The sequence below is a fragment of the Acomys minous genome (genome assembly GCF_964271855.1).
Source record: "Acomys minous genome assembly, chromosome: 11".
Classification (NCBI taxonomy): Eukaryota; Metazoa; Chordata; class Mammalia; order Rodentia; family Muridae; genus Acomys; species Acomys minous.
In genome coordinates this window covers 45,901,734-45,973,822 of record NC_140492.1, presented here as the reverse complement: position 1 = coordinate 45,973,822, position 72,089 = coordinate 45,901,734, and the positions used below count along the sequence as shown (strand labels likewise).

Sequence of the window (72,089 nt, the reverse complement as noted above, 5' to 3'; positions counted from 1 at the left end):
TATACCCTATGAGCATACACAGGGGGAGGAGGTCCCCCTCAGTCACAGACATAGGGGAGGGGAGTTAGGGGAAAATGAGAAGGAGGGAGGAATAAGAGGATACAAGGGATGGGATAACAAGTGAGATGTAATATGAATAAATTAATAAAATGTATTTTTAAAAAATATCATTTTTTCACCACTGAACATATACCATCATTATAGGATTGGGAGAATGGACAAGAGAAACTTTGAGAAAAGAAACATAGTCCATTGACACTGAGCTAAATTTAGCATCACAAGAATATGGTATTTATGAACTCCAGATGTCTAATTTTCACCTGAACTGGAAATTTATAAACAATCACTCTTTATAGATAATTCTAGCAAAAAATATGACCAGATTGCACATGTTAGAATTCTGCTTCAGTCTGCCTACCTGTGATGGCATTGCCTACCTGCCTAAGGGACGTGGCCCTGCCCAGTATATAAAAGGACAGACCTACCTCAGCCCTTCACCCCCTTACTTCTCTCTCTTTCTTCCTGTCTTCCTCTGTCCTGTCTTTGTCTCTGTTATTCTCTCTCTCTGTGTCTCTCTCTCTTTCTCTCTCACTTCCCTCTACCCCCTTTCTCTCTCCTTCTATCTCTGTCCCCCCTCTCTCTGGGGTACCTCCATCCCCCTTTTCTTCTCTCCCTACGCTCCTTTAATAAACCTCATATAATATAATATCTGCTATCTGACATCTAATTCTCCATTGTCTTATCTTATTATTAAATATAAAAGCACACAAGCCTTAGAAACACACCTAAAGATGACTGACCATCAGTGGGTTCTCTATGGAGTAATATACTTCCCCAAGTGTTTCTTTCACTGACTCAAAGATTTCAAAAATAATTTAACCCTATGCTTCAGGCTCCCTTTTCTTATCATACCAAAACAATATTAGTAGTACCTATGCGACATAGTATTACAATGATAGCCCACAACCCATTTGCTAAACATAAAGACCATATAAATGCACTCATTACTAGAGTTAGCTTTACATGGAAGAATAATGTGCTTTTGGAAAGGTTAGACATGTTTCAAAGCATATCTGTTCCAATCATCTTAAAAAAAAAATCATCTCTGAGGTTTTCCCCATGTTTAGGATACATAAAAGCCACTAAGAAGTGGAGGAGCTAACCCTCCCTGGATTTCTTTTCTTCTCATCATTTCTCTGGTCAGGCTTTTGCCCTTCTTTTACCACTAGGGTCAGCAAACTGAACAGAATTTGCAAATTACCTAGAGATTTGAAGGCACAAGACTGGAAATCCTTGACAGCCACTTAGTCGGTGAGGGTTGGTATTGTGCTCCTGCTGACAATAGCAGGTTTCCTTACAGGATGGTAATGCTAATGCATGCCCCCCACACACATAGGAGTCAGAAGCCCAAGAGGAAATCTGCTTGTGGTGCAGAAAAAGCAGGAGAGATTAAAAGGCCAACCACATCACTCTCGCCTTATCTCAAGGTGAGTCAAGGATGCCTCTGTCTGACAGGCGAGATCACAGAAGGCACCATGTTTGTCTTTTGATCTCGAAGAACAAAAACAGTGTTCTGGTTTATTCCTACAGCTTGCAGAAGGATAGGGAGATAAATCTCTCTCTCTCTCTCTCTCTCTCTCTCTCTCTCTCTCTCTCTCTCTCTCTGTGTGTGTGTGTGTGTGTGTGTGTGTGTGTGTGTGTGTGTGACTTCCTATAGGAAGAGTGGCTCCTTATTTTCTTGGTTATGATTAAATTACCATAGATGATAATGTATGTGAGGAGTAGGCAGTGGACACTTATTGATGTATGTTTATTGAGTTGGGGTGCATTTTACTTAATGAATAATTGATTTCTAAGAAATGTTTCAGAGAGATAGCTTTAAAATCAAGGAAGGCGACTAAAGACAGACTCGTGCAAGGCAAGCTCCCCACTTTCCCCCAAGTGTGACCACAATTGCCAGATACAAATCTGTAGGACTATAGGAGGGTACTTTCTCTGCCCACCATGATGCCTCTGTCCTGATCATTTTGACTGCAGCAGTTCTTACACAGTGAAAAAAAGGTGTGCTATGAAAAGGCTTTGTCACCTGCAGGCTATGACAGGAAGTGCTATGACAATGTGAAGAAAAGTAAGCCTTTGTCTTCACAAAATGATGAGCAAGAACTTTCCACATACAGATAAAAATTTTTTTAAAAATCTAAGTTGCTTGGTTGAAAAAGTCAAGTACTGGTTTTTAAAATTTGATTCTTCCATTTACTATGTTATTTGTTAATTCATTTAATTTTCTCTTACTAAATAATTTATTAAAACCAACTTTAATGTCAGATGTATACTAGCTATAAAGAGAAAGATAAGGCATGGGAGTTGCTTATTTATTTGAGGATCTTACCCTGGTAGAGGAGCTAGACATATTAACAAGTAATGGAGAAGCTAAGTAACAAGGACGGCCCAAGGAAGGATGCATGAATCTCACTGAGAAGAGGAAATAGAATAGACAGAAGAAATGCTTGAAGAGAGGGAACAGGATAGGAGAGGGAGTGCTGAGGGAATGAGGGTGGGGATGATGTGTGGAGAGCCGGGAGGGCAGGAGGACAGAGGGCTTGCAGAGAGAAGAGAAAACATGGCCTGGGGCATCTCTGAGGCTGAAGACCCAGGGCAGGGTAGGCTTGTGGGAGGATATAAGGTTGTGTGACTCTAGATGAGACCCTTACTAGGGGTGAGCATGAAGACTGAAGAGGCTACTCTCTAACCAGACAGGGCTACTAGTAGAAGGAAGGGAACCCCAACACACTCCACAAACACTTTGACCCAAAATCTACCTTACCTACAAGATGTACAGGGATAAAGAAAGAGCAGAGATTGAGGGAATTGTCCAACTACTGCCTGGTCACACCACTCAAGAGAGTCAACCCCTGACACTATTAATGACACTATTAATGATACTATTAATGACACTCTGCTATGCTTGCAGGCAGGACCCTGGCATAGCTGTCCTCTGAGAGGCCTCACCCAGAAAGCATCAAAACAGGTGCTGAGACTTACATTCAAACATTGCGCAAAATGCAGAGAACCTTGTGGAAAAGTGGGAGGACAGATAGAAGGACCTCAGGGAACAGGAGCACCACAGGAAGACCAACAGAGCCAACTAACCTGTACCCAGAGGTGCTTGTGGAGACTGAAAAACCAGCTGATGGCCATTCATGGACTGGACCCAGGACATATGCACCCAGTGGGCAGCTTGGTCTTCCTGTGGGTCCTCTAGTAAGAGGAACAGGAGCTGTCTTCAACAAGGACTTTCTTGCATGCTTTTTGATCATCACTTCTTCCTGGCATGGCTCCCTTGCCAGTCTATGGTTTCTCTTTTCTCTGAAAGCCCTCTGTCCTCTCCTCCCCCCCCCACAACCCCACACTTCCCACATCAGCTCCTCATCCTCATTTCCCCTCAGCACTCCCTCTCCTCTCCTGTACATTTTCTTCAGGCACTTCCTCTTTCTATTATACCTCCACTGTGGTAGAGGATGTGCTCAGTCTTGCTGTGACTTGACCTGGTAGGATGGGTGTGTATGTGTGTGGTCCTCTTTTCTGAGGGGTAGGGGAGGGAGATAGGAGAAGAGGTAGGGAGGGTGAGACCAGAAGAAGAGAAGGGAGGGTGATATGATTGGGATATAAAGTGAATAAATAAATAAATAAATAAGTAATTTTTAAAAACCACTAAGTAATGGCATATATGGGGTTTATGCACATAGCCACAGGATACAGGGTAGATAGAACTGGATGGAAAATGAACATGTTTCCACCGCTGGGTTAAAAATAGTGTGGGCCAAGAAAAATGACAGAGGCCATGTTATTAGCTATAGTTCTGAGAATAGGTACAACTATTCATTGAGAGACTTAATTATGTATATTCCCTGACCTCCATGATTTTATTTTTAGCACATTTACCACAAATATCCTAAGAAGGTGACTAGGTTTATTTATATATGTGTTTGATGTATAAGAACAGAAAACGCCATTTTCAGCAATAGGGAACTTACTAAATCAATCTTGGTACATCCATCCTGCATAGATGCCACACTTCTGGCATAGTATCAATTTAACTATTAACATTTTCTATTGAAGACAAGAGAAAGTCTTTATTGTGAGACATGAAGCAAAGTTAATTTTAAGTCTGCACAATTATTTTGAGTCCAAGTGTGTATGTTTGTATGAGTGTTCTAACAAACGCATAATGAGAAATGCTGCTTATCTTTGTATGTTGGATAACTCCCACTGCAATTTTTATTCTTTCCTAATTCTTCTTAGATGAATCACTTTGTTAATCAGAACAAATTGCAGAGAAACAAAACATTTTGCTAATACTTGCAGCTCTCTGGGAGTGTTGTTGTTTGCCTGACATTCAAATTCTCCCTTTACACTCTACATGAACTTAAGTTATGCAGTAAAGCTACTGCACAAATAGGCCTCCTCTTTAGCTGTCAAATAAGATTCTTCTTATGATTGTCCCATACTCATATTCTAGGTGACTTAATTAAATGTTAGAACAGAATTCACAGATCTTCACAGCAAACGGAGTCATCTTTGCTTCTTGCTATTAACATGTTATCCCCTCAGTAACAGGACACATGTGTCTGTCTAAACACCACTGGAACAGCATGGGTGGTAATTTGGAAAAATGTCACCCTGGCTACACCTCTTTGTTGTCCCCTAAGATAAATAATTCCATTTCTTAACCTGTTTTTGCCCTATACATCAGAAAGGAACATTGGAGATAGGTTTCTATTAAAGATTGGCTTGTGTTTCCTCACTGGGTCCCCAGTGTAACCACAGATGTAATAAAAAAAAAATGGAACAGAAGGGAGACTTAATACAGAAAAAGAGATGCAGTGGCAAAGGAAAGACATTTGAAGGAGCTGAGCTGCGGGCTTTGAAGATGGAGGAGGGGCCGTGAGTAAAGGGACACAGCGCTTGAAGACAGCAAGGGAAAGGCCACTTCATCCCTCCAGCTCCTGAGGGAGGGGCTTGTCTGCTAGACACCTTGACTGAAGTCACGTTTCACACTTCTGGCCTCTGGGACTATAAAAGAATAATTTTTGGGTCCTTTGAAACTATCTGATTTGTGGCAATTTAGCCACAACAGGAAATCAACAGAGAGGATTTTGATGTCTTTTCAGTGCCTTCCTGTTTTGTGCAGTACTGAAGGATTTCATAGAATTCTTCTCATACTGCTTTTTAGTTCCAAAATTAAGGACTGGGTTCCTCCTGGTCCTCTGTCTTCTCCCGTAAAGAGATACATTTGGACTTTAACCTTCATGATCCCTTCAAACTTCGGTATTTGATAACTCTAAGACTGTGGAGGCAGGCAAACAGCTGAGTAGAGTCAAGTTCTTAGGGTTGAGTGTACTGCCCAGTCACCATGGCGTCTCCAAGTCCAGCATTTTTGTTTGAGACATGTTCTCCTGTAACCCTGGCTGGCCTCAAATTCATCGTGTCACCAAGGCTTGCCTTGAGTTCTCCTGCCTCTACTTGCCAAGTGCTGAAAGCATAAGTGTGTGTTCAGGGTCCATGTTTCAGTAGATGAGTCAAATGTGGTCTTCCTAGGATCCTATGTTTCTAGAATTTCTTTTGCTCTCCAGTAGCTCCCATCTCTCACTATATTTTAGCAATTTACTATATAAATATAGTCATTGCTAGCTTCTTCTTGAAAGATTATTTTTAGGTAATGTTTTGAGTCTTTTAAAAACTTGTCAGTTTTATGATGTTGTGCTAAGTGACAGCAATGCTCGAAGCTTGAGCATCATGGGTATTGGCTGTATAGCTGGGCCGGTTGGAACTCTGAAGTTCCTGGGCATTTCCCGGGTAGGATTTAAGTGAGCCTGTTTGCATTTGTCTTCAAACAACTTGTTTCTGGGGGCTCTGGAGGTGTCTTGAAGAGTGGTCTGTGTTTCACAGTCTGTTTCTCCATCTCTACCCCACCTTTAAGTTCTGACGTGCGGAACAATTCTGTTTGCTTTCTCTGTGATGTTGGCATTGGTTCCTACACTTGAGCAGTGCATGGCCCTCCTAAAATCAATATGAGTGTTCACTGCCTGCTTCCTCCAAGGAAAGAATTCCTTGAGAAATCATGACTGCGACAGTTATCTTATTTTCTGTTGAAGAACAGCCACTTGATCTGTAGGGAGGATTAGAACCATAGGGCTCAGTGTTTTCCATAGGGTATGGCTTCAGATGGTTGTGAAGAGTGTGGAGACAGTGCTGACAGGCAAGCCATCAGCCCACAACCCACCCTGCCGCCCAGAGTCCTCACTGCTTCCTTAAGTCTGGACAACATCAGAGGTCAGTGTACTCATCTTCCCAGTCTATGGTATCTCAGCCCGCTCTCTCTTCCCCAATGGTGCTTCCACATTCTTTCTTGAATTTCAACAGTTGAAACAAATGAACAAATGAAACAAATAAAACCTGATATATTTCCTCTGAATTTTTTTTTTTAGAACAAGTGTCCCCGTTTAAAGCAAGCAAGCAAACAAATAACAGCAAAAATCCAAACCAAAATTCTTAAATGGCATTTTTTAATAGAAAAAAAAATAAAAATGCATTTCTTCCCTTTGGGCATGACTTTGATTTTTTTTTTTTTATACAAAGAAAAACTCCATATATAACTTAATCCAGTTTTTGCCTGGGATACTGGGAACCTTGTGGCTAAAATGTAGATTGGTTGATTTTAGCTGCTTCTTACATTCTATGACCAAAGCATGGGGACATGATAGAGTTTCAGTCTAATCAGCAATCCGAATCAATTATGGGTGGGTGGGACAGCCACTGGGAGGATGGGTGGCTGTGCACCCCTACAGAGAGAGGCCTGTGATGGATTCGCTCTATGCCAGAGCAATGGAAGCACGGAAAGCTGGCAGGAATATGTACATGGATGCTGGCCACGGCCTGGGTAGTTGTTTGTTTATCTCACATTTATCGCTGTTTGACACTTCCTTCTTCCAACCTTTAAATCTTTTTTTTTCCAGCCTTGTAATTCATGTAATTTTGTATCGATTTTCCAAAGCAATTTTTTTTTTCGTAATTTATTTTAGGGAAACAGAATCTAACTCTCTGGGTAACATTTGAAACAGAAATAGTTTTTCTAAAAAAATAACACTAAGAAGTTTAAATGAACACACACACATGCACAAATGTGTATATACATATATAATTGACATATAATAAGTATTTGCAGGTATTCAAAATACCTGGAGCTACCAGGATGTTTTAGTCAATAAAGTCTTTGCTGGACAAGCATGAGGACACTACTTCAATCCTGAGGACCCATGCAAAAACTGGGTACCACATCGTGTGCTTATAATTCTAGTGGCAGGGATGCAGAGACAAGAGGATCACTGGGGCTGACAGGCCAGCCAGTACAACTCAATGGTGTGTGTCAGGTCCAATGAATGACCTTGTCTCAAAAAGCAAGGTGGAGAAGTGCCTGAAGAATGGCACTTGATGCTGAGCTCTAATTTCCACATGCACATATCCATGTGTGAGTATACGCACAAGACCCACACATACAAATACGTGGACACAAGGAGAGATATACACAGACACAGACATATAGACACACACACACACACACACACACACACACACACACACACACACACGAAGGATCCTTCGTAAGTCTGCAAAGTCCACTCAAGCCATCACTTTGTGATCAGTCATTCATTTCTTTTACTGTGCTGCATGAAGCTCAAGTGTGAGCTTTCGTCCCTTATATCCTCCCATCTCTTTATTCCTGGGATTTGAGATTTCAAGCTGGACTTCTGGGGGACTTTCTCAGTTATGTCTAAGTCAACACAGACTTACTCTGTTTCACTGAGTGTTTATAAGCTAAGCCTAGGCTATGCTAAGTGTCCAAGAATTCAGTAATGTAGGCTGATGGCCACTGCTGCTGCCAGTCTTGAAATGTATAGTCTTAAGTCCAGGCTTCTTGAACTAGATCTTTTGATCTTTTTTTCTTCTGGAAGCCACAATACTGACTGGGTATTTTTTTGTGTGTAAAAAATACTTATGTACCGTGTCACTGGATTAAAAAATTTACAAATGACCATCTCTTAATTTCCTTGTGTCTTATCCAGCTTATCATTTGTTTTTGTTGTCGTCATTTGTTTTTGTTTTTGTTTTTGTTTTTATGTTTTTTGTCCTTGGAGGGTGTGCTGCTAGTTTTATGTCCACTTGACACACATTAGAATCATCTGGGAAACAGGAACCTTAATTGAAACAGAGAGTGCCTCCACTAGATTGGCCTGTGAGTAAGCCAGACTGTGGGACATTTGCTTAATTGGTGATTGATGTGGATTGACCCAGGTCACTGTGGGCAGTGTCAGCCCCCACACTGGCTTCCTAGGTGCTTTAAGAAAGCATGAGTAAGTCTTGGAGAGAAAGCCAGTAAGTAGCAGTCCTCAATCACCTCCAGTCAAAACTATGTAGAAACCATTGCTTTAGTTTCTGCTGTGACTCCCCTCAGTAGTATAAGAGGAGATAAGCCTTTCCTCTCCAAGTTGCTTATGGTCCATAGTGTTCCATCACAGCAATAGAAACCTTAGCTAATGCAAAGAAAGGTATTCACTCAATTCTGCTTTAAAATTGGCATGTCCACTCAGTCAAACACCACTGTCTCCTCCTCAGCTATTACAGCTTTCTATAATATGTGCATAGTAAACTGCTCGATTTTCTCTTCATAATTAAAAAGACTAGAAATATCTTTATTTTATTTTCTGTGAATTGATGTTTTGCCTGCATCTATAGCTATGTGAGAGTGTCAGATCTTGGAATTATAGACAATGTGACCTGCCATGTGGACCTGGGTCCTCTGGAAGAGCAGTCAGTGCCCATAACTGCTGAGCCTAACCCTAACCCTAACCCTAGCCCTAACCCTAACCCTAACCCTAACCCTAACCCTAACCCTAACCCTATCCAATACCTGTCCAATACCTGTCACCACAAAGAAGCACTTTTTGGGGGGATATGAAACATAAATGCAGAAAGCACATAGGACTCTCGCATTAGATTGTTTTCTTGTCTGGTTTGCCTTTCTTTTTCTCTGACCTTCTTTCCTTAGCTCTTGCCTTTTCCTCTTGTATTACTTGCTAAGACCCATGTCAGTGGGAAATATTTAAATTCTCTGTGAAATTAAGCCTTTAGTCAAGCCTTGATTTTTTTTTTTTTTTTTTTTTTTTTTTTTTTTTTTGGTATTTCCATCAACTGAGGCCTGATTTAGCCCCAAGAGAGAAACCATAGACTGTGTTGCCCTACACAATGATGACAACTTTTACTTGAGAATGTGTAGTCAGACCTAATTAATGCTGTTGATGGCTTGGGGCATTTCTCTTCTTGTGGCAATTATACTGAACTTGGTCAGTGTGGCTGCTGGTTGAAGCCAGGAGGCTGTTTTTAAAAAGCAGGAAAAAAAAGTGATTCATTAAAATGTTTGAAATCAGACATTTAATAAAAAAAAATGCCTTAACTTCTCATTAAACTTTGATGTTATTCCCTTGGGCTTAGGGATTTTTCTATTTTAAATCTTAGCTGAAATGCTCCTGAAGTATGCTCGATGCAGCTGGCAACTGCTGCGGGAAGGGACATGGGAGACACGCTTGGTTTTTTGGAGAGCTGATCTCCTATAGGGTCTTTTGCTTCCATGTTTGAATAAAATGTGTGAGAAACAAAACAGAACAAATCATTTAACAGGTTTTGTCCTGCTGAAAGCCTCGGAAGCCTGGCCAAATAAGCCTAGGCTGTTGGAACCACAAAACCTTGCTCTAGCTCATCAGCCTTAGAGATGCCTGAGGCTGCACAGCTAACCTCCAGAGGTTAGTGCCCCGACTTGAGGCCATGTCACCTGTTAAGCACCACAGAGAGAATCTCTAGATTGGCTTTTGACACCTTTGCTGGAGTGGCCTAGGAATTTGTCCAGTTCATCAGTGCTGCTTCAGAGTGAGGCTGGCTACCGGCCTCATTGGCTCTCCTGGTGAATAATTATTTGAGACTAGAGAAGCCGTTTAATCACTCATCACCATGCAGCCCAAATTTCTGCTTTGTTTTCTGTGGGTCTTGAGTGAAGCGTCTGGAGTTTACTCTCCTCTCTCTAAAACGCCTCCTCAGCTATCTACCCTTCAGCTGAAGGTTAAGTCCCTCTTACTGAGGAGCAAAGTGACATTCAGTAACAGGTGATGTGAATATCAGGTTCATGTGCAGTTTCTGGCAACTGTTGGTTCTTGGTACCAGCTTGGACTTCAGTACACAGCCAACCCCACCTTTCCACAGCCTTCGTCATGGCAGGAACTGCCTAAAGGGCTTTGGAAGTCTACCTGGTCCAAGTTCACAGCTTCAGAAGGGCCCCAGCTTCGTCTCCTGAAAGGGAGCTTACCTTCCGGGAGCTACCACTCCTCAGAATAATTTTTTTAACAGCACCACAAGGGAATGAATACACTCCAAAGAAAATTACATTTATCTTTGTGGCTTTTCTGCTTTAATCCTGAGACCATTTCTTTTCATCTTATTTCTGCATTTCTTCCCTTCCATGGCATCTTTTGTAAAAATGAGAGCAGGTCATTGTCTGTATTCTTAGGCCTGTTACTGAGGCTATGAGTTGTTTTTTTTTTTTTTCTTGTTTGGTTTTTTGAGACAGGGTTTCTCTGTGTTGCCTTGGCTGTCCTGGACTCACTTTGTAGGCCAGGCTGGTCTCGAACTCACAATGATCCACCTGTCTCTATGTTCCGGAGTGCTGGGATTTAAGGTGTGTATCACCACTCCTGGCTGAGTGGTGATTTTAAAATGATAGCATATATAGGAATTAAGTAAACTCAGTCTTAAGATTGCATCTGGAGAAGGTAAATGTGTGGGGCTAGATAGAATATAGGCAAAAACATTTAATAATGAAAATGGCAAAATATGGTAAGATGTATGGTTAAGAATATATATATATATATTTCCCATATATATATATGGGAAATAAGCACATTAAAAGATGTTTAATAGAGATTAGAAAAATACAAATTAAAATCACAAGGGTGTATTATTACATGCCTATCAAAATGAATTAAAATGAAATAGGTAATAATACTTGTTTTAGTTTCTTTTCTATTGCTGTGACTTTATTAAGAAAAGAATTTCATTTGGGGATCATAGTTCCAAAGAGTTAGAGTCCATGACTACCACAGTGTAGAACATGGCAGCAGGCAGGCAGGCAGACAGGCAGGGCACTGGAACAGCAACTGAGAGCTTACATCTGATCCTTAGATATGAGACACAGAGAAAGAAGAAATTGGGAATTGCATAGGCTTTTAAAACTCAAAGCCCACCCGCCTTCAAGCAATCTTCAGGATACCCAATGTTGCCATACTCCTCAGTCTGCCTAGCAACCTTTGATGCCATGAGGTGTACCCCTGCCCAGGGTTATAAAAAGGACAAACGCACCTTGTTTTTCTCTCTCTTGTTCCTTTTCCACTTCTTTCCTGTCTCTCTTGCTCTCTCTTCCTCGTTTCTTCCTCTGTCTGTCTCTGTCATTCTCTCTGTCCCGCTGGGGCGCCGCCCTTTCTTCTCCCCATGCTTCCAAAATAAATCTTTCATATTTCATATTTCATATTTAACACCCATGAATATCTGAGCATAATTAACTTTAGTAGCATAATTAAAACCCTAGCCTATATTCTCAATGAGAAAAACAGTTTTATTGTAAAGATTTTGCTCATGTATTCTTTATTGATGTCCCAATTTATTTTTCCACCCTAAAATCATTTTGAGCTCACAGAAGAGGGATAAGATTTGAAGTATTTTTCTCTTTCATTCTTTTTTTAGGTTAAAATTTAATTACAAAATTTGTCCTTCCATTTCCTCCCTCCAAACCCTGCCCTACGCCCCTCCCAATGCTCCTTCAAATTTATGCTGATTATATATTTACTGCTTTTTCTTTTCTAAAACCAGGAATCATTCGCTTTTTTTCCCCCACCATCTTCAGTGAATGCTATTGCTAAGCTAATTGTAAATGTTTTCTAATAAATCTTCTCTTATAATGAAAGTTTGCATTGGTACTATGATCGTTAATATCAATAAGAAGCCATTCTTAATATTTAGTATTATATAAAAAGTTAATTGTGACAGTAATTCTTTGTGATTCCTTGATTTTTTTTGTAGTCTTTGAGTTTATGTATAAATACGTAAATTGTGACCACATTGTTTTAAAAGTACAATGGCATCATAGCTTACTGACTAGAGGCACGGGTGTAAGCTGCGTTTTAATTAACCATCAATTTACAATTTTGAAATGATTGTAACATGAAAATGGCTTTGGTGGAATTTCAACTTTGTGCTTTTAATTGCATTATACATGAATTTCTCTGTGTAGTAATTTAGTTTTAGTTTTAATCACTAATAAATTACAAGAAATATTTCTTCAACTCTGAAGCCATCTGAACAACAAAAGAAACATATTCTTGGAGGTGACCTTACAAAGCTGAGGAGAAAGCTACCCCTCACTCCTTAGAGAAACCAAGTAGGGAACGCGTGGTACCATTTGCTACCCTGATGTTCCCTGAAATCCTTCAGTTCTGCCAGTGTGGAAGGGTGGTGGTATTACAATTCCCTGGATTCTGAGCTAACTTAGTGTCAAGACTTACCATTCTGGCACTGAAAATACCCAGATGGCCTGTACTGTCTTAACGAGTTTAACATTTTGTGACCTTCTGTGGTTGAAGGAGAATTGGACGAGAAGCCAGAAAACGTGGGTTCTAGTCTTGGCTCTGGCACTAACCACCTGTGCACATTTGAAAGTTAGTTTTCTCCTATGACACAAAATTGCTGTCTATTATAAAATTATGAACTAGGCTAAGTGATTCCACAGGCCTTTCTCCAATCTAACCGGTAAACTCTGGATTTAAAAACATAGACATACTAACCAAGTTCACTTGGTGAAATTGATTTTGCCGATCCTCATTTTTATTAATGGTAAAATGGGCTGGCTGGTAGCGGAGCATGAGGAATAAGTGAGCCAGTTCTTGTGCAAACATGTAACGGATGGTCAGCAAAGATCAGCTATTGTTCTTGTGAGTCCAAGGTGGCAATTTGAATACAGACAATGGGTCTCTTACAATGGTTCATCTTACAATGGGTAGCCTTTCCTATGGTGGGAAATAATACACAGTCAGTGGAAAATGTGTTTTCAATTGTGAGTTTTCATCCTCCCCCAGTGATGTGTGGCCCTCTGTTCCATCACATTGCTGAGCAGGTGCAGCAGTTTGGAGCTGTCCATCAGCTCTGACTCCACTGAGGTAAGCAAATGGCCCTGTACTGCACTGTATTGTATAAAACATATTTTCTGTTTCAAAGAAAATGCAATTTTTCTAACCTCCATTATCTGCAATTTGGTTTCTTTTGTTTCTGTTTTTCAGGGCCAGTTACATGCTAAGCAAGAGCTTCATTCCAAGGCCTCCCTTTTGTGGGAGAGAGAGTGAGGGAGCAATGTAAATTTAATCTGGGTGTGTTGGCTTAATCCAACTGAGGATGAGGTAAATTTATAGCTGTGAGTCGAAAACCAGTCTGAGTTCCATAGTAAATTCCAAACTAGCTTGGGTTATGGAGCAAGACCTTATCTAAAAAATCAAACCAACAACCAAAAAAATCAATAAAACAAAACAAAAAAAAAACCAAAACAAAACAAGAAGCACATCAGCATCAACAAAGCCACCTTCTTACATGAAAACAAGATATCTAAGTTTCTGTGTGTTTGTTCAGCAAGAAAGGGATGAAGTCTCGGTTCTTGTGCTCTTAAACACATTTCTTTGTTGGTCCTCTGCCTTGGTGGAATCACAGTCTCACTGTAAAGTGAGTGGGGATGGCTAGACTTGTGAATTGATCTACAGATTTTAAGAGTCTCTCATGCTAACTGGTTGTGCCTCCAACTTCAGTCTAATATCAAACATCATGACTAAAAATAAGAAATATACACATTTTAATGGTACAATCCAACTTTGAACTTTGTCTGGCTCTCAGGAAGAGGCTCTGGAGAGCTCTCTCTGCTTTAGTTGTAGCTCTCTGTCTGAACTGCTCTTGAAGGCACAGAAGAAACAGGCGAGGACAGAGCTGGAAATATCTAGTCCCATGGGCGCCTTATAAAATCAAATAATACAAGAAAAGTTTTAACAGAAAAGTATGTCTCCTAGTTCTGTCCTTCACTTACCTCACTTCGTTTCCCAGAATCAGCTGCTTTTGCTGTTTGTAGCTATTTTACGTAAAGGTTGTTTTCCTAGTCTATAAGTCATGCTATTATGATGGCTATATTACTCACATACAAACATTAGAAATGACCTTTAAATTGTTCTTGTATGATAAGAAGTACAGTTTTCTCAGTTGTCACTCTAATTGATTGCATTATATACTTCTACTTAAATAACTTCAATTTTCATTTCTTGTCCTATCAATTATACACTCTAGTATTTCTACCCCAGAAGATGAAGACCATTTCCACTTACATGTTCTTCTCTTATATTTTTATGAGAATTTAGAATAATGTCTATAAAGTTAATGTTAATGAATCTTGTTTATATACTGACTTAAAATTATTTATATATATATATATATATATCAACAATCAAAGGAAAAGAGGCCATCAGTTTGATCAGCTTGAAAGTAAGTGGTTTGGGAACATGGGTGAGGTTAGAAGGAAGGAAGCAATGTAATTATGTTTTAGCTTAAAAGTTGATACAAAGTAGATGTGGTTTCATCATCAGAAGACACACACTGTGCTATAAAGAGGTTTTATATCTGCATTCTTCTTCACACCATATGGACATGACCTCTGTATTGCATAGCATATGCAGGCTTATTCTAGTAGCAAGTTTATATATATATATATATATATATATATATATATATATATATATATATATATATATATATATATATATATCCTCTTACTCAGACTTCTGAGCCATAGTCTGTCCTTTATTTGGATGGCATGCTTCCTATATAGTTGTATTTCACTTCCTTCTAGGAGTTCTGGTTGTGTCATTTGATTGTTTTTTTGGGTTTTGTCCTTAGAGGATCTATCAAGGTGTCTCAGGTACACATCAGAATTCTGATGTGCTCTTGGCTACAGTTCCTATGGTTATCTTTCAAGATATTGCATTTATACAGGAGCGAGAAAAATCAAAGTCTTACTGCTCTGGATTCTGAAGAAGGCCAGAGGCCAGAGGTTGGGGCTCTAAGCAGGGAGTAAGAGCAGGGCCAGAATGCCCAGCTTCCTTTTGCGTCTTGTTGTCAAGACAACAAACATTGCTGTGGACACCATCTCCACTCTGCTTATCAAAGGTTTTGTAACAAAGAGCCACTCAACCTTGAGAAGCTGGAGATGAAAAGAAATTCTTTGAGACACTTGTGAAATTTCTGATGTCAGGACACAGGTGCTTAGAAGGTACTTTTCGCTTACAATGTGTTTTGTCAATATTTTTGACTCTTGGGGCTTGTGAACTCTAATTGCTTTGGACCCAACCTTGGGAAGCAAATTTACCTCTGATCTGAGATGTTTGATTCCCCCTGAATCTTTCTACGATGCCTAATTGAATGATCTCTGAGAAGGTGGTGATGAATGGGAAAGATCACAGCTGGCTGATGCATAATTGCCACTTGATTTGAGGGATATTCAAATGCATTTCCAGCTGCCAGATGGTATGTGGTTTTGACTGCTACTCTGTGGGATCAGCGGGAATGGAAACAGTGGCACTTTCCTGTCTGTGTGACGATGAGTGTGTGTCAGGAAGTGGGCATGGTCTTGAAGGCATTCTAAAATACGGTGTAAGATAAAGGCTTCAACAACAGGTAAACCTGCTGACCTTTCTTAAAAAACACTTATGGGGTCTGTCTACCAATATGAGGTCTTGCTATGGTCAGTTCCGTCACTGTCTCACAAATCGCTCCACTCCATGTCAAAACTTAGACTACCTAAAGAAAAGTTAAGGAACCTAGCTTGGAAAATCAAGTTCCCTGGGGTCTCAAGCATAGAGACAACTGAACGGACGAGAATTTTCCTTATAAAGATGAAGTAAATTCACAATATTTTCTGGGCAGCCAGGGAAGATTACTATTTTGGTTTAGCCTAGAGGGCTCAGTGCCTCTTTTTACCAATCTAAGGTTAAAAAGTGGAATGGGAGGTTGACTTGTTATGTCAGGAAACAAAAGCCAGACCAATGAACAGGTGCTAAAACTCTCAGAGGCAATACAATATCCAATTTTAAGCAAATATATAAAATCAAAGAAATAATTCAGTTTCCAATTTTATTTTACTTTCCATTTTTCTCTAATGTTGTAATGTTCTTAATTTAACCCCCACTCTACTCTATTTGGCTGTATTCATTTTCTCCAAGTAACGCGACAGCATTAAATAGACCGATAATCAATGAAACTATAGCATGGCCAATTTCCACAAACTAGAAATAGTGAGATAAAATGAGAGCTCCTGCAGTGTGACACACGTGATAAGTTGCCACTCAGTGTGCAGTGACCACAGTGACACACATATTGAGGGTTCTGCCATTTGGGGATGGTGTTTACAGATTTAACAATCTCTTCCATGCTGATAAAAGGCTATAAAGAGACCCTGTTTCCTGTGAATTTGTGGGATATTGGAAAGGGATAAAGATAAATTTTAAAGAAAAAGAACAGGATATAAAGACTAGACATGCCATCAAACATCCATCCCGAACATGACTGCTAATTTGTGTTGCTTCTGCTAAAAATGGAAGCATAGAACTGACTTTTTCAGTCGCTGTAAAAAAAAATTCCCGTAGAACAATCACAAATGATTATGCTTTAGGCTTCGGAAGACAGCTGCTTCGTAGGGAATGTGCCTCAAATCAGCTCTTTTAGCTTGTGGGCTAAAAATTGAGACTGAAAAAGCGAAAGGGTTTGGCCACAGTGGCAACCAATCAGCGTCCGTCTTGAATTCCTATCGTCTGGGGCAATTTACCACTCACCTCAATGTGTTCATGAGACACATGTGAAGGTGTGATCAAGTTGTGGCTGGATATGTAGCTAAAAGGATAATTTTGATAAGCATTTCTCAAAACAAGGCAAATTCAAGCACTCTCTACAATTGCAGCTAATGGAAGCCATGTGCTCTCGTTCCAAGCTGCTGTTCGGTGGGCCATAGGGAGGGGCTACGTACAGCCAGAGAGATTTGGCTTAAAAATAAATCCAGCCTGAGCTCTCCCTTAGATGTAAGCACAATATAACCCTGACGTAATTATTGTATTTTCTGTTACTCCTTTTGGAGATAAGAAACTATTTGTTATCCCTTTGGGCTTTCCCATTTCCCATTAGTTTTGAGTTAATAACCGGTATCAAAAGCTCCTGGTCCCAATTTATTGAGAGAGAAAGACATTTGCTGTTTCCCTGAGGTTGGGGGATGCAGCCGGCAAGCAGAGATCCTCCAGTTGCGGTTAGTTGTATTCATGATATTTGCAGAAGTGTTAGAAATTCAACATAAGAGAATCTGGACCAAGATGTAAAGTTTAAAGAAAAAATAAAACGCCCTAGTTTTTTTTTTTAATGTATTTTTCTCTAAATAAAACCATGAGCATGTAATTCAGAATGCATTTTTACTAAAACTTTGATATTAGAAAATAAGGAGAGGTTATGAGGGAATGTGACTAAAAGTTTTAAAGAACTGGCCCTTCCCTAAATGATAGCCATCCTACACAGTTTGTGGCTGCTTGGTTTTCAATGCATTCATCTCTTGGTTGTTTAATCATGAGACTTTCAGAGCCAGTCTCGTGAGTGCTAGAGTATAGATGCGAATCAGATCCCCAGAGAAGTAACCTTGACATCCTGAAACAGTAGGGAGCATTGCAATGTATTTTTGAAGATCTGGGATGTTTAGAAAACAATGAATTAAATAAGGTTGTTTAGAGCACCAAAACCTGGGCATATGCCTCCTGTATGTATGCATAAAAGCTGGTTTGGATCAGTGGGTTGGGCCCTGGGTAGCCCACTCTCTCTTAGTAGCCATCCAAAATAAGCCATTAGTTCTAAAAGGTTCCGGTCCAAAGCTGTAGATTAGCGAAAAGGCAAACCTGCGTGTTTAAATGCACATCCTGTTGGTATTCATATCCACTTGTGAGGAACTGAAATTCAAATAACTGTTGTGCTTGTCTCCTTCCTTAGTTAGGAAGTTAAACCGACTTGACAGGTCTCATGAAGTATTTTATTTTGGGACACAGCACATGGCTCACCAAGCAGGATTTGCTGTATAGAGTGACGGCAGGCACAGGAGACTATGTACGGAGCAACAGAAGGAAGAGACATGTTGTGGCCAATCAGTTTTTTTTTTTAAGAGCCAATGACAAAAGCATGATTGGTGCTAAAAATTGTGAACACCTTTACCTAAGAGCCCAATTGGCTGTACCATCTTAAGCTGTCTTCTTGCGCTAGGAATCTGAGTGCTCTGAAAAAGGCTAGTGCAGCCATGAGCGAGCTCATCCGGTGCTATTTGAAATGACACCACTTCAAATTCTTCCTTTTTTTTCTTATTATCTGTGCGAATTTGGGATTTTTGTTTAATTTCTTAGCCTCAGTTAATGCATGGTACACACAAACCTTTTGTGTGACAGACAGGGTTGTTTTCTATTTTTTCCCTTTTGCCAGTTAGTCTTGAATAGGTGTTCATTGGTAAGTGGGAGTCATTGTCATCCGTGAGTCTAGGCTTCATTGCAGGAATCATTTTGGGGAAGGGATGAAAGGTGGATAGCATCATTGGTAGTCTTTGGGTCAGTGTGTTTGTTCGTTCGTTCAGTCCTTCCTTTGTTCCTTCCTTCTTTCTTCTTTCTTTTAAAATTTCCTCTCCAGTCTCATGAACTGTAGGCTGGCAATGAATTTCTTATGGAGCTAAAATTACCTTGGATTTCTTATTCTTCTAACTCATATCCACTTTTCCCAAGTGCTGGGATTATAGGCATGTACATCACACTCACTTCACCTGGAGAGGGCTCTGAGCTTATACTTCTGTGACATGTCATGAAAAAAAATTCATTGCCTCCAGGAACTCAGCGTCTTATTAACATAGAATGATCTAGAATAATATATTAATATATCTGTCTATAATTATATTAGTAATATATTATTTACAATAGTATATTATATTACTATGGTGTTCTAGATCATTCTATGTAGATTTTCAACTCTACAAACTATCTGTATATGGTATATATATATTTGTTGTATGCATATATATGGTACATATACAATTTGCTACATATATACATACATACATATGGTAGAGGTAAAAATAAAAAAATCTAGACTTCAGAGTGAAGCAGAGATTGCTTAGGAAACATACAGACCAGTTGGGAAGAAAATGAACTTGGCATGAAAGATTGTTTCAGTAACAAAAGCTGATTGATTTATTATGTAGCACTTATAATATAGTAGGTGTGGAAAAGCACTAGCTCTCCCCTTAAATATTTCATCACTTGATATTGCTTAAATCATAAATATAAATTGTACAGAAGGAGTGAAAGTGGATAACGTTGGGTGATGTGTAGCAGCTGTTAGAGGAGCGATGGATGGTGCTCATAAAAGAGGAGTACACAAAAGAAAACGAAGGTATTAAGAGATTGGAACGGACAAATGAGGAAGCCAGGGCCTTTCCAAAGATACCAGATAGTGAAATTACTGGAAAGGATCTTTATAGAATATAATCTGAAAGCATTAAAGAAGCACTTCTCAAGCGCTAAAAATTAAAATTCTATTTGGAAACTGTTTTACCCAGATTTTTATTTACTCTGCTCAGCTACTTTGGTTGCATGAAAACTTTAAATTCAGAAAAGCTCACTGGGAAGATAAGACCCGAAGCCATACAAGCAAACAGTAATTATACCTCGTACTCAGCCCAGCAAAAGAGAGAAAATACATAAAGCACCTGGCCACTATCGGGTGCACAGCAAATGTCCAATACAATTTGCTTGCTTTCCCCCTGGCTTGACACAGAAACACAAGTGATTCTTCTCTGACCTGGGATAATGGCATGGTTTCCCTTTTGACTGTGGCTTCATGAAGGTAGAGCCAGTACATGGCCCTAGTTCTACCCTTAGCACTCTGCATGAGATAGGCATGCACAGAGAGCAGTCTCCTTTATAAGAATAAGCAATGATGGTGAACAGACAAACGCTCCTCCAACTCTGCAACTTGCTCACCCGTATTTACCCATCCTTGGCGCTCCTTAATTTACCACCCAGTGTGGACTGTGCGATCTATTAACCTTGTTTTTGACACTTGCAGACAGCCCGCTGAACATTTCTGCTTCTTCGTGCTGAACTTCGCCTTCTTGTCAAATTAAAAGGAAATCTATTCATTAATGGAAAAAGTCCTTTAAATAAATACAGGATTTATTTGCTTCATTGATTTACTTGATTTTTACCTAGACGTGAAAAGAGCTAATGAGTCTGGATTCTTGCCTCATGCATTCCAAAAGTGGAAGGCAGAGACCTTTGGCTTTGCTGTGCACAGTCCTCTAAGATACTGTAGAGCGGGCAAGTTAGGATGTGTTAAGATGTGTCTTCAGAGGATACTGGGAAGAATTAGGTACCATCCCTGCTTTCAAATAGGTTACTGTCTAGAAAAGGAGGACCAGAAACAGCCAAACTAAAAGGCAGAAAATGAACACAAAGTCCCCAGACGACATTCTGCTACAGAAAACATTTTTGCGTCACAGACAGTCTCCGAGTAACCATGTGCCTGCTGTGAAATAAAGACAGGAGAAGAAGAGAAATCATCACTCAGTGCATCACCCAGAAACTTGGCCAGCATCAAGGATGACAACTGAATCTTGACTGGGGGCTTTCTTAGTGGGGGGAGTCAAGGCAGTAAGCACAAAGAAGCGTTTTCTTCCTGCTTTAGCAGCTGAGTGGGACATTGCCCTGATGTGTCAATGAGTCCTCCAGAAGGTTCTTCCAAGCGTCAGGCAGTACTAGGGTTTAGAGGCAATCATCTCCAGCACTACCCTTCTGAAGCTTGGGCAAGCAATTGGTAGAGATTATTTCTAGTTGCAAGGAGAGTGGTAGGAATTTTCTGGAGACAGAGCTGTTTAGTCTAGAAGCTGCTTGTTGGAGGGCTGAGTATCTTCTGGTACCACATGATAGTCATACAGAAAAGAGGACGGTTAATGCTTGAAATAGGTGGCTCCAATGACAGATGTTTAAATAGGTGACATTTCATATGTTTTTTTGTTCAGTGTCATTTTTCTTCCTCCATCCAAGCAGCTTGTCTTCATCTCCTAATCCGCCAACTTTCTCATTAGATAATGAAAACCGAAACCGTATTTTAAGAACTAGACTATTTTAGCTCAATATTTATAAAGCTTAGTATAGATCAGAATTTTATGTAAAAAAAATTATGGTGGTGGGGGAATCAAATTACACCTTAATAAGCATTAATTATTTTAAATATTTACAAATAACAGAATAAGAACACAGGAATATAAAAGATAAAGGCAAAAGGGAATTTCATTATCTTATAAAAAGCTGCAATTTTCCCCTCTAAATTTATTTTTCTTGTGCTATTCCTTTCTTCTTGGATCTAACTTCAATAAGGACTAACTTTGAGAAAATATAGTTTGCTTAGAAGCTAAAAAGAGGCTGTCTTCACTAAACTATACATGGACACGTACAAAATCCAGCTAATGCAGCCTCAGAGATAGCAAATCTTTCAGGTATTGTTTATTCCAGATGTTAATCACAGTCACTATTTTACATTAAATCTCCTGGAGTCAAAATAAAACGAATTATTGTAAAAGCAAAGGAAGGATATTAATCCCCAATATCCATGGCTTCTTAATGGTTTGACTTATTACTTAAGGTTATTTATACCTTTGAATGTGAAAATATAGTTTTGTATTATTTTTAATCTATGTGTGTATGTGACATGGTGAGTGTGTGTGTGTGTGTGTGTGTGGTGTGTGTGTGTGTTTGTGCCACAGCTCCTAAATAGAAGTCAGAGGACAACAGGGTTGTCAGTTCTAACCTTTTACCTTGTTTTCATGGGGCATCTTGTTCCCTGCAGCATAAATCATGCCGAATGGCCTACAAGCTACCAGAGATCTTTTGCTTCACCTCCCTTCTTGCTATAGGAATGCTGGAATTACAGATGTGTGCTTCCAAATCCAGATTTTCATGGGCTCTGGGGATCTGAACTCAGGTCCTTGTGTTTCTACGTCGAGTTCTGTTACTCACTAGGCCACCTGGCCAGTGTTTAGTGGTAGGCTATTGCATATGTCTTCCTAGCTCAGAATGACTGATGTTACTTTGGCAGTTTGAAGTTACCCATGGTGAGGGCATTGTACCATAGGGATCTGCAAATGCTTTGATAAGAGCTTGATTTATTATTTTGTTGATTGTCTAGGCTTAGACAATGATGAAAGTGGTAATAATGAAGATGAAACGTAATCGTATGTCATGTTTAGTCCTGGAGCTGAAATTTATATTTAATGGATATAATTTGTAGAAAAATGAGAACTAGTTAAATCATAGATCACATATCATATTAAATGAGAATACATTTATTGATAAAATAATTACTATTTTTGGATGCAAATCTAATTGTCAAATCATGATTGAATTGTACTATAGATTAGCTACAGATAAAAGAATGTAACATATTAAACCAGTAAAAGGTTAATGAAAGTGTTCTGTGCCAATAAATTTGTACATGTAACTTAGAATAAATAATCTTATGCTATGTTAAGTTTTGTTAGTTGTGTGCTGCAAATATTTTGTCTTGTTAAAAGTTTAACAAGTTGAAGCACACACACATTTCTTTTCCCACAGAACTGGATGCTAAACATTTACTAGTAGCTATTGCACACACACACACACACACACACACACACACAAGTTATCTTCTCTCTCTAACTTAAAAATAATTGAAATAAGACAGGCCTTACCCCAACATTATTTAATTGGAGAAGGCTTTTGCTTTCTTTCTTTACTGTTGATACTGGAGAAAAAAAAAAAGACACAAGAGAACAAAACAGTAATCAGTAGATATAAAGCAGTATTTGGAAAGCATTGAACCAGTGACCCCTGAAGGTCACACTGTATTTGTAACTAAGTGCCGTGACACCGTCAGCTCAAGGGTGAAGTGATTGCAAATTAAATTCAGTACAAGTGTGTCCAAGCATTTGTTGTCATTCTTGTGACACATAGCTTTATTTTCAAAGTTTCGAATTTCCAAACTCCCTGAGTTTAAGTCACAGGTTTTAGGCTTAGTATGGAATTAAAAAGCACAAGGGGCTCCCTTCCACCCACTGGAGCCCTGTGGTGCATCCATGCTTCAGACCAAACAAACAACCTAACAACAACAACAACAACGAAACCTAACCCCCACACTGTTAGCAGAGCTGAAGTCTGAGTGCAGGCAGAGCGCCAGTTTAATCAAACTAACCAATATGGGATGGAGGCAACGGTTCTGCTTTTTTTGTTGCTTCAGGGAAACATCTAACATGTGGTCTACCTAATCCTAGTCACAAATCCTAGTTGACCTATAAATAAACTATGTATTAGAGTTATTGTTGGCATGCATAGGTTAGGCTTGGAGAAAACACTTTTAGTTAGTGGTACTTGGAGACAAAGGCAGAATGAACCAAACTTATTGTTGGATTCAATTAGAGCATTGAATTGATAATCTCAGTGGAAAAAATAAACCCTCTCACAATTTAGTGGCTCAGATCAATGGCTTCTAGGTAATGCTGCCCTGTCTCCCCTAGGTCACTCATACTTTCTATTATTTTCTATTATTTTGAGTATTGTCTGGGATAAAGTTAGAGGGCCTTCATCCTCGTCCTTGTGTCCTAGGCAATGGTGAAACAGCCAAAGACCAGGTCTGTCATCTCTCTGGACCCTGTGCTTCTTCTGCACCATCTTTCTTAGCAGCTCATGAAGTTATGAAGTCCTTGAAGGTCTGGTCCTGAAGCCGATACCTAGTCACTACTTCCACATTTTACTTGTTGAAGGAGGCACAAGTCCAGTACAGAGGCAGAGAAAAGGTCACGATGCCTATTGATGGAAAGAACTTCAAAATTTCATGGCAAGCAATATGGGAAAATTTTTCACTTTCGATACCACCACCTGACCTCAGTTACAGCTCTATAAATCCTTTGAAGAACGTTTGTTAACCTTTATTTGCAAGTTTCTGCTGTCAGTTCTATTTTTGGGATTGGACACTATCCCTGTTCAGAGTACATTAAATCATATAACTTTCAATCATTAAAACACACTATTTCAGATGAATTTGGAGGCTAATAGACAGGGTTGAGACTCAGCAATCACCTTGAACAAGTGTGAAATGTACATTCATATTGATTTTAAAGTCTCTGGCATCAATGATGCTGGCAAGTTAGCAGTTAATGATTCCGTGCCTAACTCCTTGACAGACTGGAATGCAGTTAGTGACCAAACCTGTTGGCTGTGTCTATATTTGGAATTTGCTGATAATTATTTTCTCTTCTAAAAGCCAGATCCCCTAACATTTTATGTTAAAAAGTAGATAAAACATGGTACTATACACAGCATTGGTGGGGAGCATAGTGTGCAATTTTTCTCCTGAAAATTAAATAACTAAAGGAGAAGATTGGAAGTAGGAAGATATTGTTTGAGATCATAAGAAAAGTTCTGGGCATGCATATCTAGTTATATTAGCCTTGGATTTTTGGGAAAGTTATCGTGATCTGAAGATAATAGATAATAGTTTCTGCCCCAAGGGGTTTTCATGAGGATGAAATGAGATGCTGTTATGAATTGCTACAGTAACTAGTGGCACTGAGTTCTAAATAGCTAGAAGTCATAGGTATTATAATTAAACATTAGCAAGAAAAAAAAATATAGTCCTCTATAAAATGTAAACCAAACGTAGCTCAAAGTAAAACTACTAACATGAACTTATAATATGTTCAATATATGACACATAAATATGTATGCTTTCTTAATTTTTATTTATAATAATTCATTTATGGCATCTTAATTTTTCATTGAAACTAGGTTAGTGAAGAAAAAATAACATTATTGCACTTCCGGTAAATTCTGAATATCTTCTTTAACTATGATGCAATGCAATACTTTTGTGCATCATAGAGACCTCTATAGTCCAGGGCCTATATCAAAGAGCAATCTGAGTGGATATGTCAAAGAATGAGCGTGGGCGACATGCAGTCTTTAGATCCCATTTATTTCCCAGAAAGAGTGGGGTTCTCTTCCACATATCTCCTGTGGAGGCTTTTAGCTATTTTCCAGTTGTCTCAGCAGTTTCCTCTAGCTTATGCCATTTATGGTTTTATAAAGCATAAATATTTTTTTCTGTAACCCTCTCATCTTGTCCCCAGTAAATGGGATTTTTCTATGGGGTATTGAAATGCCCAAATTCTCTTCTACAGTAGCCCCACAACCCTCATAAAGTATTTCTCTGACAGGAAGATTTTCCCCCTTTAAGCATCTGTTGTTATTTGTATTGCTTGGCCACCTGCCCATTATCAAATGAAAGTGAATGAAATCACAATCCCCTAGAAGCTTCTCTTTCGGGAGGTGGTTTATAAAATACAGAAGATGCAGAACTGGCCTGAGGTGAGATTTTTAAGTCCATTTTCTCTTCGTCTTCTCCTTGCAATCATGGGCCAGATCCTCACCTGTGCCCCAGCCCACAGGCATCTTTTTACATGAGCTAAAACACATGCCACACAAAAATCTGATAGGAGGAAGTTTAGAGATGTGAGATAAAGATGATAGCGTGGTGCCTGAAGGGCATTTTCAGTTGCTCCATATCAGGAAATATCTACAGCAAAAAGTAAGAGCCTGTGATCAGGAAGGAATGTACAGTATTTAGACAGTTTATACTTGGACTCGACATTCCTGGGACTACATAGGAAGAGAGGTGTTAGTAGACTCCCCGGATCTGTAAGGAAAGATGTGTGGCTGAGGAAAGAGCCCCGCTGCTGCTGCAAATGAAGCCACTTGAAAACACTGGGCTATAGCAAAACCCAGCAGTTATTGTGGTCCTTTTTCCTGCAGTGTGCCAGGATCTGCCAGGAGCTCTACTCTGCTGTCTGACTAGACGTCAGCTGGGCAGCTCTGATGCTAGGAGCTGGAATTTAAAGTCTTTCTTCTCATACTTAGTAATCAATGTGGAATGTAGATGAAAATAAGAGGCGACACTGGCGGTTGGAAAACCTCCTTGCTCTCTCCATATGGTTGGTGCGTTCTCCCAAGAGTGTGGCTGGGTTCTGAGTAAGAGATTCCTGTGGGAGAGAACCAGATGCATTCACATCACATTTTGTTGCAGTATATTGCTTGGAACTCCTATAAGATTGCTCAGGATCAAGGAAGGAGAAAAGCAGAGTATTTAATGAGGTCTCTGTGGTGGTGGTGGGGGTATGTGTAACCAAACCTGATGCTATGGGCAGTTTATACAAATAAAATTGTACAAAGGACTTTAGGCATTGTAGGAGTTCTTAGGAAATCAGGGTGAAGCAGGTTGGGTGGCAGGACTGACGAGGGCACAACGGATGTAGCCTTTTCTTGTAGTGGTCCTTAGTAGAAGTGTGTCCCCCTCCACCCATCATATGGCAGAGAAGCCGTGTTAAAAAAAAAAAACAGGAAAGGAAGAATGCCAGGCTCACATCTCTTAGCACACCAAGAATCCCTGGAATTTTGGAGGGATTTGTGAGAGTGAAGGCTGTTTCTCATTATAACTTGTGTAGCAAGCCAAAATTGAGCTCATCTGTGTCTAGGTTGGTACGGCTAAGGGCAAAGCAGGGTAAGAAAGGTGTCTAGCAACCACAAATGGTAACTTCAGTCAGGCGAAGTCTCTCTCTACTGGCCTTCTCTTTATAACAACATGGAATAAGTTTTTCTTCCTAAATGCATCTTTAAATATAATCTTTCTTGAACTAGAAAGATTATAATGCATTGAATCATTTTAAGTCAGTGAGCAGTGCTTTCATTATAATTATATAGAACTTCATAACCTTTAAAGCTTTATATTAAGTGCTATTTTATGTTATGAATGCATTCTCATCCTGGTGCTTATCTGCTCATATAGACATTAGGTCTTCTGCTAACCAGTCCACTTCCCAAAGGACAGTACTTACATTGTCATGACCTGACTGAGTGTCATTGGAAGATATGGCATTCCGACTGACCCTACAGACTCATAATATTTCCTTTATTCCTAATTCAATACACTGCTACATAGTCTCCTCATATATTGAACCAGGACAGACAGACACCTGACACAGGTGGCCAATCACTCTCACTTCAGCCCTAGTCTCTAACAGCGTGTCCCCCTGATGGGTTTCATTGCAGAAACTTATGGCAGCACTCTTTCCTTTATCCTTTCTACTAATGTTTGCTTATAAAAATGTTTCAACAAGCTTTGTCAAAATCCTGAGCAAATTATACCCACTGGATCCCATATATACAATGCATCAGCTTTAAAGTGGGGAGAAAAAAATCAAACAGTTAAGGAGAGAGAGTCGTTCCTTTCGCTGCTAAAACTTCATAGGCGTACAGTGTTCTGTAATTAAATCCTTAACCAAACCGCCCAAGAATTATTCCCTAGCTTTATTAGGGTTTGCATTCTCACATTTGCTTTGCGAGTCCCCAGATTTGTTGTTATATGTGCTATATTAATGATAGCGTTCAGGTTTATACGCTTGGATTGCAAAACACATGATCTAAATTGACACAGGCTGTTACTTATTCCTCATAATACCGTTTTGAGATAATATAGTTTCAGAGACAAAACTCAAGCTAAGAAGGGCTAATTGTAATAGTAAATGGTGGAACTGGAACTTGGAGCAGAGGAACCAAAGCCTTCCCCTTGTTCCCACTGAGATGATGCTCAGGCTTAGGGAGGCAGGAAATCTTGCCTTAGCAGCATGGACCACGTGCAGTAGTCTAGGCTTCAGAAAGAGGATGGCGGGTACTGAGTTGGTTTATAGGTCACCCCCTCCCTCAGATGTCCTGCGTCTGTCTGTTCCCAGTTGTTTCCTGTAGAAGACTGTGGACCATGTGCTCTTGCCAGCCTGGCTCTAATGTAATCCGGTGCTGCCTGAAGGCAAATGCTTCTACTAAAGTGATGATCCATTCCTTCACGTGGGTCTGGTGGCACAATTGATATCCATCCACACCTGAGTCATTGACAGCAAGATTTATCTCAAAGCCTTCCCGTTCGATAAGCTCTCATTTACCTGTTTCAAACAGACCCATCCTCGTTCATCTGTACCATCATCACCTGCACTCTGCCTGATTTGTAATTGCGCAGGTTGGATTTAATTTGATCTGTACTTGGGTTGATTCTAGGCCCAGACATTAACTGGGATCTGAGATATTAGGCCTGAATGATGAAAGCGGTGGTTATCCCAAGTGGGAGTCAAGGGAAACAGGATCTGCATGAACTGGAAAAGTTGGAACTAAATCACACACTAGGGTTGTAGTCAAATCAGGGAGGTCTGAGTCCATGTATCAGCAACCAGCAACAGGCCAGCTGATAGCAGTGACCTGGCAGACAGGCTGGCAAAACTGGCTGAGGACTGGTATCTGGAGCTATGGACCTTTGTGGCAAGCAGCCCAGAACTCTGCTTTCTGGTTGAGCAGTTAGGAGAGAGTCCTGCATCTCAATACAGACTGAAGCCAAGTTGCATTTTTTTCCTGGCCATATGACCCTCAGTGAATTGAAATATTCCTCTGGGCTCCCCTTTCTTTGTCACCTGGCAGTCACAGTGCTTGCTCAGAATCTATTAAGAGGTATGTACAATCAATAAGTGATATGGCCTGCAAATGTGCTCACTGCCTGGGCCTGAGAACTTCATAGCTTTAGACAATTCATCTCACATTTGACCTTCGGTGTCTAGTCCAATACGAGGTTGGCTAGAAACGCTTTAATACCCCACCCAACGGACACTCCCTAAAATCTATTCCAAACTTATTACTGGTAATGGAGTTTACTATTTGAAGATTATCTTCGGCTACCCTGTAACTTAAGACCAAATTCACAAATTAGATTAAATCCCATTATTAAGAAAAAAATACTTTTGAACTATTAAGGCACGAATATATGTTTAAAGAACCTTGTCAAATTTGCTTTCCCTGCAGAGGGCTTTTCATTATTCTTTTTCATTAAAATAAAATATAGCTCTGGTTGACTTCCTAAATGTATTTTCCTTAGCCTTTGGCCTGTTGTTAACCATTATTAACCTAATATTAAACCTGTCCTAGTGAAACCCAGTGCTCTGCTCCCCTCTGAGACGTTACCTGTGATGATGATAGAGCGGGCATTTCATGTACTAAATACTAATAACAAGGGGTTTAAGTGTATAGATATCCTAGCTACCCAACAGAAGCCTGCCACTCACGTTCTCGGGCAGTAATTTTCTCTATGAAACTCTCTGTGGAAAAGGGTGGGGAAAGAACCCTACAAGGCGAATGTCTCCAGGCTCCAGGCTGTGGTAAATAGGGTATCTAATATCCAGAAAATGAATATGCAGCCTCCAGGGAAACATAGGCAATGAAGGGAAATGGATTTTCAGATTAGTAAATTTAGTACTAGGGAAGCCAGGGAACTAATTTGCAAGAGAAAAGAATAGATGCAGTTGGTTTCCACCCTCCTGACAAACTGCCTCTCTGTAGCTTCCCTCTCTCTTTTTGATTTCAAAAGCTATAGCAGTCGAGGGTTTCCTGCTCCTTTATGTTCAGATAAGCCGCCCCTTGCTCTATGAACTAATTGCATTCTCATTTGCTTTGATCTATTATTCAGGCAGTAAATTCTGGCTTCATTGCACCCATTATGTAAAACTCAAATGTAATCACTGTTGCAAAAGGAGATAACATAAAGTTGTCCGTTTGAGAAAGGCGTTTCCTCTCTATCAAGAAGTCTAGTGTGTGATACACAGGATTTCCATGTAGTTCAGGCCGTTAAACTTACTGCAAACACAGTTCACATGCTATGTCTTTGTTTTGTTTACAGGAGAACAGTATGTGAAAATTCTAGTGACATTTCTATTTGTTTACAATATTATTCTGCTTGCTATTTCATATGCTATGATAATCATCAGTTAAAACAAGTCAGGGTATGACTTATGGAATCAGTAATTTATAGTCAAGTCTGTCTATTGTCAACTTTTTATTTCAGTTCTTTGGCTACAGAGCATTTTCTATTCTTCTAATTTGTCTAAAGATTTTGGGTTTACAAACTAAACTTCCCTTAAAACCTATGAAGTTCATCCCAGTTGGTATATTCAAAGCCACGAGTCTTTTAAAATGGGAGAAGTGTCTATGGTTCTCCTTACTTTACTTCCTATGGAAAGACAAGTCACTATCTAGCTGTCTTTAGCAAAGAGCGTATGCTCAAAGTCACAAGCATATGAGTTTGCTATTCTCTCAATGGTTCCATAAAGTGAAGGACATTCTGACAACTGAGCGGCTTTTCTTGAAAGTTCCTTAGGTTGCTCTCACCTTCTCTGCCTTTCTTCTCTACCACTTTTATCTCTCCACTTAAGTGCATGTGTGGCCTTTGCCCCCATCTCACTCCAGCTGCAGACAGAATCTGGACATAAAAGGGATACCGTGAGCCTATTCTAAAGTGTAGAGGTCTTTTAGGGACTTTTCTCCCTTAGACACTTCCTGGACAGCTTTGAAAACTCTAGGCTCGGGAGGAAGCAGTCCACTGGATTAGTTTCTCTCTTCACTCGAAAGTATTTTAACACACACAGGAGCTCATCATTAGAAAGGTTCAACCGTCAATTCCAAAGGATATTTCTTCATGGGTCTTAAGTATTTACTTTCACCTGTTTATTCTCTTTATTATACTTTCCCCCTGCACTGTAGCCACTTCTGTAAAACTTTGCTTGGCATCCTATATTTATTCGTGTTGTTCTAGAGGATGAATACATTTAAGCCTGATGAGATATGTCAGCAGGTGAAGGTGTTTGAAGTCCACCTGTGCAGGCCAGAAAGGCTGTGCTCTCACCTGGAGCACACAGAAATGTGGGAGAGATCCAGCTCCACAGAGTTGCCCTCTGTCTTCCATATGCGTGCAGTGCCATGCTTCCCTTACCACATGTAACACACACACACACACACACACACACACATACACACACACACACACACACACACACACACACACACACACAGAGAGAGAGAGAGAGAGAGAGAGAGACACTAGTTGTAGCAGTGGTAGTGGTCATAGTAGTAGTAATAAAATAGCAAAAATTGTTAGAAAAAAATTGCCATTTTCTTGTACTTCTTTTGCCAGCTAGGACATTGGGACCCAAGGTGCCTTTTGAACTCCTTTTGAGAGCCAGAATCTTGCTAATAATTAACTTTCTTGATCGTAAACATCAGAAGGCAGTGAGGAATTTGAAGGCCAGAGTACCTGTTAAACAAACTGCCTTGTTCTATTGTGAAAGGAAAAGAATGAGTGAATTGTACTCTGGTCTTGTCAGTTGTGAAGGGGGTTGTAAAGGGTGCCTGGTTTACAAACATGACTGCGATCTGATGCGAAGGAAACAGCTTTTGAATTTTCAAAGTTTTGTACTTAAAAAAGCACTTATATTTCTTTGTAAATAAGGAGGTACGAAAAACGTAATGACTGTAGGTTCTTTTAAGTTATAGACAACTTCTGCCTTTGGTGAAAGTTGACCTGTTTCAATTGCTTTCAGTTCAATGCATAGCGCCTTCAGTTCGCCTCTTCCACCTTCATAGAAAACTGAACTAAACTCTCAAACTAGGCAGTCCACAGTTCCATAGCATACCGTCTAGTACAAAAACAATTTTGCAGCAATCTCCCCACCTACATCTTGGTCAATATGGTGTTTTCAGTTATTTATTCAGAATATTGTCACCACATATTTTTCAGGATTATAAGAGCACAGAGTATACTGTTCCAGGAAAAAGTATGGTTTCTTTTGGTGAATTCTTGGTCTCAATAATAAGAATTAAGAAAGATCCTCCAACGAGAGAGTTTTGGGTGACTATTCAGGTAGCAAACTATCTCTGTCATCTTCTCATTTGGAAAGCTACTAACCTGTACTCCCTGCATACTGAGGTAATCAAGTTTATTTCTTCCCAAGTCTCTGATGGAGTTGAAGATCAGGTATTTTGCGTGTGTGTATGTCTGTGTACTACATGTGTGAGGGACAGTCAGGGGTCAGAAGGGGTTGTCAGGTTCTTTGGAAGTGTAGTTACAGATGATTGCTAGATACTAGGTGGGTGCTAAGGATTGAACCTGGGTCTTCTGGGAGAGCAGCCAGTGCTCTTAGCCTTTGAGCCATCATTCTAGCCCCTCACATGGTGATTTAATTTCTAAGGAGTAGGACTGCAGAGATGGCTCAGTGGTTAAGAGTGCTTGCTGATTTTTCAAAGGATCCAGTTTGGCTCCCAGTATCCATGTTATCTGGATCACAACTGCCATGAACTCCAGCTCTGGGCTCAAGGGACCCAGCATTTTCTTCTAGACGCCACATCTTCACATACACCACAGACTCATCTGTTGGCGTACTTTTAATCACTACTTTTATTTTTAGGTTTCTTATATTTTTTTCTCTCTTTTCCATCTCAATCCCTTCTAACACCCCAACACCAGGTAGAAGGGAAAGAAGGTTAGTGGGGAGCGGGGATGTAGTGTAGTTTTCCTTAGCTGCTTCCTGCCGGTTAGGGTCATTGAGTTCTTTGGGGCAAGTCTAGTCCTCATTTCAGGATAACTCCAACTTCTTAGCAGACTGCATCAACAGCAACAGTGAGCAGCAGCAGGGGGAAGCACCAGCAGCCTTCTTTCTTTGATTCTGCCCCCCACCCCCACCCCAGGCCCCAGTCTATCTTTGGGGCTGGCTTTTATCCCCACTGACAAAGACCATGCCCCCACAAGAGGTAGTTCACAGCTGGCAAACATCGCCTACCCTCTCAGGAGGCAATTATCTGCTGTGGACAAACTGCTGTGGCTCATATAATCCACACCTTGCATCAAAACAAAAACATGCTTACGTATAAAGCAAAACTTCCACAACACCCATCAAAAAAAAAACAAACCTAAGAAGTGGCTAAGCTTATGCTTACCTTCCAAGTGGCACAGGAGGCGAAGTTTCAGTGAGACTGAGTGGGATCTTCATTCTCTGTATCCACGTGACTGCACCAATGACCTCTGCCATGTTTTTGAGCACAAGGGTAGGATCAAGATCTGACTTGAACATCTCGATAGCCTGCTATGTTGGCTATCTTAATTAGGTGCCTTTGGGAGGTGGCTACAGGTGCAAACTAATTTCCAGAGTACGGAAATCACACTTCAACAGGATAATCTTAGATTAATGTAGAGAAGAATACAGACTGATTCAAATGAGTTAACACTTCCTGGTGGGTAGCTAGATATTTTATCTTCCACCAGGTTTAAATAATGAAGAAGATGAGAACTTTTCTTGACTGAGTGTCAAGTATGTGTGAAGTGCTTTCTGTTAAAGTCCTGCCTCTAGGAGCTGGGGAAATGGCTCAGTGGGGAAAGTCCTTGCCAGAGTTTGGCTGCTCAGCACTTATGTTAACATTAGGCAGGCAAGTAAGCTGGCCTTTACCATCAGTGCTCAGGAGGCAGAGACAAGGACCCCTGACTGTTTGCCAAGATAAGCTGAATCATCAAGCTTTGGGATTCAAAGGAGAGACTGTTCAATGTAAAAGCTGAAAAGCCACCAAGAAAGATACTTTGAATCAACTTCTGGCCTCTACATACAAACAAACATGTTCCCAGCCATGCAAACATACATATGCCTAAAACATACATATACACATACCACACACACATAGACATAAACGTGCACATATGCACAAAAGGCTGATATTTACAATGTTTTTACGTGTTCCATATAACCAGCTTATTGAATTCTGAAATGAAGTTCATGAAATATGCCATGCCAGTCTCTGTGTTTTATGGAGGAAGAAGTTGAAGCACTAAAAAGCTATACCATGTTCTCTCTCATGTTCACCCAGTGTTATGGTTTGAGTGAGAATGGCCCTACAGGTTCATACAGTGCTTGCTGATGTGTTAGTGGAACTGTTTGGTGGAAGTGTGGCCTTGTTAGAAGAGGTATGTTGGTGGGGTGGGGGAGGCTTTTGAGATTCCAAAAGTCCACAACGTTCTCAGCTCACTCCTGCTGTGCCCTCCCCCCCACCCCACCCTCCCTCCCCTTCATGCTTGTGACCCAGATGTGAGCTCTCAGCTGTGCCTTCACCCCATCCTCTTGGACGCTAACCCTCTGAAACTGGGAGTCTAATTAAATGCTTCCTTTTATAAATGTCCTTGGTCATGGTGTTTTATCATGGCAATAAAAACACAACTAAGACGTTCACCATTCAGCCCAGTGTGTAGAATTCGCTATTAGAAAAGAGAAAGCTGAAGCTCAATAGGTGGTACGGTTTGTACTCTCTAACGTCTAAATTCAGAAGAAGTGACGCATTATCAATTGTCATTTATTTTATTATTTTATTTTATATGCGTGAATGGCGGTTTGCCTGTATGAATGCATATGCACGTCCCTCTGGTTCTTGTGAAGGCAAGAAGAGGATTTCAGATCCATTGGAACTGCAGTTCTGGACAGGTATGGTATTTGAAATCAAACCTGGGTTCTCTGCAGGAACAAGAAGTCCTTTAAGTCGCTGAGACATCTTTCTTGCTCTATCATTTTCTTTTAAAGAAGAGGACAATAAATCAGATTTGAATATGATCTGAATCTATAGTCGTTTACCAGGCCAGCTGCAGCAGATGCATAAAGATGGCCAGTGCTAACTGAGAGAGAAGGTCCTGGAAAGCTTGTCATCCTTTAGGAATATACTTGAACAGTATGTGTGCAACCTTACAAGCATGGGTAGAAGCTGAATAGGAGCTGAATACAGTTCAAAGATGGATCAAGACAGTTCTCTGCAGTTAAAGTAATGCACCCTGGGCTAGTCTCACCTTGCATGCCACGTAAAAAGTGGGGGAAGACTCGGGTGCAGCCAAGTGGTGGAGCACAGGCACACCATGCTTCAGGCCCTTGGTTCAATCTCTGGTACCCAACACAAACAACAAAGGTATCAGTAGTAAGAGCCTCCTCCCTCCTGAAGGGAATCCCCACAGAACTAAAGCCCTGAAGGCTAGACTGAAGAAGATGGGGAGGAGAAAATAATATTGAAAGCGGGGCAGACAGAAGGAGGGGAGGACAAGAAAGGAGAAGGAGACAGAGAGAATGAAAGAAGCCAAGTGTGGAAGCTTCTTCCCCAGCAGAGGGGAGTGCGTTGGCTCACATCCCTCCAAATGCAAGGTGCTTCCTCATCCCTCACTCCTACTTGGAAAGCCTTTTCCTTTCCCCCAGGGCTCTGAATCCTCAACCAGCCAAAAATCATTTGAAAAATTAAATTACTTCTGAGATGCAAGCACCCCTCAAAAGGCCCCGGAGGTCAGAACAATCAGGATTCAAATTAATTGCTTAATGGGGAAAAAAACCCACGTTTCTTAGAAACAATGTTGATAATTTGCTAAACCAGGGTATGTTTGTAGCTCTTTGAAATGAATTGAATTGCTGGTTACAAGAATTAATGCTTATAGGGAAATTGTGATTGAAATCCCCAAAGTTAAGTGTTAGTTCCTTAAAGCAATTGGTAATTAGTGAAGAACTGTGCACTCACAGTCACTATCACATTCAGCGCTTAATTATGTACTGTCTGAAGTTGTTTTCTGGTTGTTGTGTGCATGTTAGTCTTGTCTCCCAAGTGGATCATAAAACCTGGAGAGAATAAGTGCTAGATTTTCTCCTTTTATTGGAGCATCCCAGTTGTATAAACATGGAGCTGAACAGAGGGATACTCAAAAGTTGATGGATGCCTATTCAAATAAATCTGTGAGCTTAGAAAAGGTGATTTTTGGAAGGAAAATGTGTTTAGTTCTCCCAGCGTGCCAAGAGAAAGGACATATTTCATAAGAGAGCCAAAAAAAAAAAAAAAAAAAAAAGTGAACACATTGTGTAGCTGAGATCTCACATGTTAAATGGAATAGGGAATTGAAAGCAGGGGTTCTATTTGAGTAAAAAGAAATTGTAGCTGGCTTGAGGTCTCGGAGTTTCAGTGTGATTTGAGTTACATTCACTTACCTGGGATTAAAGCAGAAGACTCCATGGCTCTGTGTCCATTTGAAAACATCGTAGGCTACCTATAGTTTGCAAAAGCCTTGAATGTAGTATGTGTGCATGCACATGGACATGGGCATGTATATATAGATGTATAACATATTCCAAAGAGTTTGATACAATTCATTATCACTGACATCATAAAGGATTAAAATTATGTTGACCATATTGAAATGTATCACTTCATGGCAAAGACATGTAAGAAACCACTGATCTTAGGGTATCTATATTTGCTTGTATCCTATTAATTTTCTGAGTAAGTCTTCAGTTAATGTACTTTCCTTTATTTCTTTTATGAGACAGAGTAGCCATGGCTGGCCTGGGCCTTGATGTATAGCATTGGAAGGTATGAACTCAGGGATAGCACTCATACTCAGGAGTGCTAGGGTTAACTGGCATGTCCCACTGTGCCCAACCATAGTGCATCCATTACAACACTGGTTCTCTTTAAAAGGATACTAAAGAATAATCCATGACATTTACTCTTCCTAGGGTAGGTACAGCTGGAGATGGAAGGCTGGGAAGATATACACACATTTCCTGCATGATAACTGTCTGGTAACAAGGGAGTGAATTTCAAGTAATTCTCTTATGTTCAGGCAAAGGGCCTCTGTGAATCTGTCAGTTCTGGCTTCTGAAGCTTTTCCTGATTCCTTGAGTTTCATGTTATATTCTGGTCTCTTTAACTTGCTTATGGTTCCCTGAACACAACATATTTTCTTAGTGTTGTGACTTTTATTGGCCTGAAAAGCACTTCCTACTTTTTTCCTCCAACTCTTATTTATCCTTTAAGATTTCTCTGAGGCAAAGCTCCAGGTGCCCTTCTCCTTAAATCTTTAGATTAGATTAAGTGCCTTAATGATAAATCTATTGCACTTTAGATACCTCAGCATGCCGCAAGGCCTCTATATCCATTTTATATTAAATATTGCATTATGTGTCATTTCCTTTACTAAAGTGCTCATCCTTTTTCTCTACATACCCTGTGTTATTTCTCTCTCACTTTCCTTTGGTGATTGCCATAGTTTCTAGAAGCACACACACACACACACACACGCACACGCACACACACACACACACACACACACACACACACACACTATATATATATATTTTTTTTTCTTTTTTTGTGGACCTTGGTTCAGTTGTTATGACAGGTTGAGAATGAACTGTTCAGTCAAAGAAAACAGAATCACACACTAAAAATTTTCCAAGTGGGGAACAGTAAAAGTTGCCCTTTACATCTGGTGCATATACACACAATTACTTTATCCAGGATGAATACATGTACTCAATATTTTTACCTGGCAGGATTCTAGAGAAAATAATGCTACTTGAATTTTTTTTATCTTGAATAGGCTAGAATTCTCAAACTTTCAAAATATATCTTACTTGAAACATTCAATTTTATATGACCCAGGAAATTTGGTAGCATACTTACTATTCTATTTAAATATGAGATAATTAAACATAACTATGAAGGTTGTTACTAAATGACCAAAGAATTCTTTCTAAGACTTCAAAATGTGGTGTGACTAAGTTTCTCAGAAGGAATAAGGAGATCTAAGAGTGGGGTGCTGCAGGAACCCTGAAATCAAATTCAGATGCTTTCAATTGTTTTTACTTCGCTGTATGACTTTTCAAAAGTTGGCCAACCTCAGGAAGGTCCCAAATCTTATCTCAGAATAAGAAAATCACATACTATCTTAAATTCTACTAAGCTGTCTTTCAGACACTATAAATTTGTGTTAGGGCATGTTAAAATAGTACATACAGAATGTACAAATGTAAGGCAGAAGTGAAGAATTAGGTGAGAATCAGTCTCAGTGAAAAAAAAAAGTGTCTGGAAAGCAGTAAGTTTACAATTCAGGACTGATGGAGGATGGGAAGATTAACAGGTTGAATTGTAAATTCACTAGATCTACCATTGTGCTTTCCATCCTTGTGTGTCTCTAGCATCTGGTGGGGATGGGGTGGGGGAAGGGATGTGAAGAAGCAGAAGAGAAAACCTGATGTTCAGATTTTAATCATCAAGGGTGAAATGTGAAAGGGAGGGTCAGACGACAATAAAAGTGGACTTTACGAGGGGTGGCATAATGTTTGGGTCTTTGTTTCTTTAATAACTCTTTGGAAAATGTAATAACACATATGTGTACTATATATGTCTAAAGACTTATGGAGGGTGGAGCCTAGTACGCTAGCCAATCTCTCTATCATTGAGTTATACCCCTGGCCTGCCAGGTTCCTAATCCTTTAAAATTTTTACTTTTTAGTTTAAATTTAATTTTTATTGGTGTATGTGTATGGATGTGTGTGTGTGTGTGTGTGTGTGTGTGTGTGTGTGTGTGTGTGTGTGTGTGAGAGAGAGAGAGAGAGAGAGAGAGAGAGAGAGAGAGAGAGAGAGAGAGAGAGAGAGAGATGACTGCGTGCTCATGTGTTTGGCTGAAGGTATGCTCGCCACTGATGTGGTGTAGAAGTTGGAGCACCACCTCAGCTGCTGGTCCTTGTCTGAGTCAGGCTCTCTTGTTGTCCATGGCTGCGGGCACCAGTGTAGCTGGCCCACCATGTGCATGGGTTCTCCTGCCCCTGCCTCACATCTTGGGAGGGGTAGGACTACAGACACAGTTCATGCCTGGATTTATGCTAGTTCTGGGAATCTGAAGTCAAGACCTTATGCTTTCATGACAGATGTTCATCTACTTAGCCTGCATCTCTGCCCCTAATCCTTCTCTTTTTGATTGTTCATTTCAAGGGGAATCTAATGCTTAGCACTGCAATTTGCATTTCATAATCCAAATCTCATGCTAATAGAATTGTCTATCCACACAGAGTTCCTCCATTAACAAATTATTTTTTATAAATAGCTTACATTCCTGTGGGTTTTCATAAGGCTCTTTGACATAGTCCTAGCTTTCTTTTGTCCCTCATCTTCCCATTGAACCCCTTAACCCCGAATATCGCCTTTTTTTCATACTGCAGGTATCCAACCATCTTATCTGATGATATTTTAAACTGGCTTGAAAAATATTAGAAGTCCATATGGCTTAGCTGAAAAAGACATCAATGGCCTTACACAGAGCTAGACTTTGCATACTACATTACCAATCTGACTGATATGGTGTACTCACTGGTGCCATAGCAGCACAGTGGTTATGGAGAAACTAAATACTTTCTATTGTATCTGAGATCTGCTCTAGAAGAGGGAAGGCATACCTGATACTGTAAATCTGATTAAAAGCTTATGACGACTATGGAAGTCATAGGTCTGGGGATGGGGGTGGGGTGGGGGAGCTGCTATGGTTATTTTGCTAACTAGTTATAAAATCAAGCTATCTTCCAAGTATTTATGCTTATACCAATAGATCTGGTATGCTTTCAAACTTGGGCAGAAAATGTTTTGGCAGTGAGGAGTAGTTAATATAGAGACTCATAATCTGCCAAACTACTAAAAATTAGTAACTATGAGTGCTCTGCCCTAAACACGTACGCACGCACGCATGCACACGTACATGCATATATATATAATCATGTTGTCATGTCCCACCTCACAGAAAAGGAGGTTGAAAAAATGCAAGAGCCAGAATATGGAGAGGAGAGCTGTGAAATACTGTCTTCGGATATGACGTGCCATTGCACTTCTGAATTCACAACAGCTGTGGTTACCTGCAGAAAACCTGCACAAGTTCAAAGAAATCAAAAAATCCCATCATGGAAGCAGGAGGGGCAATTGAGGGTCCACCTCATGCTGAGAAGATATTGGCAGTTATGCTGGCTGAGGGTCAGGGAGTCATTTTTCTCTGGTGTTGGCAGCCACAGTAGGTTGCACATACTCTAGTGGATGGCCGCATGGCATGTGTGTGCACATGAGAAGCCCTATTTGAGCAGAATGAGATGTTTTTTAAAAAGGAGGCACATGAAGTTGAAGGCATCTGGAGCAGTTGGTAGGGGAAATCATGGAGTGGCTATGATCACAGTATACTGGATACATGTATGAAATTCTCAATGAATGAATGAATGAACGAACAAACAAAGCACTACTCAGAGAAGAAAACAAACATTGATTTGTGATGTATCTTCTATTGCTCCTCTTCAAACAAGGTGTCCTTGCCAGGAATGATGTCAGCTCACTGGTTTTTTGCTAATACTGTTCTTTTTTCTTTTTTTCAAAGCATCCTACCACTCATCCTATATGGTCCTTTCAATTCTTTACCTTTTTGAGATGGAGTCTAGAGTCTAATTTGTTGGCCCAACTCTTGTCATCAAGCAGTCAGATGGAGACAACTTCTAATTAATCAAAGTTGCATGAATTCTTCTTGATATTAATCTTTTCTGAAGAAATAATTTCCCCTTTTCTGTTCTTCTTTCTTGTCCACTCAAATCCTTACCTGATCTAATGTTTGTTTCTTTCATTCTTCCTTCTTCTCAAAGTCCCAATGTTCACCCCAACTCCTTTCTTGCTATCTACTGCATATTCAGGGTGATCATGACAAATGCATCAGAATTGGCTTAAAAATAAATGTTAGTTTAAAAAGCATAATTAGCTATAAATGGCTTCATTTTTCTTACATCTGTTGCATTTCCTTTTATACTGTAAGCTGCTTAAATACACACATTCAAACATGTGAGGCGCTTGGAGTTCTCTAACCCAGCAACAACAAAGAACAGAGTGTTTTATGTTATAGGGAGGGATGGAAAGTTATTTTAGCATTGATGTGATCCATAGAAAGGAAAGAAATTACAGGATTTTGGACGTGCTTTCTTTCCTTTATAAAAGACAAAATCAAAACTTTTTAGAAAATGTACTGGTATCTCTTTTGTAAATGAGAATATGGAGCCTAATGTGCTACTTACAAATTACAACAAATGTTCTAAAAGTTTCCACAGTGTTTTGGTTATTTTAAGGAGAAAATAAGCAAAAGGAAACATGTGAAGTGAGAGGGGAGATAGCATGATGCAAACAGGGAGAAGACTTCCGGAAGACACATAATGGCAAGAACTACTCCAGCAGCTACTGGTGAGAGATTTCATTCACAATTTTCGTTTGTTTGTTTGTTTGTGGTTCTTGTCATGCAAAAATTCTTTGATTTAATTCAACATTATTTCCTATTTATTACTAGAGCATAGTAAATTAATATTTTACTATTACGAGTATGATTACCGGAAACATAAATTCTAGGTCAGTGAGACAGCTCAGATGTGCAAGCCCCACCCACAGCGGAAGGAGAGAATTTGCCATTTGACTTCCATATTCATGATGTGGTATGTGATCACCTGCAATCACATACAATCATACTCGTAGACCCATAGTAGTTAAATTTAAGAAATATATATTCTTCAAATATGTCTTACATCTTTGTAGTATGAATTAGTTTCTGCCAAACACTTTTCTCTAGGCCTTACCCACTTTTTAGTCAACGTTTAATCTGCAGTTACTACATTTTGCCTTCTATCATAGCCTCTATTGACAATTTATGCTACTATGAATAGAGATGCCAAGATAGAGTGGGAAATGTTAAATGAACAAAAACATGTCAGAGGTGCTCGGGGATGTACCAACAATGTACATAATGGCAGAAAAGGAGGAAATAGACAAGAAATGTGCCCGCTCAGTCTTTTGACTCAAAAGTTGGGGGGCTACATCATCTTTTCACAAGCATTAGCTCTATATCAACAATCTTTCCTTCTCCAGCTGTGTGTGGATAAGTGTATGTGGTTATGAAATTTAGTCAAGCTGTTGATTTTCTATGATAGCTGAAGGGAGGTAATGACATTAGATGAGTGGTTACAGAGTTCCACTGGGGGCTTTGTTGCTTCTTTATCTGAGCTAGTGTTTCACATACCCTCTCAACGTTGAATATGCCCACCAGAATGAGATTATTAAGACAGCCAAAATCAAAGATTCAAACTTGACCCTACATTCCATCGATTTCTATCTTTCATCTGCAGTTATAATCTCAATATTTTTGAAGGCATATTTTATGGGGGAGTGGTACCTGTACAAAAAAAAATTAAAGTTACTTAAATAAATGAGAGAACATCTGCCCAATTGGATCATGTTAGAATTGGAAATCAAACTGGGCTTATTAATATTTATAACATGAAAATGTGTCCTTAGATTTTGTATAACAGACTCCAGCATGATATTTAATTGCCGAATGATTCAATTTTTCTAGTAATATTAAATACTGTGGATTGTATCTTTTGTTATTTGAAGAGAAACAACTCCCTGAAAACTCACTTTATCATTTGTACATTTTCTTCTTTAGGCTTAGAATGTTTATTTACCTGTTTTCTTATCTTCGCGTTTAGCTTAAGTATGTGATTAAAGTAAAACTGGAAAACAGCTGTGCTGCTTTTGCTCTTGTAGTTTAGTATTTTTCAAAGTGTAAGGGTCCAGTAAATGAAGATATTCCGTAAGACAGATATACAGCTCTTGGTGTGGCCACGAAGAGCGTGGCTATATGATAGTCAGCTCTGGCTGAGTCCTAACCTCAAGTGGGCTTGAGAAACAAACCTTTAAAAAAAAAGTATTCAAATGATAAGTGGGTAATAGTTTTTTAAAATTTTATTAATTTATTCATATTACATCTCAATGGTTATCCCCTCCCTTGTATCCTCCCATTCCTCCCTCCCTCCTATTTTTCCCTTACTCCCCTCCCCTATGACTGTGACTGAGGGGGACATCCTCCCCCTGTATATTAGGGTTTTTTCCTAGACATTTAAAAAGTGAATTTAGTACTAGTTTTATTCTACACGTTTTCTTTTTAAATGAGTTTAGTAACTTCTTTGGCACACATAATTTCATCTCACTTAAAACATCCATTAAGAAAAAATATTGATTCTATTAAACTTTGTTTTTCGATAAATTGTTGTCACTTGCCACTGTGAAGTTCTACTGAGAATACTTGAAATACGACTTCAGAGAGATCCAATGTCAAGGTGCTTAGGATATTTTAATCCCTTTGAGACATGCTTTAACATACGCAGGTAGTGGAATAACTACATTAAGTAGATCTGTCACAGTCTACCAAGGTGTCTGAGGAATTAACCTTCTTTGCCTGTTACCCTCACACTGACACCTGCTTCCACCATAAACGCACTCCTGACCTGAGCACCTAAGATTACAAGCTGTATACATGAGTTAGGCAACCACACTGATCATATTATTTAGGGGATTAATTTGGTATTTACGGAGTGCTCCTCTTAGTATATAGAGTAGGTGGTGGTTTCCTTCTTGTTTCTACACACTTAGTATTTGTAATCGGATTTATCTCTAGAATATTCTAGGGCCTAAAAGAATCCCACAAAAGGCATACTACTTCTCTTTTCTTAGATCTCCTACAATTGCTTTGGTTTGCACTGAAAGAGCAATGAAAGTTCTGTTCTTATTCTTTCTCCTCCTTTACCCATCCCGGACTTTACTTATATGTATAAAGTACCTTTGAGGCCCTGTTTCCACACGTTTCAGTTATAGATATTTTATAGTTTCTTTCATTTGGGGCACTCCAACTCTTCTGAGACACTCGTTACTTCCCCTTCTTCTAATTCATGTTTTCAAACAATAGTTTTCACTACCTTGACTCCTCATATGGCTTTCCCTACTCTCTTTTAAGTTTCTTTAGAGGCAGCCATGCTAGGTTTTGTATCTCTTCTCACTGACCCTCTGTCTATTTCTTTGGTTATGTTCACCATGTGGCCATTCACAGAAAGTTTCTGATCAGGTACATGTCACATTTTCTAAATATTATTTTACTCAAAATTGTTATTTGGGTTGTCATTATTTCTGACTCAGTCAGTAATTTCTGGTACTTTTGTATATTTTATTCCTTACTCCAAGGAGAATCAATGGTGAGCTATATTTCTTTCAACTTTCTGGTGTCCCCAGTCGCATTTTTCTTACACAAACTGGCAAGTACAGTAGCAGTTGGGGGAGCGATTAGATGTTTTCTGAGTATACTCACAATTGCAAAGAGTCAAAATTCAATTTAAAAAAATGTCAGAAGCCATAGAATTAAGAATGGAAAGATACACAAACCTATGAATGTCATGCATCTATGAATGCATAATATACACAGTGGTGTTCATTGTTACAGGGAACAAGTGATTTGTGTTTAAATGTAATTAAGATACACACACACACACACACACACACACACACACACACACACACAGACATGGAAACTTGTATTGTATAGTCACTTTGGAAACCAATATGGCTCCATCTCAGATAATTTGGAATAGCTATACCACTCTATACCACTCCTAAGGAAACAGCTATATCATTCCTGGGCATATACTCAAAATATGTTCTACCACACAGCAAGGACAGTTGTACCACTATGATCATAGCAGCTTTATTTGTAACAACGAGAATCTAGAACCAGCCTACATGTTCCTCAACTGAAGAATGGATAAAGAAATTATAGTACATTTACACAGCAGAATACTACTCAGGTTATTAAAGCACATGGAAATCATACAATTTATAGACAAATGGATGGAACTAGAAAATGTTTTATCTTATCCTGAGTGAAGTAACCCAGACCCAGAAAGACACACATGACATGTACTCACTTATAAGTAGATCTCAGCCATATAGTACAGGATAGACACAGTACAATTCACAGACCCAAAGAAGCTAAGTAAAAAGGAGGGCCAAAGGGAGAATGATTAAATCTCACTCAGAAGGGGAAATAGAATAGACAACATAAGTGGTTGAAGAGGGGGAACAAGATAGGAGAGGGAGCACAGAGAGAAATGAAAGTAGAGATCAGATCTGGGGACAGTGGTGTGTGTGTGGGAGGGGGATGGTTGGTTGAGTGAGAGGACAGAGAGCCTGTGGGCTGAGCATCTCTGTGACAAGAGGGAGACATAGGACAGGCTAGGCTTCTAGGAGGACATAGGGGTGACTCTACCTGAGATTCCTAGTAGGAGAGGTCATGGAGACTAAAAAAGACACCCTCTAACTAGACAGGACTCCTAGTGGAGGGTGGGAAAAATCAACCTGCCCACAAAAACTTTGACCCATGCACATAAGATATGCATAGATAAAGATAGAGCAGAGATAGAGAGAATGGCGAACTAATGCCTGGCCTAGCCTGAGTGAGACCCACCCCAATGGAGAGAGCCTACCTGTTAATGATGCTCTTCTATGCTTGCAGACAGGAGCCTAGCATAGTTGTCCTCTGAGAGGCTACACCCAGCAGTGGATCCAGACAAATGTGGAGACTCACAGAAAAAAAAAACCTGGCTGAAGCAAAGGGAGCTTTGTAGAAAAGTCAGAAAAAAGATACAAAGACCTAGAGGTGACAGGAGCTCCACATGAAGACCAACAGAGACAACCAACCAGGGCCCAGAGGGTCTTGAGACTGAAGCACCAACCAAGGACTGTGAATAGACTGGGCCTGGGCCCCCTCCACAGGGGTAGCAGATAGGCAACTCAGACCTCCTTTGTGTCTCCTAGTAAGGGAAGTCGGAGCTGTCTCTGACATGGACGTGGTTGCCTGTTTTTTGATGACTTTCCCTGGAGTGTGGATGATATAGTCAGTGACATTCACTGGAGAAAACTGACTCTCCCTTTGCTAGCTGATATCAATCCCAAACAGCTTTTTTGATTAGTGGAACACAATGTCCATCCCTCTACCTCTCATTCTTTTTGTTTTGTTTTGTTTTGTTTTTTGAGACAGGGTTTCTCTGTGTAGCCTTGACTGTCCTGGACTCGCTTTGTAGACCAGGACTGGCCTCGAACTCCCAGCAATCCACCTGCCTCTGCTACCTCTCATTCTTAATCTTGTCTCGCTTGAACTTGTTCACACTGCCACAGTCTCTGTCAGTTCATATGTGCATCGCTTCTATAGTGTCTGGGAGATACTGTTTCCTCAGATCCATGCATAAACTCTAACTCTTACACTGTTTCCTTTTTTTTTTTTTTTTTTTTTTTTTTTTTTTTGGCATAGCTCCTTAAGCCTTGAAAGGAGATATTTGATGAAGATGGCCTATTTAAAACTGGGTACTCCAAAGTGTCTCTCTGTGCACATTGTCCAGTTGTGTGTCTCTGTGTTAATTCCCATCTCTTGCAAAAAGACTCTTCTCAGTGTCTCTTCATCAGTGAGGCCCTGATGTATGGGTATAACAGAACGCCATTAGCAATCATTTTACTACTATGCTCCTTAGTAGAAAAATAGCACTAGGTTTTCCCCTAGACTCACGACCAATCTAGTCTCACATTATCATCCACTTTAGTACTATCAAATGAGGTTTGCATTTCATGGAGTGAGCCATTAATCCAAACCAAAGTAATTGCTTATTCCCGTAATTTTTGTGCCGTTATTGTGCCAGTGTATTTTGCAGGAAGGTTGCTCTCATGGGTCTTGGATTTGTAGATGGGTACTACTGATGATTACCTTTTTTCTCTGGTAGCATTCCAGCACCATGAATGCTTGTTAGTAGGAATAAAGCTGCTAGCTCGAGGTCTCAGTGTTTGCGGACATAGACATGTAGTATCTTAAGCAATAGGGTTACAGAGGGTAACAGGTAGGCTGTTATGTTTGGAGTGTTCCAAGGTGCCTTTTGGGCAAAAAAACTCAGTGAGATTAACCCTTTCCTGGCTCTGAAGGTTTTACTTGGTAGCATAAGATGTCTAGATGGGCCATTGTCTCCTCCACTATTTGGTTACTCCATTGACGTTCTTTCCATATATGTAAATATTTTAGGACGCTTCTATGGTAGTAGGTTTCTGTGCTTTCAAAAGTCCATTAATGATAGTTTCCCTTACCGTATTGCCACTTTTATCCTTCCTTCCCATCCTACTATCCATTTCATCCTCTTACCATAACGTGCCTTCTCTATTTCCAATTACTTCATTCTAGTTTCCTTCTTTGGATATCCTCTCCTCCCACCTGTTCTCTTAAGTGCTATGGCTGGTCCAAATCTTAAAAGCTAGTATTCATATATAAGAGAAAACATGCAATATTTGTCTTTTGGGGTCTGGGTTATTTCATTAGTGATTTTTTTTTCTAGCTCCACCCATTTCTACAAATTTCATTTTCACTAACAGCTGAATAATATTTCATTGTATTAGTAAACCATATTTTCATTATCCCCCATCAGTTGATGGATATCTTGGCTATTTTAAATTTCTGGATATAATGGTCTCATTTTTCATTGATTATTTCATATATGTATGTCATATATATGCATATATATATATATATATATATATATATATATATATATTCCAAAATACATGAATATAACCTGCTTAGTCTACCTATTACTTGTATGCTTATTTTTGCTCAGCATTTCCACCCCTGACATAGACTAAATGTTTTCTTGGGAGAACAGACCATAGATTCAGGATGCTACTCTCTTACATAGATATAATGCAGGAGATAGTGAAAAAGTGTTAAAACCTCCTCTACCTTTCTTTCAATAAACAAACTTACTAGGATTTCTTGATTCCTGTGGCCTACTTCTGTTGTGAGTTCCTATGAGTAAAGAGTAATTTTATTGAAAAATTTCAAGGTGTGTTTTGTTTTGTTGGTTTTTTTTTTAAGTTAGGGTTACTATTTTTATAATAAAATGCTATGACCAAAGCAACATGAGGAGGAAAGGGCTTATTCATTCCCACAACCCATCAAAAATGTCAGGACAGATTCTTAAACAGGACAGGAACGTGGAGGCAGGAACAGAGGCCATACACAAGTGCTGCTTACTGGCTTGGTTCTCATGACTTGCTCAGTTGGTTTTCTTATAGAAACTAGGACCACCATTGCAGGCATAGATCACCAACAATGGGCTGGGTCTTCCTCCCAATAACTCACTAATTGAGAAAATGCCCTATAGGCTTGCCGATAGCCATATCTTTTTTTTCAGCTTTTTTATTTTATTTTTTAAATTAATTTATTCTTGTTACATCTCAATGGTTATCCCATCCCTTGTATCTTCCCATTCCTCCCCCCATCCCATTTTCCCCTTACTCCCCTCCCTTATGACTGTGCCTGAGGGGGACTTCCTCCCCCTTTATATGCTCATAGGGTATCAAGTCTCTTCTTGGTAGCCTGCTATCCATCCTCTGAGTGCCACCAGATCTCCCCCTCCAGGGGACATGGTCAAATATGAGGACCAGAGTACGTTTGAAAGTAATACCCCACTCTCCACTCTACTGTGGAGAACGTCCTGTCCATTGTCAAGATCTGAGTAGAGGTTTAAAGTTTACGGCCTGTATTGTCCTTGGTGGTGCCATAGTTTGAGCGGGACCCCTGGGCCTAAATCTGCCTATCATAATGGAGTCTTTCTGCTTCTGGGTTAACTCACTCATTATGATCATTTCTAGCTCAATCCATTTATCCACAAATTTCAGGAATTCCTTGTTTTTAATAGCTGAGTAGTATTCCATAGTATATATGTACCACAGTTTCTTTATCCACTCTTCTACTGAGGGACACTTAGGCTGTTTCCATGTTCTGGCTATTATGAATAAGGCTGCTATGAACATAGTTGAGCAAAGTTTCTTGTTGTGTGCTGGAACATCTTCTGGGTATATTCCAAGGAGTGGAATAGCAGGGTCTTGAGGAAACCCTATTCCCATTTTTCTGAGATAGCACCATATAGATTTCCAAAGTGGTTGTACTAGTTTGCATTCCCACCAGCAATGAAGGAGTGTTCCTCTCTTTCCACATCCTTGGCAGCATGTAGCGTTGCTTGAATTTTTGATCTTAGCCATTCTGATGGGTGTAAGGTGGAATCTCAGAGTTGTTTTGATTTCCATTTCCCTGATGACTAAGGAGGTTGAACATTTCTTTAAGTGTTTCTCAGCCATTTGATATTCCTCTGTTGAGAATTCTCTGTTTAGTTCCAAGCCCCATTTCTCTATTGGGTTATTTGGTTTAGTGGTGTTTATTTTCTTGAGTTCTTTATATATTTTGGATATTCGATCTTTGTCAGATGTAGGGTTGGTGAAGATCTTTTCCCAGTCTGTAGGCTGTCACTTTGTTCTCTTGACAGTGTCTCCTGCCTTACAGAAGCTTCTCAGCCTCATTTATTAATTGTTGACATTAAGGCCTGGGCTGTTGGTGTTCTGTTCAGGAAGTTGTCTCCTGTGCCAATATGTTCCAGGCTCTTCCCCACTTTTTCTTCTAAGTGACTTAGTGTCTCTGGTTTTATGTTGAGGTCTTTGATCCACTTGGATTTGAGTTTTGTGCAAGGTGACAAATAGGGGTCCAGTTGCATTTTTTTTTACACATAGACATCCAGTTAGACCAGCACCATTTGTTGAAGATGCTATCCTTTTTCCATTGAATGGATTTGGCTTCTTTGTCAAAAATCAAGTGACCATATGTGTATGGATTCATATCTGGGTCTTCGATTCAATTCCACTGATCAACCAGCCTGTTGCTGTGCCAGTACCATGCTGTTTTAATTACCGATAGCCATATCTTATGTAGGCATTTTTTTAAATTGAGGATGCTTCCTATCTGATGACTCTGGCTTGTGTCAAGTTGACCTAAAACTAGCCTGTCCAGTGGTGGACAGGATATAGAGATGAGAAGATGCTTATTACTGAAGGTGTAATTGCATCACTGAATAGGAAATCAAGTGCAATGATGTTTTGAATAAAGAATCTGCTCTGTCTTACCTCTATCCTAATTAATGCTTATATTCCAATATGACCTGGGTTATATACGACTCAGATGAAACCATCACAAACTGAAAATAATAACTCTACTGTTACCAGTGCTGACTTAGAACTTGTATGATAGACATGTCTTGTATATTATCAACTAGCTAAACACAGAAGTATCAAATTTGAGCAGTATTCACACTATCTCACGGGCTCAGCACTCTATTCTAAAATTATGCTGCTCTTAAGTACTGCCTTGAATTCTGTTGTCTGAATTAGTCTCCATTCCAGATGGTAGAATAGAAAGCCTGAAGGTCTTATCTAGGGGGCATCATGACTTTATCAGTCAGAGAAACTTACGATTTTTACTAAAATAAAAAGACATTCTTAACTTTGAGGAGAATAAAAATAAATGCCTTTTGAGCAAGTTGTATCTCAATTTACATCTTGTTTGTTTACAAATTGGCTGCCATTCCATTCTCCTCCTACTTTAGGAGACAAAAGAAGGCATCTTAGCTTTTGCAGGGTGAAAGGAGCCAATCCTTACTTTCTCCAGTTTAAAATTTTGTAACATTACAAAATGGAACATAATTTCTGTGACATAGTTTTGTGCATAAACTTTGTAACATATATTGAAGTATGAGGGCTGGCACATTGGCATTTTTGTGGTCAGGAGGTGAGATACAGCAGTGAGCAGCACACTTTTGGTACCAAAATGCAAATCGGCATTCCAGGTTTGGAGAAATGAATGAAGCACTGTTACTGGGACACAGTGAGTGGGGAAAGTGGGAAGGGAAAGGCCAGCTAGGGATGAAAACTGAGGACTGGGTTGCTCGTGAGAATCTCCCCTCTCTGTCTGTTTTTCTCAGTTGTTGGCTTTAGTATCACTTATTCCAAGGCAAACATCTTCTAAGTGTCAGAAATCAGGGAGTTATCCTTCCTCTGAGTGCCACCAGGTCTCCCTATCCAGGGGATGTGGTCAAATATGGGGCACCAGAGTTCGTGTGAAAGTCAGACCCCACTCTTCACTCAATTGTGGAGAATGTCCTGTCCATTGGCAAGATCTGGGTAGGGGTTCAAAGTTTACTGCATGTATTGTCCTTGGCTGGTGCCATAGTTTGAGCAGGACCCCTGGGCCCTGATCATAATGTTCTACTTGTAGGTTTCTAGGACTCTCTGGATCCTTCTATTTCCCCATTCTTCCATGCTTCTCTCACCTAGAGTCCCAATAGGATGTTCTCCCCTCTGTCCCACTTTCCTGGTGAGTGAAGACTTTCATGGAGCATGCCCCTTGGGCTAGTATCCAGATATAAGTGAGTATGTACCATTTGACTCTATTACTTCTGAGTTAACTCATTCATTATGATCATTTCTAGTTCATTCCATTTGTCCACAAATTTTGGGAATTCCTTGTTTTTAACATCTGAGTAGTATTCCATAGTGTAAATGTACCACTACATCGGTTTGAGCTTGATCTATGGAACTGTTCTTTAGGGTACATAAGAAGTGAGCTAATTATTGAAAGTCGTCCTATAATCTCCATGCATGTATTACCATCATGCACAATGTTTTTTAAAAAATAGTTATCCCAAACCATCTGTTTTTTAAAAATTATTTTTCTATGCTTAATAATAAAAACATAAAATTAAAATAATATTTATTTACTATCTTGGTTAGTAGGTCAAAATTTACATATAGTTGACCTCACTTCACTGACCAGCATCATACACATGTGCAATTAAGGTGTCAAGCAGGGCTGCCTGCTAATCAGAAGCTCTAGGTCCCCTTTCCAACTCACTAGCTGCTGACACAATTTATTTCCTTTGGATTTCAGGACTGATGCCCCTGCTTCTTTACCAGGCAAAGCCCAAGGACCTTTTAAATCTACTATAGCAGTGATTCTCAACCTTCCTGATGCTGTGACCTTTTAATACAGTCCCTTATGTTGTGGTGACCCCCAACCATAAAATTAATTGTGTAGTCACTTAATAACTGTGATTTTGCTACTGTTTGAGTTGAGATGTAAATATCTGACATTTCCGATGGTCTTAAGTGATCCATATATAAAGGTCATTTGATGCTCAGAGGGGTCGAAACCCTCAGGTTGAGTACCACTGCACTAGCAGCCCTCTGCTCATTCCTGCCCTGGCCTCTTATTCAAAACTTGTCAGACTCTTCCTTAAGGATTAATCGAAGATTTCTCTCAACAATTTTCCTTTCAGAGAGTGCTTGGGCTCTATGGATGAACAAGTGAGGTGGCTGTGCCAGGTTTTCTGATTCTCACATCAGTTGAGAATTGAATCTGTGAATGGCCTTTATTTGTGACACATGTGAAATCATAGCCGCAGAAGTGAGATGCAACTGATTGATGCCATCCAAAGTTAATGGAGGTAGTTTCACAGAGCGTATAGTTTAGCGGCCAGACATCTTGTGGTGGTTTAAATATCTGCATGTCATATCTACGTATTCCTAAAACAATTATAAAATAATAATTGAATATATGCAGATGCATGCATATGGGGTTCTCACGCATCCTATCTATTTGCAAATGAGCAATGTACTTTCTTACATCTCACCCTAGGAACAGCACATGAAGAATAACTTCTAAGCTTCATTTACATTGTTTTTGTATTTTTCTTCACTTGCACCTTAAGACTTTCAAAAACTGACTTCCAGCTATCACTGACATAGTTTCATGTGTCTGAGTTATCCAAAAGAAAATGGTTTTTAATGTTTGTATTAAAAATGTTGGCAGTGTGTGAGCAAGGGTCTGGGATCCTGGAGACAACAACACAGCCACCTCCACTTTTCTGACTATTGTGTTAAGATGGGTTATTACTTTAAGGAAAGTGAGAATAACAGTGGCTTTGGCTAACATAAGTGTTTCAGTCTTAAGGGAATGAAATTGTTTCAAATTATGTTGCTTGGAATATAGGCAGTTGCTTCATCATAGCTTTCTCTTGTAGTGTTGCAGTTTCCTAATTAATTTTGACATATATTAATTATTTATTTTGCTCTAATGGCTCCAAATTGTTGTCCTACAGTTTGGAGTGTCCAACAGGTGGGGTCAGGGAGGGGTCAGGGAGAATGTGGGTACTTTCCTGTGGTGTTTTGATGAGAATAGCCCCATGTGATTATATATTTGATCCTTGGTCCCAAGTTGGTGGAACTGAATGGGAAGGATTAGGAGGTGTGGCCTTGAGGAGGTGTGGCCTTGGAGGAGGTGTGGCATTGAGAGTGGACTTTGACGTTTCCAAAGCTTGCACCATTCCAGTGCTGCTCACACACCCCGCCCCCGCCTCATGCTTGGGGGTGGGATATAGGCTCTCAGCTACTTCCTCAGGGACATACCTTACTGCCTGCCTGTTGCCATGCTCCTGTCATGATGACCCTGAGCTCTAACCCTCTAGAACCACGAGACCCCAAGTCAACATTTTCCTTCATGAATTGCCTTGGTTATGGTGTTTTGTCACTGTAACAGAAAAATAAGCAATACTGAACCTAAATGGTTTACTTTCACATCATGTTTTCTTCTATCCATGCCCTTTTGCAATATATATATTGCACACGTACACACACACACACATCACTACAGTGATTAACTCAATACTCTTATTATCTTTATCTTAAGTGATTTTTAATAAAATGTATGTTAAGAAATGTTTCCAGTCAAAATACCATCACTGAAAGCTGCTTGCTAAACTAAAAATAGCTTATTTAAGGTAAAGGTGAATGATTATGTAAATGATAATAAAGGCTTCCATTTGTTTTGGTATTTTTATGTATTTCGGAACTTGTGAAAAAAAACTGTGTAGGCTTAATTTTAGGTTGTGTTTTCTGACTCAAACATATGTTCTACTATAGTGCCACCATATTATTTTCACTCAGCATTTATTTTTTGTTGTTATTGAGAAATTTAGAGACAGTGAAACAGAAAGAAAGAGAGAAATTTTTACTTTCTTCTCTCTTATTAACATGATATTTTTTGTGTGTTTTTTTGTTTGTTTGTTTATTTGTTTTGAGACAGGGTTTCTCTGTGTAACCTTGGCTGTCATAGACTCACTTTGTAGACCAGGCTGGCCTGGAACTCACAACAATCTGCCTGCCTCTGCCTCCCGAGTGCTGGGATTAAAGGCATGCCCCACCAGGCCTGGCTCATAATATTCTTTAGAAAGAATTAATATAAAAAATAAGGATCGCAAATGCAAGTTTTAGTTTAGTCAAGATGTTTTTGATAAGAATAAAGATAACACTCATTGTTGGTATGTGCGGTGTATGCTTGCAGATGCTTGCACATGTGAGGGTCAGTATTGCTTTCCATTTTGGTCCCTTCAGAGAGTGTCTCTCAGTGTACTATATACGCTTGCTGTTTTTCAGCAAGACTGGCCAGCAAGCTCCTGTGAGCCTACCGCCTGATCTCCCACACACACCCCCACACCCCACCATTAGACTTACAAGTGCATGTGGCCATTCTGGCTTTTTATAGGAGTTCTATGTATTCAAGTCTCGACCCATTCGCTGGTACAGCAGGTGCTTGCTACCTGCGGAACCACTCTGCAGACTCTGGGTTTGATATTTTGAGGCAAATGCTATTTGTGTTCATGGGTATCTGGTCCTAATTTACTATGCTCATTAGCTCTGTGAGCAATTAAGAATCCCTGGAAGAACTTCCTCCTCTGTTTGCCATTCACAATACAGGACAACTAGGAATATTTCTGGCTCTCCACCTCTGTGGGACCCACTCAAGCCTTTCGTGTTGTACGTTTTTCCAGTTTTAGGGACTCAACACGTATCTAGTGAAACAGGCTTCATGAGTATGCATCACCTCTGTTTGTGGAAAGCACAAGATTCTAAATGAATTTAAAGACTGAGGGGTAGGCTGCCTGTTTTGTTTCTTCTTCCTGATTTGATGGAAGAGGAATAGATTGTCTAGTGTTTGAGACGAGGGGCAGAATCATAAATAAGAAGGACCTTGCCTCTGAAGTGAAACTTTGTCATACAGAAAGCTCACTGACATGTCCACAACTACCAATTGAGGTAATTTTTATTTCACAAAAGAGAAAAATTATAATTAAAATAAACAAACTTGGTAACGTAAGGTGACAAAGATAGAAAATAAATTAGTAAGTTGGATAAAGAACTCAATTCTGAACTCTCCCTTTAAATACTTCCCTCACCATTTCTCTAGACTTCAGGAAAGTGTGGGTTATATATTAACTATCTGGAAAATTGAAAGCAATTCAAATGCGCATAGTTCAGCTTTATCACATTCAAAATAACTGATACTAGTGTAGCTATTTTTTAGTGCAGCATTTGGCCTTGATTTTCTTTACATTGAGAAATATAGAAATATAGAGCATACTTGTGTAAGTGTGTGTGTAATTGTGAGTGTGTGTATATGAGTGTCTGTACATATGTGTATGTGTGAGTGTGTGTGAGTGTGCATGTATGAATGTGCATGTATGAGTGAGTGTGAGTATAGGAGTGTACATATATGTATGTGTGAGTATGTATGTGTGTGTGAGTGTGTGTATATGAGTGTCTGTACATATGTGTATGTGTGAGTGTGTGTGCATGAGTGTGCGTTTGTGTGTGTGTGTGTGTGAGCATAACACAAGAAGATCAATTATACAAAGTCCATGACAGGTGAGAATCATGAATTGCTTGTTCACCTATTGTGTTTATGTTTTATATTCAGTTTATAAATCAGCTCAATTACCTGAAGGCAAAACTTATTCCCTATGACGTTATCACATATGACTTGATAACTAAACAAAGCCTGAACTCACATCTTTTATTAGCCAATAGCCCTGCCATTAGCTATTAGTTACTGATGCAGATATATCTGGGCACTGGAGCTAAAATTGACTTAAAAATGCATTTTTAGGAGTGCAAAGTCTGCATATTGAGCAAACTGTCAATGCTGTGGGACTTGAGTCATTAGTCACATGGTAAATATTTGAACAGAAACGAATACAAACAAATGCAGTTAAAACCTCCCATTGACAGCTATTGGCAATGGTGGCAGCTGGGGGAGGAAGGAATGCCTTTTATTTGTGGATATGGCTGCTCATAGGTTTTTCTGTGCATTATGCTGTGATGGGTGGCCCCACACCCATGCTCCTATGGGCAGCATTAATTGGACTCACTGGGTTATTAAAATCAGAACATGAAAATGTGGGGAGAAACACTGGAGGGATACAGGAAAAGAGGCAGAGAGGAAGGATTTGGCTTGTGTATAATCAAGACACACTGTACACATATATAAATTTGTCAAAGAATAAATAAACAGCATTCTAATAGAATCTGCACTAACAATCCATATGGTGAAAGGTGGGCCTGTTGTAACAGAGAGGCTTTTGACACACAGTGTATACTAACACTATATTTGTCTCCAAAGCGCCCTGTTAATACAAATCACACAGTTTATGTTTCAGGAATTTTGGAAGCAAAGTCCCAGCAAAGATGTTACACTCATACTGGAAAAATATTTTTTCAAGTATGCCTGTTAGGATTCTGAGTTCTAGCTGGTCCTAGTGGTGCACACCTTTAATCCCAGTACTTTGGGGGAAAAGGCACATGAGTTTGGGGCTAGCCTGATCTACATAGTGGGTTCTAGGACAGCCAGAGAGATACATAGTGAAATTCTGTTTCAAAAAACCAACCAACCAACCAACCAACCAAACCAAACCAAACCAAACCAAAAACCAAAACCTTAGTTCTGTGATTCTGGAATGTGTCTGTGTACTATTGTTTGTTGTGTATATATTATTTTATTATCTTATTATTTTAACAGCATCTGCATTATTCTTGACAATGAATACAGAAAAAGCAATTAAACTTTTAGTACTTGTCATAAAGATGCCATGCATAAGTACTTCAGTGTCAAGACAACTAAAAGTTATAATACCACAAAAGTCTCCTTTGTGCTACCTGGCATCTTGACCATTTCTCCCTTCTGCCTTCTTTCCAAAGATACTCATGTCTTGATGTCTAAGACGCTTTATTGTTCTGAATCTTCCAGCTTTCATTATTATGTTACTTTATGTCTTATTTCTTATGTTCAATACCGCAAGATTTATTCTTGTAGTTGATGGTGGCTATGTGCCATATATCTTTATTTCTTCAATAGCATTTCATTATATGGACATATAATTTATGTATCTAGTTTAGTGTTGATCAATTTTGGGGATGTCAGAATCTTGGATTGTGACAAAAATGTTGTTAGATTACTGCTGCCAACCAAGATAGGGTAACAGGATGGGATAAATCATTTTGCCTCTGATAGGCCTGCAACAAAATGAGACAAAATATGTTAAAATACTTTCAGGACATGGGACACAGAGCAATGGAGAGCAGTGACTCCTGAGCGGTGGAAAATAAAGGAGATGGCCAAGTGAGTCCTAATGTTTCCTACTTTCAAAGAGTTTGCAGAGCACACTGCTAGGGAACACCCCAGGGAGACTCCTAAGTTGGCAATAGAAAGTTTTGGAAAGGGGACAAAAGCATAGAGAGAATTTGGGACTCTATACATCTCCTTGAATATTTGGGAAAATACTGATGTGTATGCACACATGAAGCAACTATGTGAGGCAGAGGAAAACTCCTGACCACATGAGAGAAACAAGCCTGATACAAAGGGCTGGGACTGGTGCCCAAACACTACCATCCAACTGGAAAATTTGATTATTCATGGAACATTGGGTAGCATAATGGGCAATGTCTTGCCTTTGTAGTGGGGAGCAGTTAACCCCGGATTGCATACTTCTATTGCTTCTTAATGAATCTTGAAAGCAAGAGAAGCTACATAATTTGAGGAACCTAATGAGAAATGGGTATACCAGAAAGCTGTTTAAACTTAGTAAAGCTTTCAAGTTGGCAATAGGAGATGACTAAATGAAGCCTAGTCTCTGTCCATTGTGACATCCACTTGACTGACACAGTTTGGTTTCGGTTGATGTGATAAATAGGACCAAATGCAACTTAGGGAAGGATAGTGCTTATTTCATCTTACACTTCCTGGTCACAGTTCATTGTTGAGAAAAGTCAGGGCAGGGCCTCAAGTAGAAATGAGGCAGAAACTACAGAGGAATGCTGCTTTACTGGCTTGCTCACAGGCTCGTATTTCACCAGCTCCTAAAATATAGTCCATGCCCACCTACCTGGGGATATAATGGACCACAGTAGGCTGAGCCTTCCTATATCAACTAACAACCAAGAAAATGTCCCACAGACGTGTCTATAGGCTAATCTGATCAAGACAATTTTATAATTACTATTCTCTTTTCCCACATGACACTAGGTTGTATCAAGTTGAAAATCTAACTGATGCAGTAACTGACCAGGTATGATGGCTAGTCTTCACTGTAACTTTGATTAAATTTAGAATCACACAGGAGATTGGTAAAGATTGTCTTTGGAATATTTCCTGAGGAAACTGACTCGTGGGAAGACCCATCTTAAATATGGAATGAGAAATCCCATGAGCTGGTGTCTTGGAAAGACTAGAATAAGCCAAAAGGCCATCTACTGGAATGACTACGTCTCCTTCCTTTTCCCCATTCTATGTGAAGTGACATCCAAACCTTCTGAAACCAGGGGACAAATCCTTCTCTTTAGTTGTTCCTGACAGGCATTATGACCACAATGACAAAACCATAACATACCAGGTTACATGCCCATAAAACGACACCGGAAGTACCTGAAGTACTTGCAAGGAACTTACTTTGGTCTATTAACTCTACAGTCCAATTTTCTTTTCTTTTAATTTGTTTTCATTTTTCAAAAGCTGCTGGATATTTTATGTGAAATTTATGAAAAACAATTTGTAATTTAGGATGTTGATCTTTTCTTCTAGGGAAAAAGAGAATCCAGGCATTGAATGAATTAAAGTTGGGCTCTTCAGTTCTAGGGCTTATCAACTTCTGGCTCAGCCTTTTTTCTGGTATACCATTTCTTATGGTTCTGACTTGAAGCTGACAGTTTCAAAGAGATTGCCATGTGTACATTCCTAGAGACTAAATGTTTTATTGTTGTTTTGGAACCTTGGCCCAGTTAGAAATTCTGATTAACTTCTTAAACTTTTAGCTGCCTCTTCGTGAGTTACTAATTGTCCTTAGTGAAAATTTATGCCCTCACAGCTACTTAAGTGTATGCCAAAAATCAGTTCAGGTAGATCTACGCAATAGTTTTGTGTTTAGAAGCAAAAAAAAAAAAAAAAAAAAAGTAAATTTCCCATCCTCCTCTGTGCTAAATGCTTTACAAGTCTCATTTAAATATAGCAGTTCTATCAGGCAGTAAGATTGTCAGCTCAGAGTGCTAGAATTCCATTCATATGTTAAATAAGCTATGCAATGCTACATAATTAGTAAGCTGAAGAATCACAATCTACCCTTGGCCTTGCTCATTTCAAAAAAATCTCTTTTCTTTGAATAAAATGACAGTATCCCTTTTAACGTAAGATGAAATACAAAGTTTAGAAGACATACAGTGTCATAGAGTACCCGGACCCAAATATAACAATTTCATTGAGGAAAGTCCACATATACAGTAAAGGAGTCTGTTCTGGTAGCTCAGATTGTTGTCAGGAAGCACCAAGGATGGGCAGCATTTACTTTTCAAAGCTGTAAAGGCTACACAGTCCACATTAAAGATTCCCACATGTCCCCTGTTGAGATAGATACCCTTCCAGATTGTTGCTTCCTTACATTCTCATTGAACACACCAGAGCTCTCTGGCATCTTCTTGTGACATCACTAGTGCTATTTACAGGGGTCTCCATCCTTACGACCTACTTAACTCTCAAAGGCACTGACTTCAAATACCATGTACTGGGCAGATGGATCTCAACACTTGAACTTTTAGGGCACAAAAACATTCAATCTGAAGCACAGCCTAGATTTTAATAAGTTGATTGAGTAATAAGCCTTAAATAGAGGTTGATTGAAGATATACTCCCAAGTGATAGTTTGCAAGTAACATGTTCAAAATTTAGACTAGAAGGACTATTCTAACAAGATACTTAAGCTGGAAGGCTTATTGTAGTGAGTGTGCGATGCCTGTCTCTTATTCTCTGCATGTTGTCCAGTTTTCCATACCCAAGGTTCTTTCAGAAATGCAAACTGAATACAATGAACTTCCAAAAAAATCATGAATTTGGTTGAGTAGGGAGATGGAGTGGATCTTGGAGGAGTTGGAGAGGTATGTGAATATAATAAAAAGAAATAGCATGGAGTTCTCAAATAATTAATAAAATATTTTTGAAAAAGAACTAGGTCTTTATCACATGTATTTTGGATAGATACATCTTACCTCAGAACATTCATTATACAGCTAGTTTAGTGTGTGTGCATGTGTTTCTGCAGAGAACACTCACTTTGGAAATATTTCAGTCCATCTCTTAGCAATTGTCCATTGTGTTGAGTGTATCTGCTGGCCAGATAGTATCTTAGCCAGGGAGTATACTGTCTTACTGCAATCAAGTGGTTCTGCTGATGTCCTTGCTAAATTCCTGGGAGATATGCTTTTTACCATCAATGTTACATGAAATCCAATATACACCTCTCATAAAAAAAAACCTAATTGAATATATATAGCCGATAGATATAGACACACACATATGGGTTATATCCCTCTTATTTTGAAGCCAGTACTGCCATGTTATGATGTTAAAATACACACATCAGAATTTAAACACTAGAGGTATTTTTATTATAAAAAGAATGAGTTTCACCATCAAAATAACACAGGAAGCACTCCTTACCAAACACCCACTCTGTTTAACAAGTGTCTACAATCTATTATCCCCCCTTCTCAATCCCTCTTCTCTCTCTTCTATTGTTGATATATAAAGCCGTGTTCACAATTCTAAGACCACGAGTCTGAATTTAGCCAGAGGGCATTTGGAATATAGATTTCATTGCACGTTGAGAATGTTTAATTAGTTGCCAACTTATTAAAGTAAGAATATCCCTGTTGAAATTAAAATATTTCAGATTTTCTTGACAACCCAAAATATCTGGAGAGAGTAGCTACACATCTGGTGCTTTTCATGTTAGGGTTCAAAGCAGTGATCAGTCCCTGCTCAACCCTTTCTTAGGAATGTAGAGTGGCAGTCTTTTTTATTAAAGCATCTGTGCTAGGTTTTACGCCTTCTATTTGCTTCTGTATCACTGACCTGAAACACTGATGCATATTCTCATGGTCCTGCATTTCTTAGAATACTGAAAATGGACATGACTAAAGGGCTGAAAACAAAAACAGGAGTGACATCACATAGGAGTCAGCAAATAGTACCAGATCCTGCTTCTTAGCCATCCATAGGTTGGAGGAGATGTTCTTTTGCTCAGGCCTCATTTCTCTCTGTGCAGGTGTTCTTGATGATACTCCTTGGACCGTTTGAGGAAGGACTACTGAAAGGAGGAGGGCAAAGAAAGGTTTTTATCCTTCCTGTGAAATTCTGACTCAGTTATGATCACGATTTTCCTGATTGTATTTGTAGGGAGAATAAAGCCCTCTATTTTCTATTTCTGTATTCTATCCCTAAAATTGAGAATTTTCAGTGTTTCACTCTATGTACAACACACCCATTTGCTCTGAAGTTCAGCATGTAGCTTTTCTTTTCATTTTAGCCTCAGAGGCATTTTGCCAACACAAGTATTTGAGGAACGATGTTTCTTCACCCAACAGACTGATGACAAAAGAGAAAGCAGCAAGGTGCTCCAGCTGCTGATCTGGATTTCTAATATCAACTAGGAGGAATTTGGAGGTTAGAGGTTAGTAAGAGGAGAGAGCTGGCCCTGCCCCCACCTCTGTAGTGAGGTGGCCTGGGCTGGGGGAATATGCCCTCTGCCCCTCATCCCTGTTACCCAAAGCAGCCAAGAGAGTTGACCCCGGGATCATGAGAACAAATGAGTTGACCTTGCCCCTAACTGGCTGCAACACTCTGGACATCAGGCCTTGCACTTTGCCTAAGCAGCACTAGGTGAGACTGGCCCAGGTGGAGGGGATGCAAATGAGCCAGCCCTATGTTTGAGGGTATGATGCCACTCCCCTCATTCCCCCAGTGTCTTGGAGAGCTTACCTTGGGAACATGAGAGTAGAAGAAATAGCCCTTCTCCATCACTGGCTGTAGCACTCAGGAGTGTAGGCCCTGCACTTCTCCTGGGTAACACAGTAGAATCAGTCATGGTGGAGGCAGTGAAAGTGACATAACCCCTAGAGTGTGAGAGTGGGAGAGCTGGCCCAGCCCCTCACTGGCTGCAGCACTTGTGAGACTCAACCCTCCCCTCTTGATTGGGCAGCATAGCAGGGCTGGCTCAAGGTGTGTGGGCTCAGGTGAGCTAGCTCCAAAGAGAGCAAGTAGGGGGACTGATACTACATTCTTCAGAAAGTGGCATTGGGTGGCCTAGCCAGAGCAGTGCTGGAGAGCTCACCCTGGTGGGGCAGATGCAATAGAACAGGCATGCTGACCAGTTTTTCTGCCACCTAGGCCCAGATCCAGTGCTCTGAGATAGCTCACCCTCACATCTATATCATCTGTGAATGGCTGGCATTCATGAAGGGGCTGCAGGATCTCCATGACACAGGGGAGCAACAGGAGGACCCAGAGGAGTCTTGGTGAGGATCCAATATTGATGATGTCACAGAAGCCAGAGATCTTGAGCCAGACTGATGTCTCATTGCAATGAACATTTACAAGTGAAGATGTGTGAAGAGGGGGAAATATTGTGGACACACGGTGACATGCTACAGCAAAGGACAGATATGAGGGAATTGGGAGATGAATGGGACTGGGGTACATGATATGAAACTCATGAGGAATCAATAAAAAGTTTTAAAAATATAGCTTTAAGAGCTTAGTGTTTGCAATTTGGATTTACATCAAAATTACAATGATCTCATTGTTGTTGGATATTTATTAAGCTCTAGAGCACTATTCTATGACCCAGCTAGCCCCCAAGTAATCAAGACAGAGACCCATTGGTTTATTTAAGCAAGCCTTATTCATAATAACTGGGCAAGTAACCTAATTTTCTAAGCTAGTCTGACTACTTCTCAGCTGTGCTCCCCAAGTTACTTGTCAATAAGTCATTCTGTCTGAGGTGGATCTGCTCCATCAGGCTATGTCATCTTTCTCCATCCTCTCTCTCTCTCTCTCTCTCTCTCTCTCTCTCTCTCTCTCTCTCTCTCTCTCTCTCCCCTTCTCTCCCTTTCTCCAGCTTCTCTCAGTCTTCTGTCCTGAGATTTCAAGCCAAAGAATAGAAGATCTTCCTACCTCTATTTTGACAGTAATTGGCAGTCAGCAACTTTATTTAACCAATCAGAGAATATTGGGAAGCAAAGTTTACACAATATCATTTGGGGTATATGAGAATGTACTCATTTAGACTGCAACCAGATCTTGTGGCCAGTATTTACTATTTGAATACACAGCAAGACCAGACCAACCCCAATATCCCATGATGCCATTTGCTCTTGATTACTAAGAAATTGTTGTACTCTCTAAAATATCTTCTATTTGTTTTTATCCTTTAAATCTTAGTAAAATATATATTTATTTTACTATGTAAAATTTCCTAACTTAGATATTTTACAAAACAATTCAATACTATTAAATATATTAATGATGCTCTCCACAGTCCTAAGACAAGTTTTGTAAACTCCTTTGGAGATGTAACAACATATTTAGGTTATATTTTTTAAAAGTTAATTAACTTTTCAATATAATAATGGTAATATTTTTCTTAAGAACTTATGAATTCCTTCATATCTGCCTCAGGATTTAATAATATTTAAAAATGTAAAGTAGTGTTCTGTTTAAGGCATTGTTTTTATTATTTATTTATTTTTGTTTATTCACTTTACATCCCAATTGTAGCCCCCCCCCCCACCTGGGCCCATCTTCCTTCTTCATCTGCATGTTTCCACTGCCCTACTTCTCAGAAAAGGAAAGTCTCACCTCACCTACCCACTCCAGCAGGTCAAGTCCCATTAGTACCGAGTGCATCCTCTCGCACAATGGCCTGGCAAGAGAGTCCTCCCAGGGGGAAGTGACCAAAAAGCATGTAAGAAATTCCTTGCCACAGACAATCCCAACTCCCTTTGCCAGAGGACTCACATGAAGAACAAACTGCCAATCAGGTACATATGTATAGGGATCCTAGGCCCAGTCAATACATGGTCCTTGGTTGATGTTTCAGTCTTCGAAAGTCCCCCTGGGCCCAGGTTAGATGGCTCTGTTGGTTTTCTAGTGGAGTTTCTGTTCCCTCCAGGTCCTGCTATTCTCCTTCCCACTCTTTCTCAAAGCTTTTTATGCTCCACCCAATGTTTGGCTATGAGTCTCAGCATCAGTTTTGTTCCCTTGCTGGGTAGGGTCTCTCACAGGACAGCTGTGCTACGCTCCTGCCTGCAAGCATATCAGATTGTCATTAATAGTGTCAGGTATTGGCTCTCTTGTATGGTGTAGTGAGGCCTTAGCTGGACATTGCCTCAATCTAATCTCTGCTCTTTCTTCATCCTTGCATCTCTTGTAGGCAGGGCAGATTTAGGGTTGAAGGTTGTGTGGATGGGTGGGTGTTCTCCTCCCTCTACTAGGAGTTATGCATCAATAGCAGTGGACTCTTTAGTCTCCATGTCTACGGCAAGCAGGGGTCTCAGCTAAAGTCACCCCCACATCCTCCCAGAAGTCTACCCTGTCATAGGTCTCCAGCCTGACTCAGAGATGCTCCAGGCCACGGTTTCTCTACTCTGCAAGCCCTCTGTCCTTCTTTACTCCCACTCCCCACATGATATCCCCTCCCTCATTTCCCTCAGCACCGCCGCTCCTATCCCGTTGCTTTTCTTTAGGCATTTCCTATGTCTATTCTATTTCCCTTTCTCAGTGAGATTCACGCATTCTCCCTTGGGCCCCCTTGTTACTTAGCTTCTTTGGGTCTATGCATTGTAGTATGGTTAACCTGTAGTATATGGCTAGAATCCACTTATAAGTGAGTACATATCATATGTGTCTTTCTGAGTCTTGGTTACCTCACTCAAGATGATCATTTCTAGTTCCATCCATTTGCCTGCAATTTTCATAAATTCCTTGTTTTTAATAACTTGGTAGTATTCCATTGTATAAATATACCACAATTTCTTTATCCATTCTTTGGTTAAGGGACTTTTGGGTTGTTTCCAGTTTCTTGTTATTACAAATAAAGCTGCAATGAACGTAGTTGATCAAATGTCCTTTTATGATGGAGCATCTTTTGGGTATATCCCAGGAGAACTACAGCTGGGTCTTGAGGTAGAACAATTCCCAAATTTCTGAGCTAGCACCAGATTGATTTCCAAAGTGATTGTACAAATTTACACTCCTACTATAGGCCCCCATATCCTTCCGTTCCTCGCTCCTTCCTGCTTTTACCCTTTTCCCCTCCCCTAGGCCTAACACTGAGGGGGACCTCCTCCCCCACTATATGGTCATAGGCTATCAGGTCTCATCTTGGTAGCCTGCTTATTCTTTCTTTGTGTGCAATCAGGCCTCCCCAAGGGGAGGTGGTCAAATATGGGGCACCAGAGTTCATGTCAGAGTCAGTCCCTGCTCTCCACATAACTGTGGAGAATGTCCTGTCCATTGGCTAGATCAGAGTAGGGGTTCGATGTTTAAAACTTCCTTGGGCCCTGATCCACCCATCACGATGGTCTTCTTGTAGGTTTTTAGGACCCTCTGCATCCTTCTATCCCCCATCTCTTACCTAGAGTCTCAGTAGGATGTCCTCACATCTATCCCAATCTCCTTGTAAGTGAAGACTTTTGGGGGACCTGCCTTTTGGGCTAGTGCCCAATTATAAATGAGTATATACCATGTGAGTATGTACCAGTTTCACTATCCATTCTTCAGCAGAGACCATAAAAGCCAGAAGGGCCTGGACAGAGGTTCTGAAAACCCTAAGAGACCACAGCTGACTTTTAGTTATAATGTCAAGAGGTTCGTCTGGGGGATTCATGTAGGTGTGATGCCCAGTAGATGTAAGATGCAGGGGGCAAGACGTAGCTCACTTCTGCTGTGTATGACCTGCAGCCTCGTGGTCCCAGGGGCTGTAAGCCTCTGTCTTTACTAGTAGCTGTGGAGGATCTGCAGGGATGATGGTGCTAGACGGGGCTGTTTAAGGAGTTGTTAAAGTTTTCATTTCTATAACAAATGCATGAGAGGATCAATCCAATTGAAGAAGGATTTATTTTGTCTCACAGTTTTAATTGTTTCAGCTTGTCCTGGTAAAAAGGGTATTGAGAATCAGTAACCAATCTAAAAGCAACCAGAAAACATAGAAGAGAGGGAGGAAGAGAGGAAAGGCAGGGCAGAGAAAAAAGAGGAAAAGAAGAGTTAGGGAGAGGGCTTTTTCCCTACTTCATCTAGGCCTAGAAACATTGCCACTTATATTCAGGGTGGACTTTCTTTACTTAGTTAATCACTTCTGGAAAAACTTCTCTGACTCACCTAGAGATGGATTTTACTGATCTATTGGGCACTTCTGAATGTAGTCAAGTCAATAAGATCATCATGGTCACTTTTAAATGCCCAAACAAATTTAAAGTATTGGAGACAATATAAGTAGATTGATGAGTAGATCAGAAGAGGCTCTGGAACCTCTGCTGCCTTAATGTGACAATGATATTTGATAGAGCAAATATGGAAAATAACGCAACTAGCCTCAGCTGGGCACTTGCCTTATTCTTGTAGGATTTTGTAGAAAGTATCTGCATAAAAGTGAGTTGGAGGTTGAGTGGTTAAGATCGTAGTATTAGCATACGGTCCCTTTTGTTCTTGTGTTAAGTTTCCTATTGTTTATGTAGAGACCCCAAGTGCTGGAGCTACCTCATCCTAGTGGTTAAACAACACATACCCCTTAAATTCTGATACAATGTTGTACTGTGTTAACAATGAGATAGGGATTTACATGTGACAGTAGTGAGCTATATCCCTTTAGCATTACTTACCCCAACAAAGTCAGATGGGACCAAAGACAACTGACTCATATTACATATTTAACATATCATTGTCTCTTGACTCTTCAGGTTGAATACATGCTTCCTTTTGCATATTTGACTTGAGGGTTCCTAGGACACCTAGATGTGCTGTTTGGTGAATGAGGCATTTTCTATCAATTGAGTGATTTTGCTCTCATGAGTTCCCTTTCAGATTCCTATCTTAGTTCAATGTATTCTCTCTTATTGATTCTTTTCTGTTATTTGACTGTGAATAGTTCACTTATTTTCTTCTTAATTTTTAAGTTCTAGTATAATATTTATTGATATCCTTTCTTTACACTAACTTCATTGTTCTTCTCACTTCTTCCTATACCACTCATTATTTCATTTTTCTGTATTTTATATTTGCTTACTTTGCATTTGACAAATTAATCCAATGTGTTTTATTTCCATAATTTCCACAAAATATATCAAGACCCAATACTAATTTGTTGGTAAAATAAACCAGGCATAACTGAAGAATCCTCATATGCACAGTCTCCATCTGTCCTTCATTCTTTCAAGGCCACATTTTTGTCTCTCCAATTTTTGTGCTTTCCAGGGCACCATTCCATAGTTATACAATGTTCTGTTCCTGCACAGCACACAGATCCTCTGACCCTCAAGGCTCACATAGTTTGCTCTATTATCTGTCTATCTATCTATCTATCTACCTACCTATCTATCTATCTATCTATCTATCTATCTATCTATCTATCATCTGTATGTAAGTATGTATGTATGTATATATTTATTTATTTATTTTCTACCTATCTATGAATCAATCATATATCTGTCTGTCTGTCTGTCTGTCTATCTATCTATGTCCCTATTCTGATGGTCCAAAAGAAGTTGGGCCTATGAAAGATCTAAATTTTAGACATTCATCTTTTGCTGACTTAATAACGTATCAACACTTTTTTTTCATATAATAGCATTATTTTTCTTCATAAGAAGAGGTTTTTAAAAATAAAATAGAGCCATGAGCTTCATTGTTGATATTTATGCTTCATTAAACTAGATAATGTTTCAAAATTTTAAATTTCTCAAAGCCCATTAAAATTCAGGGCATGTCCTAATAAGCATAATGATATTTTCTTACTTTTGAGCCAATAGAGAAACTCTTATATTCATAATTTTCAGAGTAAACTTAAACTTTGTTATAGTTTAAATAATCACCCCATGAAAAAGGAGGATCTGCCATTGATGTGTCTTGAGTAAATCAATGCCATTTCCTGCCTTGAAAGGTTAATGTCATTATTTTTAATCATCAGAAAAAACTTGGATTTTAAAAGTCTGCTAAGCACATGATAGTAACCTTTCTATTACTTTAGCATAATAGCTTATACAGATAAGGGCTTATTTTGGCTTATGATTTTGGAAGTTGTCTTCCACCATTGATTGACATCATTGAAGTTGGACCTGTGGCACCAGGATTATGTGGTAAGACAGAACACTCACCTCCCTGTGAGCCAGAAAGAAATGAGAGTAAAAAGAGAGGCTGAGTCTCAGTCTCCACCAAGGGTTTGATTTCAAGGACACAATGGCCTCCCAGCAGGCCTCACATGAAATATTCTACCACATCCCAGTTATGTCATTTCTTTGGGAATGAAGCCTTCAGCATGTGGCCTCTGGAAAGCCCCTACAATTTAACTATGACAAGGGGAAGAGAGAGAGAGTTACTTTTCTTAATTCTTTTCATATACTTATTTTCAAGAGTCTATTTACGTAATTTTCTTTTTTCTCTGCTCTTCATATTAAAAATATAAATGTAAAATGTTCTTTCTTTGGACCTCCTCCCTTTCTTGGAGGTTATTTTCTTACTATTTACAACTTAATCTACATTTAAGTGTGTGTGTGTGTGTGTGTGTGTGTGTGTGTGTGTGTGTGTGTGTGTGTGCGCGCTCATGGACACACATGAACATGCATGTGTTTGCATTTTAGTATTGCAATAAAGCTAAACTTGACTATTTTCAAAAGCCTTCATTGTAATTACTTAAAAACCTAAAACCTACCTATTGTTTCATTTTTTACCTTTTCCTAATTCAGACATATAGGTCATTTTGAAGTAATTGTCGTAAAGGAAAAAAGCTCATTTTTTAACTTCATAGGCTATTTCATTGTAAGCATTGATATAGATGATATAGTTAATATAATTAATCACTTATAGGTACACAGTTATCTATTGAAAAGTAGCTTTTAAAATTGGCCATTTAATTTCTGAACATGCAACTACTTCCAATATTTTGCTGCTTCATATAATGTTAGAGCAAATACATACCCTTCCCCTGTCATTGAGCAAATATGTATTGAGTAGCTATCATGACAGACAGTATTCTAGGCAATAAACTGTCGGAGTCAATAGAACAGATGGAAAATCCTGCCCTAATGAACTTTATATCCACTGGGAAAGAATCAGGCAATAAACAAATTAAGCCTGCAAATGGAATGTTATATACTTGAAGGAGATAAGCACATTGGAGAAAAATAAACAAGGAAAGGCTGGGGAATGCAGACTGTTATTTTGGGTGTATGGCCTTGGAGACTTTGGTGAGAAGATAATATCTGAGCACAGGCCTTAAGAGATGCAGGATAAGTTGTGAGGTGTTTAGTGTGTAATAAGAACATATATCTAAAAGAGTATGATGTCTGTAAGTGTACAACAGTCGATCAGAAAGGGGGATGAAGCCACATCTTCTGTAACCTGAAAGCAATGTCTTTTGAGATAGGAAGGTACTAGTTTTAAGCAACCTGAGACATAATATCGATTACCTTGGAAGTAGAATTACTCTGGAAGTTGTCAATACCTTTGCAGGGGACGGGGGCACATAAAATAAAGGAAGTCAATTACTTTGAGCAATATTGTGGTAACAGACCACAGGGGCTTGGATCACGATGCTGGAGTTGAGATTTAAGAAAATGGTGAGATCCACAAATAGGTGTGATCTAACTACTGAGCTGTCAGATGTTCATGGTGCTACCTCCCATGTAAGTATATACTTCTTTAACACTTGTATACAAGACACACATACATACACACACACACATACACACACACACACACACACACACACACACACACACACACACACACACACACACACCACAAGCCAACTGTATCAAACTAGAGAAATTTATTTCCTTGTATCTCTGGAGGCAAGATGCATGTAATCAGGTATCCAGGTCATATTGCTTCTGAAGGCTCTATAGAACAGTTTATCCTGTCCTTCTCTGTTAGCATCCTTTGGCATTCCTTAGTTTGTGGACATATCACCCCATCCTCTTCTCCCACATCTCCTTCGATGTCTTCCTATTATCTACTTTTGGAGATTCTCCTACTGAAGACATCCATCACTGGAGTAAGCCCCATGCTAAATAATTGAATATGCCCTAATTCTATCCTCACTGCATCTGTACAGACTCTACCTCTAAGTAACTTAGAAGCACTAGTTTTGCACAGTATATTTCAATACAGAAGTTGATTTGAGAAAACACTGGGCTTCCAAAAGAAGCAGCAAAATAAAAAACTGTTTTCAGAATTAACACTGGGAGTGTTATCCTCCCACAACCTGAGGTAACATCAGGGCTGTCAAGAGAAGATACAAATCCTCAGCTTTACTACCTACTCATTTGCAAAACCCAAGCTAATTCCCCTCTCTATGGATGGAGGTGAGGAGGACTGAAGAGTTCTTATGAAGTACTATTTATAAACATGTCTTAATCTTTGAGTCATCTCCTTTACATGACATTCTAAATGATAAGTATATTTTAGTTGTTTACATTAACAAGATCATAGGCTTCTGAAAGTGCTTGGTATTTTATTTTCCTGGTATGCTAAAACCTCTACCACAATGTTTGAAACATTGGACCCTCACAAGCATTCACTTGTTGATTCTAAACTACCCCAAGGCATGTTTGATTGGATAGCCAGAAGTTAGGGGTGATTTATTACCTGCAAAGTATTCAAATATTCATTCTTCTTCAAGTCATAACTACAAGGCCTATCCCACTGGGAACTAGTTTTCTACCCTTTAAGATGGAATCAAGTGCCTTTCTCACTAGATCCCTGTATCATCCTACTGTATACTTTTCATGCTATATTTGAAGGTCTTGCTGATCTTCTATTCTAGGGTGTGAGCTTCACTGGAGCGGAGACTATTATTTAACACTCTTGAATCTCTAATGTTTAGATCTGTCAGTCTGTGGCTGTCATTTAATATAAAGGTGTAGGCTTAGTTTAACGAAAGAATGACTATGAAATATACTGAATGATTTTCTCCTTCCTGCTTCCTTTTCCTCACATGTAATGTCAAGGTAGGTTAGTGGCCACACTTAGGACAGCCTGTCTCTAGTACCAGCAGAGGTTAGGTAAACATGGATGTGTTTAGAAGTGCCAACATAGGGGTTCTTCCTTTCATTGAAGCTTAGAAGGCTGTGGATATGCTGTTGGTCCCTGCTGGGATTCTGGCCAGGTTGGAAGAGGGCTATGCTCTGAAACTCAATTGAATGCAGGCGCTAAGTAGGAATCAGCCTGACATTGTTAAAGTTCGAGTGCATAAAATGTTAGGCCTGACAGGACAAAGAGACTCTGCTGGTAACACATAAAGGGGAGCCAAGAGGCACAATAGCAAATTCCATCAATTTATTTCCATCTGTTCTCATCCACTTAACCACCCTTGGTTTATTTAGAAACAATTATCCATGGCAACAAACTACATGAGTCTCTCTGAGGAGTTTATAATTTTTTTCATAAAAAGACTCAGAGAAAATTCAAAAACAAAAAATACCATGGGACAATTCCCCAACCAGTTACTGTTAATTACAAAACAAATTTAAACCTGCGGAATATGGAGCAAAGGAATATGCTCCATCTTGCATGAAGGTTTTGTGAGGAAGATGCATGATGTCTTTTTCAGGAAGAGAAACTCATGTTTAGGAATATGGGTGGAACCAACAAATTATACGTGGCTTTTTGAGTCATGGACTTGTCCACATTATTCAGTGGAATTTCTGGCAGACACTCTGCCATTCTGAAGGCCCAGAGCCCCCTCACACCACCATAGCATTCCTGAGCCCCTCAACTGGGATAGTTACTGTGGTTGGAAACTTGCCACAGCTCTTCTATGAGCTGTATTCCTCCTACTATGGCTCTTTGTTCCATAATTAAATATTTTTGTAAGTGGTATCAGCAGTCCTCTGGCTCTTCTTGCTGAAAACTTAGAAAGTGTTGTTGCTCAA

General features: G+C 39.6%; 1 long non-coding RNA gene across 1 annotated transcript; it reads right to left on the bottom strand.

Annotated features, from left to right (window-relative positions):
• Positions 1-34,566: 34,566 nt before the first annotated feature.
• LOC311608019 lies at positions 34,567-61,075 on the bottom strand. The gene is made up of 4 exons (XR_014782826.1): positions 61,018-61,075; positions 53,193-53,313; positions 36,185-36,243; positions 34,567-34,744 (listed from the first exon to the last, which is right to left on the bottom strand). It is a non-coding gene; the product is annotated as an uncharacterized lncRNA (long non-coding RNA).
• Between the last annotated feature and the right edge of the window lie 11,014 nt (positions 61,076-72,089).